Source organism: Ornithodoros turicata, chromosome 4 (genome assembly GCF_037126465.1).
Source record: "Ornithodoros turicata isolate Travis chromosome 4, ASM3712646v1, whole genome shotgun sequence".
NCBI lineage: Eukaryota > Metazoa > Arthropoda > Arachnida > Ixodida > Argasidae > Ornithodoros > Ornithodoros turicata.
In genome coordinates, this window is record NC_088204.1 from 66,279,285 (window position 1) to 66,348,220 (window position 68,936).

Sequence of the window (68,936 nt, forward strand, 5' to 3'; positions counted from 1 at the left end):
TCGCTCGAGTCAAAACCGCCATTACTTCCTGTCCACCACGTGACCCTCAATAAAGTTTCGGTTTTGCATCGCTTTGTTGTTCGTGCCGTATGCGCAACTCTCCGTGCTCTGTACTTTTCGAAAGCTATTAACAGTTAAATTTTGAGCACCATCGTGGAACTAACGTGATGGTAACGTGTTCCTGTCCCGGCTGCGGCTCTCGTTCAACGGAAAGCAGCTCCGTCACAGGAATAACGTTTCATGCGTAAGTATACTTGATCACTGTAGTGACTTCGGTCCCATGTGTGTGTCTGAGATACCTGACTTTGTGAGCGCTAAAACTGAAACACTTTTCTTCTTCTAGCTTTCCCTCTGACCCCACTGTACGTGATGCGTGGGTTGTCGCTATTGGAAGGGTGGGCTGGTCGCCGACGAAGTGGAGCGTACTCTGCTCTAAACACTTTCGCAACCAAGACTTCGACAGGACTTCCCCTCTGCGTGTTCGTTTGCGAGCTGGCGCTGTGCCTGTGGTGCAATTCCTCCCCGAAGTCATCACTCACGAGGTCAATTTCAAAACGTATTTGAAAGTACTGGGACATATATTGATTTGTTCTGCCACAATTAATATACGCGATTACATAATTACAGGATGCCACTTGCGCACGAAGCTCCGATGAATGTGCGCCAATGCCAGCTAGATGCGAGGACATAGAGCAGAGCCTAGAAATTAGTAATGTGAGTACAAGTGCATCATTTCGCACTACTCTGTCCTAAAGCTATAATTTCTTGCCTCATTGCGGCTATAGAAACGCACAGGATCCAGCAGCGATGACATCGCGTCCCTCGACGCCTTCACAAACGTTGCAGGTGAACTGGTAAGACTTGATTTTATTTTTTGTTTCCATGGAACTCCCACATGCGTTTTATTAATCCACCATTCTGGTGTGTCACAGTGAAGGCACATATAGCTCCTTCACAGGATTTGCCCTGTGCTGACTCAGTTTGTGGCATTTCTTGATACAGACATATGTACGGACAATGTCAGATGTCGCAGTGAGATAGAAGACCAGCTGCTTAGTTCTTGCTTTCTTGTTATGAACTTCAGAAAAAGATTTTACATGCATCATAAATCTTTCTTAATTTACTTTTTAAGGACACCACCAGCTCACCTAGCCTCTCGACTCAAGTCATCGATGTGGTAAGCCATCTGCGTAACATTTTCTATCTTCCTGTAGGTTGTTATAATAACTGAAGCTGTCAGTTGCCTTGCTTTAGTGCAAATGAACTGTGCGTTGACTGCTGAGCTACATTTTGCATATTATTCTGGCCATAATAAATTTGGATCAAGTTTCTTGATTTCAGACTCTAACTCTAAAGTTTAATTACTTGTCAAGCGCCAAAGAACGGGCAGAGACGAGACAACACACGAGCCTGTGTTGTCTTCTCTCATCTCGGTCACTGTTCTTTGATGCTTGACTAGAAATATGCACCAACCAGAGCGAGTCTATGCCTTGTTGTCTAAAATTTAAAACAGGTTAATACATGGGCTCTGTACAATTCAATTGCATTGCAGCAACACAGCACTCCATCAAGTGGTTGCGGACCTGTGACACCAGGCCGAAGTGGACATGTTCAATTTGTAAGAAATTTTGTGTTGTTGTGACCATAATGACAAGTTAGATGCTTTATTAGTGATTCATTCATTGGAAAAGAGGTTAGCAAACAGTCTGAGCAGTGTAAATCATATTTGCAGCAACACAGCACTCCATCAAGTGGTTGCGAACCTTTGACACCAGGCCGAAGTGGACATGTTGACTTTGTAAGAAATTTTGTGTTGTTGTGACCGTAATGGCAAGTTAGAGACGAGTTATTAGTCATTCAATCATTGAAAAGCGGTTAGTAAACAGCCTGAGTAGTTTAAACCATATTTGCAGCAACGCAGCGCTCCGTCAAGTGGTTGTGAACCAGTGACACCAGGCACAAGTGGACACATTCAAGTGGTAAGAAATTTAGTGAAGTCCTGACTCCAATGACTAGTGCTCAGTTTTTACCTCCAGTGCATTGTTAGTTTAGCATTGTTGCATCAGGACGACCCATATAGGGAAAGCGACGCTCTTCACAATAAGATCAATTGGTGCAGCTCAGTAATGGTGGAATGCTTACTTGTTTAGATTTTGTTCTTGTTCAGACTGGATGCTGAAGTCAACTGTTTAATTGAACTTAAGACACCTGAAACACACAGCAAACACACAGGCAAGAAGTTAACTGTACAGATGTTCTTGTCACTTTAAATTGAGGTTTGCATGTTTCCGTTTTAATTTGTATTTCATTTCATGTAGTTATTCAGACAGCTAAAGGCGACTTGCATGATCACAACTCAAGGACAAGCATGTATGTCCACACATTATGGAATACGATTTGCATGTTTGATGATTTATCTAATAAAGAAGATAAAATTAGTTGTGATTCAGGTTGATTTGCATGTGACTCAGTGAAGAGACAACGTCTAACAGGTATGTGCGCCAGTTTTTCTATGATATGATTTGCACGATGGGAGTGATGTTACCGTCATGTGTACTATATAACCTGGAACAAAGTTAGTGTACTTTTATAAAGATGTGAATAAAGAGAACATTGTGTGAACGGTGTGCTTGTGTGATCTTGCATGAAAACAATCAATCGTGCATGACAATGGAAATCAAAGCTGTTCATCATTCTATGTGACCATCTCTTAGGTGAACGTGACGCATGAACATTTCGTCATTTATTGTTTACTGAGTGCTATACACGTGATCATACACTCTCAAGACTTGTGACAACCGGCTTGAGGACTTGTATACACTGAGAAAAGACAATAATGAAAAGGGTGAGTCAGGGTCGACATTGCTTTTTCGCCTCTGTGGTATTGGTAGTGGGAGAAGTGGGAAGTTTATACCCCCCAAATGCATCCTCCCTGAAAGGTGCGCGTCCATCTCTAGGAATGTTCCGGCAGGGCAGTTGCCCCCCCTCCCTCCACCCTTGTAGATACTGGCACAGGGGCGAGTAGTGATCGCCACAATTGGGGACAGTTACTGTAGTTATAAATACACTGTGGAAACATGGGCCTTTCATGGTTCATGGTTCTTCGTTGTTTTGTGTCTCTTTTTCAATTCATTCCTATTAAATTCAATATAATCTAATTCAGAGTGGAATATTTGTGTCGACTATCATTACAACCAAATTATAATGGGAGTTTTGCCACAATCTGCTGCTCCAGGGGTCATCACACCCACAGGACACTCCTGTCAAAGCCTTTCTGAAGAAAGAAGTAAAGCGGTTGGGCAACCTCCATACAGCAAGCAAGAAACGAATCAAGGCACTTCAGGAACAACAGCGTCGAATGAAGCAGAAAATTGCCAATCTTGAGAATGTTATTGATGATCTGACATCAAAAAATATCCTACTCCAAGAAAATGCAGATGTGCTCTCCACTGTTGCCGGATCGAACAAAGACCTTCTAATGAGGCAAGTTGGAAAAAAGACAGGCCGCCCAGTACAAAGAAAGTACAGTGCTGAGCTTCGAGCATTTGCTTTGACACTTCACTTCTATTCCAACCGAGCATACAATTACGTAAGACAAACATTCGACACCTGCCTTCCCCACCCACGCACTTTGAGAAAATGGTATGAATCTGTTGATGGAAAACCTGGATTTTCTAAAGAAGCCAAGGCGGCTCTAAGAATGAAGGTACAAGATAACGCGGCAAAAGGTATTTCAACAATATGCAGCATGTCTGTAGATGAAATGGCAATACGCAAACATGTTGAGTGGAATGGCAAGAATATGAGTGGCTATGTGGACATTGGAACAGGCATCACAAATGATGGCTCCATTGCTAAGGAGGCCTTTGTCATTTTACTTGTGTGCATCAATGACAGGTGGAAGCTCCCTTTAGGCTATTTTTTGGTTGACGGTATATCCGGCGAACAGCGGTGTAATCTTGTTCGCCAGGGACTTTCAATTGCTCATGAAGCTGGGGCACATGTTGTGTCCTTGACGTGTGACGGAGCTGCTGCAAACATAGCCATGCTAAGAAGCCTTGGTTGCAATCTGAATTATGCAACTGGACTGAAGACTAGCTTCACTCATCCAGATTCAGGAGAAGAAGTTGTCGCCTTTTTGGATGCATGCCACATGTTAAAGCTTGTTAGAAATGCACTCTGTGACAAACACTGTGTGTTCACAAATGATGGAGGCATGGTCCGCTGGAGCCATATCAAGGAGCTTCATGCACTACAGCAAAAAGAGGGCATACATGCTGGAAACAAGCTGAGGGAAGCGCACATTAATTGGAAGAAGCAGCCAATGAAAGTCCGCCTGGCTGCACAACTTATCAGTACATCAGTAGCGGACGCACTCCAGGAATGCCGCGAACTTTCTGTACCTGGATTCGAAGACACAGAGGTGACAGAAAAATTTCTGCGCACTGTGAACAATAGCTTTGACATCCTGAATTCAAGAAATATAAGACAACGATCTTGGAAAAAGCCGCTTTGCTCAGAAAATATTAATCAGGCTAGGAAATTCATGGAAGAGGCATCCACATACATTTCAACACTGCGAACCAATAGAGACGGACCGCTAGTGCTGGACTCAAACCGGAAAACAGGATTTCTCGGTTTCCTCGTGTGCTTCAACAGCCTCGATCTCCTGTACAAGAACCTGGTAGAGAACACTTCCAAACTGCAGTATCTCCCAACATACAAACTGAGTCAAGATCACCTGGAACTGTTTTTTGGTGCAATTCGTGCATATGGAAAGTGCAACAATAACCCAACAGCAACACAGTTCGAATCGGCATTTAAAAAACTGATTGTTCAGAACGAGATTGGACAGCAACGTACAGGCAATTGTCTTCCTCTGGATAACATCAGCATCCTTCATGTCACCAGTTCTGCTATGCCTCGATCCGAAGACATCATCAATTGGTCAACACCACGAAATCTGCTCTCTGACTCTCCAGACAATGACGACAGCGCAGTTTACCATGATCATGCTTACCTCCCAGATCCCACTGTTCTCTCACCATTTGCTGACAGGATTGTCACTTACATTGCGGGATATGTCGTTCGTTATTTGCAAAAATGCTTGAAGTGTGAAACATGTGTTGAAGCTCTGAGTGTTCCCGCAGCTTCCATTCCACAACACTCTCTCATTCGCCGAAAGAGCATGGGTTGGTTGGTGTATCCATCAGATGACGTCATTCAGGTATGTACTCGCAGTGAACAGGTGTTCCGATCTTTTGTGGAACGTTCAGGACTATCATCGGATAGGATTCTACAAAAAATGTTAATACAGGTTCTTCAGGCTGTCATTGTGAGCAATATATTTCAATCACTGCAGAGTAGTCATATGCTTGAGCAAGCACCACTTGAAAATCATTTTTACCACTTGATGAAAAGCATTTCACATAAATACTTGGACATACGCCTGCATCATGAATCCAGAACAGCAACAGCAGGTCTCCACAGAGAAAGACTCCGGCAAATGTACACCAAATTGACACTGTTTAAGGGGCAATAGTTACCATACTATATATATATCCCTCCGGTAACCCCTCTGTTGTCTTGTCATTTTCATGTCAGAGTTGCAAATCGTCTTCAGCCATTATCAAGTTTTCTGCATTGTGTATACATGCATATTACTTAGTTTACTCTGCAAATAATGTATACATTTTATCCTTTGTGTGTGCTGAGTGCAAAGAATTGTGTTGTCATTAAATATGTTTGCTTGCGTGTCAGAGAGTCATTTCATAAAGTGTAAAGATAGGTACACTTTCTCTCGAAGATATGTACATTAGATATAAATGTAATGGACATGATTTGTATTAGGTACTGAGGAGCACTGTAAGTACCTTCAATTTTTATTCATGTCATTACTGTACAAGTTTGGTTAGTATTCTTTACCTTGAGCAATAGACACGAGAACAATATAACATTCACTATGACGAAGCAACATCCTCAGCGCGTAATCAACGCTGCCACGCGTAATGTTGGTCCTAGGTCACGCCCTGGCGTCCATAGGTGGTCTTGCAGTATAAAGGTACACCTCCGAATACGATAAATAAAACTTCACGCACGCGCTCAACACAATGCTGATATCTAAACCTCTGCAAGGCTTACAAACGCGTCGTCTGCTTTGTGTGAAGGGAGCCGCCATGCTCTTGGGGTCACATGAGCGGTACGTCATGGGTCACATGGTAGACAGGAGTATCCCAGAATCCAACGCGAAGGTTGGCACGCTGGTCCCAATGGAAAAAGTATGGAAGGGCCGCTCCTGTGTTTCCTTCCTCCATGGTCCATTACCACTTCCATGCTGCTTCAAGAATAACTCGGGTTTGTTATGAGAGTGAAATTATCTTGTAGCCCTTGAACGCACAGAGCTTCTCCCGCGCAGCTAATAGCAAGGAAACGGCAGTTTTGAGGCAACTGATTCTTCACAGCGATCAGTGATATCAGGTGGCACAAGGTCACGTAATCACTACAAACAAACTGAAGCTTTGCGTCTCCTATCATTGCCCATTCGAAGCGGAGCACCACTTCTCAGATGGCCTTCCCCGTGATGCGAGTAGGACAGCCCTCAACGCTCTCTCCCGATAATTCCAGTTAGAGCCGCCAGGGTGTCGTCCCTCTTGCTTCGCAGGCCGGCGCCGTGTTCAAGTTAAGTTTGGACGAAGCTGTACAAGCGGCGCGTGAGCTGCGAAGAAAAAACAAATATACAATGCGCAGGGCCTTCACCATGTCACGACAGTATCGTGTCGGCCGTCCGCGGCCGCTTTCTCCGACTGTTTTTTTGTAAATTCGATTGCACAGCTATAACGCACCGTAGAGAGAAAATACTTTGCATTGTGACTCCTGGTGGATAGCTTGACAGACGATGCAGGGTTTCGAGCGATGTAAAACGTCACATCATTGCTCCTTTAAAGGGACAGTCGCATCGACCACAGATCGATTCCGAAACCACAGTGAAATGAGATTCCCCGTCCTTCACTGACCATGACTCCGAAAGTCCCGTTCCGATCGACGGAATACTTTTTGCATAATTCGTGTGTAAGCGGCGCTACAGCAGACGACGGAAGCGGGCGTCAAGCGGAACTCCCTGCTGAGAATCTTTAGCAACGTCACATGGAATCTGACCAATAAGAACGCGGCGAGCCAGAGGAGTCCCCGCGGCTTGCAGCTTGCATGAGCAAGGTCAGGGAGACGAAGGCGAAGGCACATACGGAGATGGCGGACTCGGAACGCGGAAGTGGCGAATCGTGCTGTTCAAATGCCTTTAGTAATAGCTCCCGTGACGAATATACATGTTTGATGACGGCCCATATTCGACGGATCCGCTTATTCTGCAAGTCGCTGGTGATGTACGTGCCGCAGCTGCGTTAGCGCAACAGAACGAGCCTCAGGACCACTGCTTTAGGTACGTTCATGATCGGAGTGCTCAATACTTAATCCCGTGACATTCACACTACGACGCAGGAAACAATCCAAGTGTTTGTGCGGCGTCTGTGTTCCTCAGGAACTGGATGAGTACCTATATGCTGCAGTGCTGGTGAAGTGGTAGAGTTGTGCAACGACGGCACGCACCACACGCACGCATCACACTTTGTTCCCAGCTCCCTGTCATCGGCCAGAACTTCTAGTGGTGTATCTACCGCAGTATTGCAGCGACGATCACAGTCTTCGCCTACTGTGCCCACGATAGATAGGCACGTCGAGCAATCCTTATTTTCGTAGTTGTCGTCGTTGTTTGCACACACGACGAATGCCCCATGAAAGTTACGAAGGCTCTAACCAACTGTGCAACTCAAGGGCCGGGTTAGAATTAGAATGATTGTCAGGAAATTACTATGCTACGTGTTTAGGAAAGTGTCCTTTCTTTTTACAGCTACGTCAGGTTCACTGCTTATTGTGTGTTTACAAGCTGAGTTTGGAGATTCCTTGACCGAAAAGCAGACGACAGATACCTGGGTGTGTCGTCCGCATGATTCGTCAACGTTTTTCCATCCTGGTCCTAGCAGGACTATCATCTTTAGTGTGCCTCAGTTCCTGTTCACACCTACACCATAATAGACTTGCGTAGTTTCCAATTGAGAAGTGTGAAACAGAATCTGTGTTACCACAGTAATCCCGAGAAGTGCAAAGGAATAGGCAGGAGCAATAAACTACCTGGCCATAAGTGACAGTTATACTTTTAATGATAGTGTGATGCTTCTTATCGTTGGCAGTATTATAGCATGTGAGGGATATAACACGTCAAATAATTTCAGGTAACGTTTCATAACTCACTAATGGTACAGTTACACCTCATTATCATAGTAAGTGATACATCTGTCTGGGAATGTCCAAAATTTGTCATTCCCACGGAAGATTGTTCTGCCTTGATACAGCAAAACAAATTTTGATACCTGCCATTGATCCAATTTTTTAGCACCACTGTCTTGAAAACAGCTTTCAAGACTGTAACTTCAGAGATCCTTGGCAGAGCATTACCTCTTGTCTATGTATTATAATAATTATTATAATGACAGGCAATAAGTTACGCAAATGTGAATAAATCTTTGTGTTGACTGAGTGTTGTCCATTCAAGAGCCATTGCATAAGTCCACATCCAACTCTTCACGCACAGATATTTATTATTTGCTATGCACAGACAGTTATCAGTGTGCACCACACTTGCAATGTCCCTTGGGATCTGAAGCGGGGACTCACAAAAATAAAAAATAAAATAAACAGTTTTGTAAGTACTTCAATTGCAATGAAAACGGGACGATTGGACAGTAAATTGGACGGTTTCATTATAACAGTGGTACACAGGAAAAAAACTCGGGGTGTTGGGGGGGATCTGGATCGATCTCTGGGCATAACCAAGTGTAAAATTTTAGAAGGGTTAGTACATCCTGAAATGGCCCTCATGCCTCAGACCCCACTACTCGATTAATGCACCTCCCTTTTACAGTAAGAGGCCTCTTACTATCTACGGCATATCCTATCAAAGCTCACAGGACAGCAAATTTGGCCAATGCTTATGTGACAGTGCCTCGTAGAACATGCATGTTTTCTGTTGAATTGACACTACATCTCTGGTAGCCCCTTTAATGTCTGGAGGTAGGTGCATCATTTTACATTTAACCAGCAGTAATGCAAAAAAGGAAACAAGGGCTTAATCTCAACGCTGCATCAGCATCATTCATCATCTCACAATAGCGTTGTTGTTGTCAGCCTCTGCACAAAGATTTGGGTGGACCTGAAACGGACCTTTTTTTTTTCTTCTCATTTCCTGCTGTCAAGTTATTTTGTCTTGGCATGTAGCTGTGAGATGTCAGTAGAAGCCATGAAGTCATTCTCTTTACTTCTTGAACTTGGATGAAGAAAGCACTGTTCTGGAAGATCCTAATTTGTCAGAGGCGTCGTAAAGGCATTAGTGTAAAAAGCAGGTCTCTCAGCAAAATTGCCGTGCACACACGTACATTGTTTGATGCCGTTTCATGGATGGATGGGACTTGATCAGCAGCACCTGGTCCTTCTATAACACAGAACGTCAAAAGTGCACCTCAAGTTGGCTACGACAACCGCAAAAACCGCCGCCCTACAGCACACAAACAGTTCACAAACAGAGAGATAAAAGGTAACTGGGAAGTGGGTTATGGCGCTTATGTTACGGACAGAGGTACTGTTTGTATAGTGCCTGTTTCTAACACCAGCACACAAACAGCGTCAGTTCTTCCTTTTAGTGATCGGGGTTCATAGTTTGCGAATTGCTCTGTGTCCAAAAATTGTAAACACATTATATGTATTTAAGTAATATACGTACCACTTGCGCTTGACCCTGTCGAACTGCCTGCAGCTATAATACACATGAAAACCAATCATGTCTACCACATTCCACAAAAGTCACAGGTTCAGTAACAGTGAAAGTTTCATGATAACGCGTCCGACAACGAGAAAAGTCAATCACGTTCATATGAACGACATCACTTGAACTTGTTTATTGTATTTTATTTATCTAGTTATTAATCATAGGTTAGGAGATACCTTACGTTGTACCGATTTCGTCTTTTGCTGCTAAGTTACTCACGCGCAAGAGTGACAGACCCGATTGGGAAACTACATCGACATTGTGACTTACTGTCGAAGTTGCTGGCTCGCTTTGTTCGTGGAACACTGTCGGAACGGCGTCAAGTTTCAATTCGTTCCTTTTTTGTGTCAATCCAAGTTGCACTTCCATGATGTTCTCATCCAGGTACACATTATCGGTGAAATGCGAGGAGCATACACGGACAGCATGAACACTCCTTGCTTCATCTGGATACCCGCTAGTGATGTAGCTGCTTCCAACTTTCGCTTCGTCTGGGGTCTGGCTGTAGCTGTATCCTTGGCGTGCGAAATCAAACATCGAGATTTTCGAAGGAAGTTTTCCTGGAGTCGGGAACGCTGCGTCGGTTTCCAAACGACATCCCACGCGAAGGATGCAAGCGTAGCGATAGTATCCGAGTCACTAGAAAGTGTCACATGTGAATACGGGCGACGTGCCGGAAAAAAACAAAGCAGCCCCAGACTTGGCGGCAGACGACAGCGTCCTTCACAGCGGATTAGCCAGATTCGACCTTGCGTCACGCGATGTTGTTGGCGCTGGCGCTTTCGAGGATCAAAACGAAACCGGATCTTTTAAATTCGATTCCTCATCACCCGGTCCGTTTTGGAAGGAGAAAATTTGGCAAATAGCTCGTGGTAGTGTACCGAACACATTGGTATTGGATTCGTAACCACGGTTCCGGATGCGACAGTCCCTTTAATAACCTTTCTGCAAACATATCACAAACATTTTGCAAACAAATTTGCGACCGTCACGGAAAGTGTGGCGACATTTGGTCGCAATGTCAAACGTTTCGTCCCAGCGTCAGAAAAAGTCACCAAAAGAGCCCAGATATTTCGAAAATATCTCGTGGTCTTCTGCTCTGGTCTCTGTCTGTTGGTGCTCTGTTGGAGATCTGTATTGCTTCTCAGCTAGTTCGGGAGTCCTATGTACGTGGAGATGCATGAAGGTATGCTCTGTACATAGAGGAAAGAATGGTTCTCTAGGAACAGCAGACGTCGTGTAAAGCGCCTTTGTGTCTTCGCCGTTCTCCTGTCTGAACATCGACCTTGTTGCGGTTGGGCAGATAGATGGTTCGGCATGTCTCCTCGATTTTTATAGCCAGGACTCACTATCAGCCTCTCTATGGCTCTCATTTTACATAGATGTGTCTGGCCCGGGCCTTTCTCCCTTCGAGTATCACGCCACTGAGTATTAAGAAAGAAGAATATTCTGCGATGAGCTCCCTTCCATTGGACGCGAATATTCTGACAATCACTTACGCAGATGACATCGCCTTTTTCGCCTCGGCCTCATCGCTGCACTTGTTGTACACGCTGACCCAGCAATACATCGACACTATTGTGGCTTGGACCACATCCGCTCATCTGAGTCTAAAGGTCCAGAAATGTGCCGTGCTCCTATTTCCGCCTGTGGGCTTCCGTGGGGTGGTGCCCAGCTTCAATCTTTTGATAGGCAACGATCGCATCGACCAACCTGAGTCTCTGAAGTATCTGGGTGTGTGGTATGATCACAGGATGGATTGGGGCCGCCACATTGACCACATCAGCCGAAGAGCCTCCGCGGCACTGGGTTGCATCCAGCGTTGTTCCAGCGTTCGTGTTGGTATGCGCAGGAATGCCCTCCTTTATGTCTATCGTTGCTATGTCCGTCCCATCCTCGAATATGGCTGTGCCCTTTTCTCTCATCTCCCAGACTACCGGATAAGCAAGCTGCTCGTCTTAGAGAGGAAAGCGCTCCGCATGTGTCTCGGCCTTCCCAGGTATACTGCTAACGACGCCCTGTATCTTGAGGCGGGTGTGCTCCCACTGAAAGCCCGCTTTCATCTTTTAACAGTGAGCACTTTCCTGTCTCTGGCGCAGAGCCCTCTTGCTTCTCACCACATTGAATCGTTCAGAGATTTGGGTTCCTGGACTAGCAGGCGGTGGCGCAGATCCAATATTCCCCAGTTGCTATTTGCCCAATCTCTCCTGTCGCCCCTGAATGTTTCGCTTGCCCATGTCCCCCAGCCGGTTGTGCCTCCCGCGCCAGCCTCTGTCCAGGTTCTCAGCATCTTTCATTCGGATGCCAAACATGCCCCTCTCACTTATTTGAAAGCAGAGCTCGACACTCACATGTCTCAGTTTCCCAATCACCTGGTCATCGCCACGGACGCATCTGTCTCTGAGGAACGGGCGGGAGTTGGCATTGTCATTCCACAGCTCGACTTGCACAGTCCCGTCCGCCTCCCGGACCACACACCGGTCTTTCACAGTGAGTTTCTAGCCATGCTCCTAGCGCTGATGAGGGTTCCCATCGCTTTCAAAATGGTGCTCCTCCTCTCTGACTCTCTTTCTGTGATTTCCTCCCTTGAGAGCCCTACAAGCCCCTTGCTCGCCACCTTAGTTGCTTTTGCACCTAGCCACATCTCCCATCTCCTTGTCACCTGGATTCCTGGTCACCGCGGTCTCCCGCTCAACGAAGCCGCTGACACCCTGGCTAATATGGCACTCTCTGGGCCAATCCTGGATGTCCTTCCTCCAATAGCTGACATCGTCCGGGCGCGCTACAGACGCTTCCTTTCACTCGCGCGGCGTCGCCCTCCACGTCCTGGCTATGAACACCTCTTATTCCGTTGGAATCCTGAGCATTGTGGCTGCCGTGAGTTCGAAACTTCTGTAACGCGTGCTCGGTGCCTCTCCCTCCCATTGAACTTCTACCTTCACCGTGCTGGCCTCGAATCGGCACCTGCGTGCCCGCACTGCGGACAAGCCGAGACTGTCCATCACTTCTTTCTCGACTGCCCCTCCTACGCCACCATTCGTCGTCGCCTTCTCGTCCCCCCTCTTCTCTCCATCGGTGCTCAGCTCTCCCTGACATCTCTGCTATCCCTTGGAGCCTCCCATAATGGCGTTAGGGACAGCGCTGTTCTCCATAGTATCATGTCATTCATCTCCAGCTCTAACCGATTCTAACTCTTTTGAGTGGATCTAACTCTTTTTTAACATCCTGTTGACCGCACCTCAGTAGTCCTGGCCAATCTCCCTAGCGGATAAGCGCCATCCCGCTTGAGGAGCAACAACAACAGCGTGCCTCGAGGAGCCATTTCCCCGAGGATGAAGAAGAAGAAGAAGCAACAACAACAACGTGCCTATCCGTACCCGTGCATGGAATACTCTTCTGTACCCTTAGCAGAGCCTGCGGATATTCCGGAACCTTTAGTTCATACAAGCACAAGCAGCCGAACTGGAAGAAGACTCATGTACTACAGAACCATCCATAACGGATGGCGGATCGGCGCAGCCTGGGCGTTTCAGGAAGACCAAGCTCCTCGCATTGCTCTTCGTCCTGGCGCTGATCGGTGTTTCGTCGTGGCTCTCGTACGAGTTTCTCTGGGGACGGTGGTCAGGCTTCAGGAGGAGGACCCTGGTCAGCATCTCAGGACAGCCGCAACTCTTGCGGAGCCTCAACAGGAGCGTGCGTCCCTGCGACAACTTCTACCAGTTCGTCTGCGACGGGTGGATAACAGACAATCCCAATTCGTCCGTTCTATTGCATGTCAGCAATGTTTTTTAGATTGTAATTATTTACTGCAACATCCCGTAGATTTCGACAGGCATTATTTTTATGACGTCAGGAGAGCGCTACGGTCGCTAGCGGGTTGAGTTTCTGGCCATCCATACCTCCAACCTCATGTTTTTATCACTCATTTATTGTCTCTATGTTCTTGTACGGAATGAATAGTATGGCAAGGAGCGAAAACTGAAACCAAATTTTGACAGACTTAGACTATGGCGGCGGTCTCGCTCTTTGAAGCTAGTGCCCTCTAGAGAGGTGACGTCAGTAAACCCTATAGATGGTCTGTCATAGATGGTGGCCCACGCATTCTAAAAATAAACTCTCATCAAGCAAGTTCGAACCACATAAGCACAGTGGAAGAATTCAAAGGATAGCTTACACAAAGTCCCTTCAGGGCAGTATGGAAGGCAGTTCGAATATAGTACACTGGAACGACACCTTAGTACTCTTTGATGTCCTACCAGGGCAACCTTTTTGTCATAATGAATATCTATAGTACAATCTGTACAGGAGGTCTGTAATAACAGCAACCTTACATCACCACAGCTTCATCAGTATGCCAGCCAGGAAGCGCAGAACAGCCTACTCGTCATCCAGGTCCCACCGACAGGGCCCAGGAGCGCCATTCAGAAAGCGGCTGCGTTCTTCCAGGACTGCATCTCACTCAACGAAGGCCTTTACAACGCCACCGTGCTCTCTCACTTCGTTGAAAGCTTCAATCTGGGCTGGCCATATCCACGAAACACCAGTACCAGTCATCTAATCGAAGTGCTCGTGCAACTGGCGATAGCGTGGGGCATCAACCCTCTGTTCGACTTAGACTTACAACCCGTGCCTCAGCGAACAGGCAGACATCGATGGATGTTTCACGAAAACAGATATCTCAACCTGTGGAGGCAGACAAAGAAAAGCTTTCCTATTCTATACGTGAACGTTGAGCACACCTACAAGATGTTTCCGGAGTTCCAAGCTGGTGTCCCTCTGCGCTTGTACACAGTCTTGGACGAGGCTGACAGCGAGGTGCTGCAGCTGACCAGGGTCTACACGAGCAGAAGGAAAAAAATAACGTTCCAAGGAATGGCCAATATCATCCGAGGTGAGTGGGGCCATTCTATCCCGCTGAACTGGAATCCAGTCCCTACTGGTGACGGGTGTACCTCGAAATAAAGTTGTCAAAATCTCCGTTGGAAAACAAACTACTATGAATAAATGTGATATGACTATAAAATGCGCAGTCGCGCTCGGGAAACTGCCAACGGCGAATTTAGGCTAACCTGGACATACAAATGCTAACACCGGACTTGGACTAACCTAGTAGTAACATCCTGGCACCGTCGTGTCCGCCCTGCTAAGCATAGCGGCTGCTTTCATTTGCTAAAACGACTTGGACAGACATCGAAAACCCATCAATTAACTTGAGTGATTAAATAGTGATTTGTTTTTAAGCATACACACAAAAGTCGAATGGGCACGAAATGATAAATACAAAATAATCGAGACGTGGACAACAGAAGTAGGAGTACTATAAGTAAAAAAAAGAATTCATTCAAAAGCGCTAAGGGCAAATTATGTTCAGTCTTCGTTGCGACGGAGGCTCTGCCTTCATCAGGACAAAAGTATTAAGGTATTATTAAAACTAAAAATGTATTAATGTAGTATAACTATTAAGGTAAATATTAAGTACAGTATTACTTTTGTCCTGATGAAGGCGGAGCCTCCGCCGCAATGTAGACTGAACGTATTTTTTCCTTAGCACTTTTTAATGAACTAGTTTAATCATAATAAATCTTTCTTGTATTTGTATTATACTATATATGTGTGTGTTATTTTTAACATATTTTTAAGCACAGCATATCATTGACTTAAGGCAATAGTGTGGGCAAGTTGGTGCATCACGAATGAAAAAAAAAAAAACAGCGCGAAAATAATTAGTCAGCGCTCCCTGTGTGTACGTGTCTTCTTTGTCTGTCCAGTTTTTCGCGCTGTTTCTTTTTTTTTTTTTTTTTATTCGTGATGTACCAACATATCATCTTACGAGGCAGTCGAGCATTCTCCTTGATTTTCCTTGTTTCAAGGACGTGAATTTCGGGATCGGGGATCTCGCAATCGGGAATATCGAGGTCCTCCCCTGGTGACCAGGGCGTCAAGCGAGCCGGTGTACCGAGCTGGTGTAACAGTGGGCCAGTAAGGACGTGGGCGGTGTCATTTCCTTGAAGAGGTGGTAGGGACAGAGACACAAAACACAACCGGATGGTCTAGTCCTGCACCTACCCTCCACGTCCTTACCGGCCCGCTTTTGTGTCGGTTCAGACTGAGTCTTGTGCAGTGGCGTAGCAAGAGGGGTGGTTTCCGGGGTTCAAGCCCCCCCACCCGAAATCGTACTTTTGGTAGTGCATCTGGGAGGGGGAAAAGGGTGAACTGCTCTCCCCATATAAAGTTTGCTCACAACCCCTCCCGAAATATTTCTCTGACTACGCTACTGGTCTCGTGCCCTCAGAATCCCACCGACTTCAATTCCATGCGCCAGTAAACATATTGTTTCTCTATCTGATGCGGAAGTATGACGTCACGATGTGTTCATTCTTCCACTCGCTTGATAGCACTGCTGCTCCAAAGTCTTCCTCCCTCTCCTCCCTCAGTCGCCTCCCCACGGCTACGGGTAGTCTTCCTACGTGGGGCAGGGACACGCACGGGCCGGAAGGAAGCCTGAGGTAGACAGACTCCAGAGGACATGATGACGTCATCCTCTTTTTGGAGCTGGGAAACTATAAAGCTTTGCGAATTCTTTAGAAAATTCAGTGCGAAATGTTTACTGTCGACGCTTATGTTTTGCGTAGTGAGTCTGAGCGCGGTTCATTTACAACACGAAGTAAAATAAATATGGTACTTTATTTATTTGGATGCACTCTAATGTTCCCTAAAGGATCATTCTTAGGAAGGATTCTTGCATTTTTCTAGCCTGCTTCGCAGCACACGCGCTAAGATTCAAAGGCGGCAGTTCCATTGCACTGATAGGGATCTCGTTACCACCGGTTTTCGTCCTGCAGCTGGAGGAAGAAAACCGGTGAGGTATGAGAGCTAAAGTTTACCATTCCACTTTCAGGCATCAAGCCCCACCTGTGGGTCGACGCAATTAATACGCTTACAGACACCACTTATACCGTCCTTGCTACGGACACCATTGTTACAAACGTGCGTCTGTTACGTGCCGTCCACAACCTTGTGACTGAGTTCAACGACAACAACCCTGGTGCCGTGGCCAGCTTCCTCACCTGGCACATCATCAATGCTCTGTCGGTCCTCGCTTACAACGAGTCCAAGAGTCTCATGTTGAAACGCGGCTTCTTACAGGACTACTGCTTCTATCGCTTGAACCACATTCTTCCTCTAGCATCTTCGAGACCCTACATGGATACTAATAAGACTTCTCTTAATCGAATCGACGCCATCTTCAAATCGATCCAGCAGCAGTACAAGAAACGCGTCGAGAAAGCGCCCTGGCTGGACAGCGAAACCCGTACGGTTGCACTCAGCAAGTTGGATACAGTAACCGCTATCTTATCAGCTCCCGATCTCATGAAGAACGATACCGCACTCGACTCCCTCTACGCCTGCGTCACGGACGAACGGGAACTGGACACGCTGTCCCTGTATCTGTCTGCGAGTGACTGTCACCGTCGCCTTATCTTCACGAAAACGGCGAGCATCGCTTCTGCGAAAGATATGTTCTGGCTTACACCCGTATCTTTTTTGGCCAAGTACGAGGAGACTTTCAATGTCATCGTCGTCATGAAGCAGTCTTTCAGTGTACCCTTATACAGCGGTGAAAACCTCGCAGTGGACCAGAGTGGCCTGGGGATGCTGATTGGAAAGCAGATGCTGCGAACTTTCTACCGCACCGGAAGCGAATGGGACGCCGAAGGGAGTAACCATGTCTGGTGGACCACGGCAACCCGTAAGACGTTCGACAGGGCGACGGAATGCGTTGCGAATGAATTCAATACAGACATTCGAGACCTTAGCTTTGCCTTCGCGGACTTTGTGATGCCCTCTGTTGCGTTCGCCGCTTACGAAGACCTCCTGGGAGAGCGCGGGACGTCGTTCTGGAACTGGTTCTTTAGGGAGCGGCGCTCTGATCAGTTTGTCGATGACCAATTGTTTTTCATGAATCTCTGCTTCTGCTTATGTGACAGCAGTGAAGAGATTGACGAAAGTGATGCAAGGTCGGCGAAGAACAGGTGCAACCTTCCCCTGAGGCACGCGTGGGAGTTTTCGCGGGCGTTTGGCTGTGTGGCCGGAGACTATATGCACGCTGAGACAACGTGTAATATGCTTTGAATCGCCCTGCAAGGCTGTTCAAAGTTGCGAAGTGCTCCTGTGCTAAGTGATAGCGTCCTACATATGTCTCAAGGACCCAGCTTGATGATCCTGATAACCAATGACTTTGAACTCTGTCTTGTTTGCTTACAGTATAGACCGTTAAGTCAACAGTGACACTTCAACACTTATTACTTTATGTGTAGATAGTGTTTATCTTAATCTCATTAGAGAGAAGGGCAATTAGTAGTTCTGAATTAATAAAATTCGAAATAACAGTGCGAGCTTCCTTCTGGGTGAGATATAACTTTACTTGATACGTACCTTTCCCTGCTGTAAAAGGAAACTCCGTGTATTTTTCTTTTTCATTTTCATTTTACATGCATGTACATTCCGCGTAAATCATTCGTGTCAGAGGAAGATTATCCACGTGTACCCTATATACAGGGATTCGCTCATTGATTCTGGACGGCGGTGCAGAGAGATGGCCCTGAATTTTATCACATACAGGTTTCACATCCTTTTCTGGAACCCTGTGCAATACACCCATTTAGGGAATCCCTCCATCAAACTTCATCTTCTACATATTTTTTTTTTAATTCTTCTGTGTACTTCGTGTCCCGTGCACTGCAGTAAGTCTACCCTTCCGCCTTTGCGACGCGAGTGCACAGAAACGTTTCTACATCTGTTTCCTGTCATATGCCGGTTCTGTCTTGGATAGTTGACTCCAAAACAATCGAGGCGATGACATTGCTCATATACTCAACGACACACAACGACACACAGATGGGGCCCTGACGCTTGGGCCCTCCAACAGATGAACCAGCTCGCAAGCGTTCTGCAGAGCGCAATATTGCAGGACGTTGTGTCGACATCACGAGTTGAGAATGACTTGATGAATCCAGTCCCTGTAATCTTCCACTCGACTGTAGACTCCCGGCATGTCTCGCCTGCCACATCCGACGCCGAAAGAGACCACGCCCACCTGGTACCAGATGGTGTTACGTTCGCAAACGAGAGGACCACCTCCGTCACCCTGAAAGGTAATTAACCGATTGGTCGGCGTGTACAGACCATAATACATACTTCCGTAACAGCTGGAAAGACTCCGGTTTTCATGACATTTTAAAGGGGCACTTTATAGTGAAAACATTTCTCCTCACAGAATGAAAGACGTTGTTACCTTGATATCAACACAAAAGGAACCAGATCCATCGGTTGCGTTGTTCGTCATCTATGATCGATAGAAAAAAACGCCTTTCCTCCCTCTCCCTATCCTCCTCAAGAAGGCCGACAATGTGGAGAGGCCTGGATTGGTCTCTTCAAACGATATCCTGCCATGATTGGACAAAATCGTTTGCGGAGACCAATGAGAGTGCGTGCATTGTCGGCCTTGTTGAAAAGAAGAGGGAGAGGGAAATCTTACGTTGCAGGATCTCTCGCTCATAAATCACGAACAACGCAACGGATGATCCCCGTTCCTTTTATGTTGGTGTCAATGTCATGAAATATCTTTTTTTATATATCTATTTTTATAATATCTATTTTTCCCTTTAGTGCCCCTTTAAAAGAAATTCCAGAAAAAAATTCCACTTTATGCACATGATTGGTTGTCTATGACGTGTGACCGTGACAAGATGGTGACTTTACCACAAGCAATCACTTGAGGGTACAATGATGGCGGGTATCTGTACTGTTGGGGACACGGTTGTCTAAAATCTCCAGCCCGTGGCGGAACGATCCCCTGTCGGCGATGTCGCGCCCGAAGGAACTATACCAATACCCTCCCCGAGGGCAGAACGCGCTGAACTGCTCTCCCTAGCAGACGACGCTCAGTATGCGACGGTGCTCCCTCCCGACAGGTGGCGCTGCGTGGCCTTACCTCGGAGACTGTAATGGTATAGTTCCTTCGTGCGCGACATCGCCGGTAGGGGACTGCCCGGCCACTGGCTGGAGATTTTAGACAACTGTGTCCCCAACAGTACATGGCGGCTTGCATGACGGGTGTCAATATAGGCATTCAATTGTATCTTGTAAACCACTTATTTGTAAACCATAAAAAACTTATTTGTATTTTGTTGCCAAGTCGGAAGGCTGCGCCACAGCAGCGCCACAGTTATTATCACAGTTATCCTCAAACTAATGTTCCATGAAACGTACTGGAAATATTCTAACTTCGTTGCACTGAAGTCTAGTGTCGTTGTTCAAGAAACACACTTACGTCACAGGCATCCCTTCCCGCTTCGCCCGCGCACAGGCTGCTGTCCGACAACTTGAACTGTGCTCCGAAGTGACGACGCAGAGCGAACTCACAGTCCTTGTTTTTCCAAAGTGGGACGCGGATTTCTTTCAGGACTGTGGCGTGACCTCCTCCTACGGAATGTTATAGCAAGGATCAGCGATCCAACTGTATCACCGAAAAATCCAAGAAACAACATTTGTGCGTTATTGTTGACATATGGCGTAACTGTCGCGATTCAGAAAATCTGGAATTAACTTTCCCCATTACCCGCATTGCCAAGCTTTGAGGACCACACTTATAGCTTGGCAAAATTACTTGGTCTATAGTCACATCCAGGTCCACCAACGCCCTGCCCTACTCTGAAGGTTTCGGATCCACCGTTGGCGCAGATCTTCATTTTTTGTTTATCCGAAGGCAATGCGTGCATCGTAAACTGCACGACACGAACAGTCTATGTACAGCACCGGGGCGTGCAAATCGCGTATGGAATACTTTCACGCTTTGATATCGACTTCGAAGTTGCTGCACCCTACGGCTGAGTATGACCTACCAGCTCTAAATTAACCTCTCGACATCGCATGTACCCGTGCGAGTCATAGAACTAGGAAACGCAGCACGAAACCTACGTCGCAGCAATAAGCGGAGACGCAAGTAGAAGGCGTTCAATGGCGGCCAGAGCTGTATAAAGACAGAGTTTGGCCATCTTTTGATATTGTGCCGATTCACGGGCGGAACCTGTTTTGACGTCAGAGTCGGTGTTGCACCGCCCAAAAAAGCCTGCATCCAAGCGAAATCCGCTTATCACCCAACAGGTAGGCACCATCTTGATGCAGTTCACCGTCTCGTCGACATATACTTTCGTCGCAATGTAATCTACCAGGTTCGCCGGCTTATGACCCACAGGCGCCTGTAAAATGGGGCTTTGTTACCAAACTGAAAGGATTCTAGGACGAAGGGGCCTCAAAGGACGCACGTGTGTTCCCCCTTGCATCGTGACCAACGCTTTGCATCAACACGGCGTCGGCGACCGGTTGGCGACTGGACAACAATAGAGCGCAGCGAGGGAGGTCGTTCAGTCGTGACGTAGCATGACGCGGTTCACGTTGGGCTCCTCCTAATGACCAAACTCTCTCTATAAACGGCTCTGATGGCGGGGCGCCCACGGCGCCACCTGGGGAGAGTACTCAAATAAAACGATGCGATACAGTGAAATCCAAGATGATAATTGTGATGCCAGTCGCTTGCAAAAAAAACAGCGCGATTGGCGTATCGTGTTTTCGAAACCGTTATCGTGGACGCCTTCCGATGTATACTAAAACACGCCTATTTCTTGTTCGAGAACACAATATTTGTCGTACTGTAGGGGGACACGGTTGTCTAAAATCAGCACTCCGTGGTTTCTCTCATCTCAAATCTCCAGGTGTTGCGAGACTCTTTCTTTCGAGCAATAAACACGTGCAGCACATGGTCCACCCTCAAATACGATATTGGCACAACACTTCCAAGCGCAACAGAGGTAATATGGGACGGTGAAGTACTGACAGGCGATTTTAGCTAACCGCGTACCCCAACAGTACAAAGCGAAGCAGTCTGTACTGATGGACGGGTTGGCACTGCTCCTTTAAAGGAGTACAGAGGGCCATCCAAAAAAAATTCAGATTGAGACATCCGATGAAAGTGTATGTGTCATTATACCGATTAGCGCAAAGGTTTTGATGTGTGCAATTTGTTTCCCAGAAAAAAACTCACATAAACATAGCTCCGCGCCCGCCACTCCAGCTATAACGAGAATGAGGAGGTATGATGGCACGTCACCGATGACGGCATAAGGAGACTCTTTCTGGTTCGCCGGTCAGTGGGGGTCAGCGCCTTGTCCCTTTGCCGCCGTAAACCTGTTTTGCCAGTTTTCCCGGAGAATTGGGGATAGAAGGAGCGGCCGAAGCATTACCGAGCAAGGAGAAATGCTTTATCAGAACCCCGAACAGCCAAGTAGCAGACGACAGCGGAGTAGCAGACAACATTTCTCTAGGCCAATCAGCGAGCGTTCTCCTTATAGCGTCAGCGCGAGGTTCCAGGCAGATCACAGGCTGGTACTGCTCTTCACCACCGTTGCGCACGGTCGCTTTTTGCGGCGTATTTTAAATTCAATTTCCGCGATAATTATGACTGTGTGGTGTAAATTACTTCGCATGGTGCATCTTACTGGCAAACTTAACAGTTTTATAGGAAGAAAACTGGGTGTTAAAAATGACTTCTGTGCTACTTTTAGGAACGCGAAAACACAACGCTGTGCTTTGTCACTATAATATTGATCACTATAATATAATTGATCACTATAATATTTCTTCTGTATGTACTAACCTTCCCTCTGTTTTCCCCATCCCGTGATGAAGCATCGTGCTGCCTTGTCTTCCAGCATGAGCTTAGTGAGTCCCCTCTCCGGCATGCAGACGGTGTTGATGTTGGGCCTCCGCTTGGCCGGTGTGGCCACTTGCACAAGGGCGATATCGTGCGTCAAAGAGGTGTTGTCGAACGCCGGATGCAGGACCACGTGGCTCACGTCGCGTTCCTCGTACGGAAAAGGCTCGGTTTGCGTTTGCACGTCATGTTCGCCGAGCCGGAGTTTCAGAGGACGGGGGTCCGAGCTGCTACGGTCACGAATGAAAGGATTGAAGTTAGTACATTTATATACTGTGCGTACCGTTATAATACTTTCGTGTCGCCCAGTGTCCCACCTGCAGGACAACAGCGTCCCCGAACCAGGTTTGCGAGTGACGAATGGATGCGGCGCATACGGACGTTGATAGTGGCATACTGAAGCCGCATTCGTCATGAAGTACCGTACCGTAAGCATGTGACTAGATGTTAGGGGTACCTCTAACATGTATTGCAAGAATGTAACCAAGGTTGGTGTCTTCCGTGTTAGTGCGGCTGAGTTAGTCCGCAGACATACCTTCCGACCATACTTTTTACAAAGATACTAGGTAGTTTTAGCAAACCGTTGGTAAGGTTATCGTGCCTTTCGAAATCAATCGTGGTCGTATGTGACTCAAGATTGATTGATACTGTTCGACGCAAGCCACGTTATCAACGGTTTGCTAAAACTCTCTATACTGCCGCCTTGGACACATCGGCTTGTATGTAAGTGTGTCCTTGTGAAAGCCAGGACGGGGGCTTACAATGTTCAGCGCAGGTACCACTGAGACACACACTGCGAGGAAAGCTGCATATTGCCACGAGCCGTGTCAATAGACCTCTACCCGAGAAACGTCATCATGACGTTGGTAGACAGACTGAAAACGAAACAAATCGGAAGGGAAGGGCTGAGTTCCCCGAATGGGCACTTGTTTGCTGCCTCCTATTGAAAGAAAAGTAGGACCGAAGGTCGCGTCCTTTTCATGGATCATCGTAATCCCCTCAAGACCGTGGCTTTAGGGCTCGACCTTGTTCGCCCCTAGCTTCGAGCGTAGTTCAACTCTACCAAATTGGTGGCGCTGTCGAACACTATGACGTCATTTGTTTACGAACAGGGAGGAGTCTTTTCTCGCGGCTTCAGGATGCCCATATGGGGGCCTAACGCAAGATGACACAATTGAGACAAAACACAAGTGTAGTGGCGAGGCGATGAAAACTAGGTCGAAGACTCAATAAAAACACACGGCGTCACAATGTAATATAGCGAGCGACGAAAAGAAGTAGAATGAGCACTTACTAGTCATCAACACAGTGAGCGGCGGTGAGCACCCAGTACTCGTCAACCAAGGCAGCACCGCAGACGTAGATGTCGTTCTGCTTCTCCAAGATGGCCACCTATTCACAGCAAAAGATATAGCCTTGAATGTACAGAAATAAGAGTGCCACACCCCTTTAATGTTCAGAAGCTTCCGCCGGAGTTGCCACCGGAGTCCCGTATGACTTGTACTCACATGCCAGGGCCACTCTCCGGCTTGAGAGACGCCGTCCCGACGATTTTCGACGCCTTTTCTACCACAGTTGTCTATCTTTGGTGCCTTGGGCAGGATTCCCACTGCTCTGGCTCTAGGATCGACAAAGCAGCACACCTTTGTGCTGTACTGACAGTAGGCGTATGGACTTCCCCCTGAACTCACACAGTCCCAGTACTCCATGCACTTGCAGGCGCGCACGCCAGTTGTACCTGGGGGGTTACAAACATGCCGGACCAGTTAACGAAGATACCCTCGTGGACGTCGAACTGACAGAACCAGAGGCAACGAATGGTAAAGCGCGACGTTTTGAAAGTTGTGGACAACAGGGTAAGGTGGGGCAAGATCAGGCACAAATGTGTAATTGAATACGAAATTTCTATTTTTCCTGTTTAAGAAAAACTAGCCATAGGCGCATTCTCAGGGGTCTAGGGCTCCTGACCTGTAAATGCAGAACGGACGTAGCTAAACACGGAACAAGAAATTAAAAAGTGCAGATCGTCTCACCTTGCCCCAACCCTCCGGGCAAGAAGAGACATCGCGTGGGGCAAGAAGAGACACGCCGTGGTAATGAACTATACAATTCATTTTGTGCAATCCAAGCAGACAAAGTAAAGCCCGTAGGCCCCTACTCAACTTCCTTGCGCCCACCGCCCACATGCTGTGCAATGAAACCATACAGAGCCCGGTGCTATTTTGCTCCACCGTCCTTCGCAAACAATGCAACGCCAATCTGATGTGGTGGTCCTCCGGTTTTGCGTGCGCTTCTGCTTTATTGGAAATGTCCTAGGAAACAGGAAAGTTTGCTGAAAAGTGCTAGGCAATATGCAAAAAAAAATATCTGAGGAACAAGCATAAAGCCACCTAATAGTTGACTTAGCCGTTTCTAAATTACATTAAATTTGAACAGCATTAGATTTAATATTACATTAAATGGCATTAAATGGTAGCGTCGTGCCCCGTGCACATCATCGGATGAATTAATTTTTCTGTTAGACACCGGAAAACCAAGAGTGCCCATATTTCGCAGATATGTAGACGAATGAATAAAGAAATAGAATGTTGGCTTACATTGGGAGAATAAGCCTGCCAAACGCTGCTGCAGAGACGGAAAAAAAAGACTACAGAAAATCGTGCTTTTTTTGTCGGGTCTTTACGTTTCATGCTGAAGTAACCGATTTTTTTTTTCTCTCTCTCTTCAGCACATACACCAATCCGGACAATTCTCACGTGCAATAAAGCGGACATGCTGAGCCACTTATGAGTAAAGTTTAGAGCGCATGGAGCAACGCGTCTCTGAGACAGGCGGCGTCGAGCAAAAAATGTCGCGTCTTGCACCGTGTCTCATCTCTCCCCTCCTTACCCCAGTGCCGTGTATGCCAAAGGGAGTCTGGCCATTAGGAGGAGCCTAAAAAAGAGGCTCGACCTGTCAATCAAATTGAGCGTTTTTCATTGGCTGCCGTTTCCTACGCGGGCCACCATGACACCAAAATTTTCCCGAAAATGGCGGCGTAGCTTCGAACGGCGAAGCGAGGATTTCATGGCAAATTTTTTTCACAAATTACTTCAATTTTATTCCGTAAGTGTACATTCTGTTGCAATTATCTTGCAAATCACCTTTAAATTACGCACCAGTGTTGATGTTTACCTGAAAATAATATGTTTCGTCGTCCTTGTTAGGCCTAGTAAAGACAGCGATCACAGGCAAATAGCAAGAAAAACGCTACGGGTGGCCAAAAATTTGCATTTTATGACATACTTTTATTCATATACACACCTTTGCCCGTTCTTGATTTAATCTTGTTATGTTTCATAGTTAAAATATGTATAATACCGGCAGTCTGTTCCAACAAGCGGTTCTTTCGGCCAATAAGTTCTGCTAGCAAGCACTTCTGCTATTCTGAGTCTTCCCGACATGCCCCTCTCCACCCAGATGGCGTCTTTAAAAGTGGATGCAAAATCCGTTATGTTTGTAGGCCGTCAGGGAATATCCTATTTAATCTAATCCAATCCAGTTTCCCAAACATGTCGGCACCCTGTAAATACAGGTAATATACTAGCTTGGATAGCTTGGGATTAATAGCGAACTGTATTTTGGATCGTGATTCGCCAGAGAGCTCAAACAGTGGGTGGAGCTCCAGGTATAGGCAGGTCCCATTAATGGCCAGACTCCCTTTGGCATACACGGCACACTGTCTTACCCTATCACACAACGCCACCTAGAGTAAACAAGGCTTGATTGCCTGACTAACGTGACGCTCTCATTACCATGACCGCCCATCACGACCATGTTTTTGGCGGTCATAGCCAATACCACCTAGATAGAGGAAGCCTGCTTACTTGTCGACGTGACGTAACAACTAAGAGTCAACCAATCCAAATCGTGTTTTCAACGGCGATAGCCAATTACGAACGTGCTTTCAGCGGTCATGGCCATGAAGACGAACCACCGTCGTCTGCGAGTAGTGATAGAACGTCCCCGCGTACTAAATGAGAAAACTTTCTCAAAACTGATTTTCTGGAAAGCGTGTTGCACTTTTCGTCTGCATATTCAGGTATGCAGGTTCCAAGTTAGCCGCAATCATTTGCGAGTTCTTGAATTCGCTGAACAGCGAATTGCGGTAGCAGACGAATTCTGACTTCATATGTCCACCGAAGGAGAGAGAGGAGGTAATAACCAGGCCTTCTGTATATAGGTGGCGTTGCCATAACTATGGAGATGAGCTGCCACCAGCCACATGGGCAGCCATGTGGTACCCAGAGAGTCTACGTATGAAATTGTCTGCGACGACTGGCTGAAGCAGACGACATCCCGACATGATATGTCCACGTGGCGAAGGAGTGAAAGGAGGCGTTAAGCGGGCAGACCTTCTCCCTTTCACTGTTTACAAACAGAAGGCACAAAACCGGAAGTTGTCTAGGGTTCCCAACGTCAGCGGCTGCATGTGGCGCCACGACCTGTCGCTCATTTGAGTTAAAGCCTTTCCCTATTTGTGAACAGTGAAAGAGTTCAACTGAAATGAGTGACACAGCATGGCGCCACATGTAGCCGCTCACGCTGGGAACCCAAGACAACTTCCGGTTTTGTGCCTTCTACGAACTGGCTTCTACTTCTGGCTACGAACCTCTTTCATATTTGCTTGTGCGCATGCGCGTGACGACCGTTGGCGGCGCCGAGATATGTGTTCCGTGCACTCAACAGATGACGGTTTACGATGTGCGGGTAAAGGATTCCCGCAGGACAGATCTCTCCAACAATAGGCGATTTCAGATATTGCCCTTGTGCTCCGCACGGAGGCTCTCCGTCGCCCAAGTCACGTGCATCGCGCAATGCGTCGTGGGAAATTGTTTACATTCGTGCTCGCTGCCTGTTGTTCGAGGTTGCGGGAGGTGAAGGAGAAAGAAAACCGAAACCGTTTGCGCTCTTTCTCTTCTCTCTGACTCATGAAAACTAAATCCCAAGATGCAGCGGGACGTTCGCAACACGGCGCTCTCTGGTGGGCCACCCATGCAATGCACCGCGGTAACTCTGTGGATACAGCCACCAGTTTCGCGGTTCAGTACAGTAGCAGGGGCGTAGCCAGAAATATTTTCCGGCGGGAGTGGGGACCTCAACGGGAAGGGACGATGCGGATATGGAACGAAATAATCTGTCCTCCCACATTTACGAGTGAAGATGGTGATCGCCAGCCAGTGGTGATCACACCTCTTGAGCGCTTCAGCGAACCAACCTGAGTCACCATGAACCAGAGCCGTAGCGATGGGGGGAGGGGGCGAGAGGGGCAGTCGCCCCGGGCGCCTTTGCCAGAGAGGACGCCGAAAATCAGGCCCTTGCAGGTTTGTTGGACAGTATAAAGCGGGAACGAAGAGAATTTTAATTTACCATCTCGGCAGTGTAAATAAGGGTTTTCTTTTCTCCGTTTACAAAGCTTCTGACGGCAGTGATGGAGGGGGGGCGCTTCACGTTTACCTTGCCCTGGGCGCAAATTCCCCTCGCGGTTGCTCTGCCATGAACTAATGGCGACATAAAAAACACGTTTGCCCACATTCTCGTTACGCCTCTGCTGTAGAGTACTCAGCAGCAGTAAGGTAGTTGGCTGGACAGTCGCAGCTTCGCTCTCTCCGCCGCTCCGAGCTCGGATTCGACAGGAACTCCAGTAAACGTACTGCCGTCACTTCCGCATCTTGCTTAGGTAGCGCATAGCTTGCCGATGTACGCAACAACTTCTCGCAAGAACAACTGAAGGCTAATGGATTTTCGCTGGTCGGTTCGAATGGGGGCCCCTCCGTGATGTGTTTTCTTGCTCTCTAGCGGTTTCGGCATTCCTTTGGTAGGAGTCCACCATCTGAAAGTTTGCTTCACCTAATACTTCGGTGTACTGCGGGCAAGCCCACTTCAACGAATGCTTATTGTTGCGGAATTGTACGTTTGTAAATTTTGCGGAACGTTTCGATTCATTTATTTGTGTTGCGGGAAAGCCAACTTCAACCTGGCATCATAGACATTGTTTAGTAATAAATTAGTTTAGATTAGTGTGGCTATGGCAGCTTGCCTCGCCCTCCCGACTGCATTATCGAAGCGGCTTTGGGGGCAAAGCAAGCTGCCATGGCCCCATTAATCTAACCTAACTTCACTAAACTAACCTAAGACATCATAGACTTTGCTTAGTGATCAGTTAGGTTAGATTAGTGCGGCTATGGCATCTTGCCTCGCCCTACCAACTGCATTATCGAAGCGGCTTTGGGGGCAAAGCAAGCTGCCATGGCCCTATTAATCTAACCTAACTTCACTAAACTAATCTAAGACATCATAGACTTTGCTTAGTGATCAGTTAGGTTAGATTAGTGCGGCTATGGCAGCTTGCCTCGCCCTCCCAACTGCATTATCGAAGCGGCTTTGGGGGCAAAACAAGCTGCCATGGCCCCATTAATCAAACCTAACTTCACTAAACTAACCTAAGACATCATAGACTTTGCTTAGTGATCAGTTAGGTTAGATTAGTGCGGCTATGGCAGCTTGCCTCGCCCTCCCAACTGCATTATCGAAGCGGCTTGGGGGGCAAAGCAAGCTGCCATGGCCCTATTAATCTAACCTAACTTCACTAAACTAACCTAAGACATCATAGACTTTGCTTAGTGATCAGTTAGGTTAGATTAGTGCTGCTATGGCAGCTTGCCTCGCCCTCTCAACTGCATTATCGAAGCGGCTTTGGGGGCAAAACAAGCTGCCATGGTCCCATTAATCTAACCTAACTTCACTAAACTATCCTAAGACATCATAGACTTTGCTTAGTGATCAGTTAGGTTAGATTAGTGCGGCTATGGCAGCTTGCCTCGCCCTCCCAATTGCATTATCGAAGCGGCTTTGAGGGCAAAGCAAGCTGCCATGGCCCTATTAATCTAACCTAACTTCACTAAACTAACCTAAGACATCATAGACTTTGCTTAGTGATCAGTTAGGTTAGATTAGTGCGGCTATGGCAGCTTGCCTCGCCCTCCCAATTGCATTATCGAAGCGGCTTTGAGGGCAAAGCAAGCTGCCATGGTCCCATTAATCTAACCTAACTTCACTAAACTATCCTAAGACATCATAGACTTTGCTTAGTGATCAGTTAGGTTATATTAGTGCGGCTATGGCAGCTTGCCTCGCCCTCCCAACTGCATTATCGAAGCGGCTTGGGGGGCAAAGCAAGCTGCCATGGCCCTATTAATCTAACTTAACGTCACTAAACTAACCTAAGACATCATAGACTTTGTTTAGTGATCAGTTACGTTAGATTATTGCGGCTATGGCAGCTTGCCTCGCCCTCCCAACTGCATTATCGAAGCGGCTTGGGGGGCAAAGCAAGCTGCCATGGCCATATTAATCTAACTTAACTTCACTAAACTAACCTAAGACATCATAGACTTTGCTTAGTGATCAGTTAGGTTAGATTAGTGCGGCTATGGCAGCTTGCCTCGCCCTCCCAACTGCATTATCGAAGCGGCTTTGGGGGCAAAACAAGCTGCCATGGCCCTATTAATCTAACCTAACTTCACTAAACTAACCTAAGACATCATAGACTTTGCTTAGTGATCAGTTAGGTTAGATTAGTGCGGCTATGGCAGCTTGCCTCGCCCTCCCAACTGCATTATCGAAGCGGCTTTGGGGGCAAAACAAGCTGCCATGGTCCCATTAATCTAACCTAACTTCACTAAACTATCCTAAGACATCATAGACTTTGCTTAGTGATCAGTTACGTTAGATTATTGCGGCTATGGCATCTTGCCTCGCCCTCCCAACTGCATTATCGAAGCGGCTTGGGGGGCAAAGCAAGCTGCCATGGCCCTATTAATCTAACCTAACTTCACTAAACTAACCTAAGACATCATAGACTTTTTTTAGTGATCAGTTAGGTTAGATTTATGCGGCGATGGAGCTTGTCTCGCCCTCCCAAACTGCATTACCGAAGCGGCGTTGGGGGCAAAGCAAGCTGCCATGGCCCTATTAATCTAACGTAACTTCACTAAACTAACCTAAGACATCATAGACTTTGTTTAGTGATCAGTTAGGTTAGATTATTGCGGCTATGGCATCTTGCCTCGCCCTCCCAACTGCATTATCGAAGCGGCTTGGGGGGCAAAGCAAGCTGCCATGGCCCTATTAATCTAACCTAACTTCACTAAACTAACCTAAGACATCATAGACTTTTTTTAGTGATCAGTTAGGTTAGATTTATGCGGCGATGGAGCTTGTCTCGCCCTCCCAAACTGCATTACCGAAGCGGCGTTGGGGGCAAAGCAAGCTGCCATGGCCCTATTAATCTAACGTAACGTCACTAAACTAACCTAAGACATCATAGACTTTGTTTAGTGATCAGTTACGTTAGATTATTGCGGCTATGGCAGCTTGCCTCGCCCTCCCAACTGCATTATCGAAGCGGCTTGGGGGGCAAAGCAAGCTGCCATGGCCATATTAATCTAACTTAACTTCACTAAACTAACCTAAGACATCATAGACTTTGTTTAGTGATCAGTTAGGTTAGATTATTGCGGCTATGGCAGCTTGCCTCGCCTTCCCAACTGCATTATCGAAGCGGCTTTGGCGGCAAAGCAAGCTGCCATGGCCCTATTAATATAACCTAACTTCACTAACCCAAGGCATCATCAACTTGATTAGTACCAAAAATTGAGGAAATCAGCAAAACCACGGTAAACAGCAAGGAAACGAAGAGTTCAGCAACGCTCAGCGTTCCTTGAAGTGGGCTTGCCCGCAATACACCGAAGTGTTAGGTGAAGCAACTTTCAACTGGTGACGCCTACCAAAGGAATGCGCCGCGGTTTCATCTGCTCACAGCAGATAGACCCATGAAATTCACCACCAGACTCTCTTACCTCCTGTGGCGCCGTCGGTCGCATTGGGTTGAGCCGCACAGGCAGCAATGATGCAACACAACGTGAACAGTTGCAGAAAGGTCCGTGCAGCGCACATCTGAAATGAACAAACACAAGAGATGTCAGTGCGACGCCAATTGTGAAGTCCTCATACAGGCCGCTCCTGAGATTTTCTTTACTAAGTCTATCAGCTTTTACCGTGTCTTTTCCACTTTCTCGATCACTTATTCCCTTATGGGTTTCAGTGCCACAACTTCCCTCATTCACCCGCCTCTGAGCAAGAATGCGTCGAACGTATACGTCGCCGAAGTGATGTCGATATCCGTCATTCTCTTACGGGCTCTATGCTTCGGGATAGGTTCATTTCCGCCCAGATATCTAAAGATGTCCGTGACGGACTTCGGCGATTTCAGGAAAAAAGATGCATAGGTAAAAAGATTCACTATAGTGGATCTTCTTTCCCTGTCGCATGGATCTTATTTCTTGTTTGGATGTTTTTACTATATTGTCACTACTGTCACTATATACCTTTGCTCGTCCTAACCACCCTGTTGACGCTGTCTGGTCTGCTGCAAAATACTTCTAAGTATACAGTAGTACGTATTAGGACTTAGGTAGGACACCCGTTCCCTGTTTTGCAAGTTGAATGTTGGCTATACAGGGTGCTTCAGTTAAATCCCCGGCCTAATTAATTCGCGAACGGGTGCACCAATCGAAGAACTTTCTTTTTTACAAGTATCTGTCCGATACCACCTACAGGCACCGTGTGAATGAGTGGGAGGCGCTCATTATTTAAATAAAAATTCAAATGAGTTGCGTGAAAAAAACGCGACCAGCCACGACAAAATTATGTAAACCGAAACCAATTAATTGCTGCAACAAATGACCAGCTTCGGTGGCAGATTTTTCTCTAAAAGGAATCCTCTGCAGTTCCCAAAACGAGTAGTAATCATTTTAATGCCGAGAGCGCCTTGCTTTAGAAGTTACGTTTTTTCACGAAACTCATTTGAATTTTTATTTAAATAATGAGCGCCCCCCAGTTATTCACACGGTACGCAGCTTGTAGGCGGTATCAGATAGATACTTGTAAAAAAAAAGTTATTCGATTGGTGCACCCGTTCGCGAATTATTTAGGCCGGGGATTTAACTGAAACACCCGGTGTAGTTGAAAATTGATTTAGAACTTATTCTTCTCTTTCTCTCTTTTTTTTAAGCTTTTTCTTCAATTTTGTGCTCAATAAAGAAGGCAAAGCAATGAGGCATAGCTTTAGGTCCCGAGGAGTTAAAGTTTACTGTTAGAATGCAGTCTGAAGGCTAGCCTTTGCCGCGAGTCGCTTCACCACACGTCCAATCCCGTCACACGGTCCTTTTCCGGGCGAGGTACAGCCCCCGAAATCCTTCTTGAAAGCACAAGTTTATGAAGGTATTTTTTATTATTTTTTTTATTATTATTATTATTATTATTGCGTTGCAGTACCATCGAAAAGATAATGCGCGCAGCACACTGTAAATTTCAGAACACCTTTTTTGGTGTGTTTGAGGTGTAATTAGGGTGTAACATTGCATATACTCCCCTATTACACCTTCTACGGAAAAAAGAGTCACCAGAAGTGGTGTTAATGGGGTGTTAGTGTTTCGAAACACCCTCTTTCCAACGTGTTATAACATTTTGGTGTAAATATGGTGTAAATGAACAACATATATACTAATGAGACTTTTATTTCGGGGATATCCACAGCGGGTGAAACATGTGTTCCAGTTTGACATTTTCTTAAGAAAAGGCAATGAATGGATATGTGGCGAATAACGAATTACCTTCTTGTGCTGTCAGTACCTAATATTTACGACATGACTTCATCATTAACTAATACCATAAAGTAAAAAATACTTGTCCTGCCCAATGTTTTTGTGGACATTATGTCAGATGTCAGCCCAACACAGTGTGGTAAGCAAATGCAGTGCATATTCAGCAAAAAAGAATTACGATAAAGGATTGGCAGAGCAAAACGTTGTGTATTCACAGAACAGAGGAAGAGAGCATTTGCATAACGAATACAAGGGTACATACTGCACTAACAAACACGAAACCATGAAGAAGTGTATGTTCAAGTGAACAAAATTTGTACTAATATCTGTATTTATTAATTTTATTTTTATTATATTTTATTTTATTTATTTATATGTATTCATCTGTATCATCCGTATCATTTATGTATCTGTATCAGTTTGGCTTACAGTGGTTGCTGGAATTAGATTGCTGGGATTCCAAAGCCCAGCCATGGCATCTTCAGACATTCCTGAGACCCGTTCGCGGACTTCATTTCGCCGTGTCTCATATACGACACATGGTGCACTCCATTTACACCCTTTCCAGAAGGGTGTACAGATTCCACTGGGTGTAGGATTACACCAAAAAGGGAGTCAGTTATGATACCGTTGAAATACACCAATTTGGGTGTAAGGAATACACCTTTTCTGAGGGGTGTAACTTTTCCAAAGGGTGTCGATATACACCAAAAAGGGAGTCAGTTATGATACCGCCGAATTACACCAAAAAGGGTGTTTTGAAATTTAGTGTGCATTCTGATATGAGTTACTTGTGATGACTCCGGATCCCCTTGGTCCAACAGTTTTCGGGGAAATATTGGGATAAACCCTGTTTCTGCTGATTTGAATCGAGCGGTAAATATCGAGTGTAATCGGGTATAAACCCAAAAATTAAGGCCATTATATTTCGCGCATTCTTTACGCCACGGTATCTATCCGGTGTCATCCCTTTAGTGAAACTTTCAAAGTTCGCAATTTTTGGAGTTCGTCAACGTTTGTTCGTTAAATTACCATTAAGTTATTACAAACTGACAGTATCATACGATGGTCTGGTTAAGCATTCTTTTCGGCTGTACATACGCACGCACACACTTCCTCCTTTGGATCTTCTTTTCCTATGGATGTTTCTTCCGTGAGGACCTTCTTTTTCGTTTGAACATTTTCTTCTTCTTTGGATCTTTTTCCTCGTTGGATGCTCTTTCCCGTTGGATCTTTCCTCCACAAGCAGACTTATGCGCGCGCACGTAAACAGTTCTTCTTGCTTGCATTTCCGAGTAAACCGCTGATCGTTTTCATTCGTAACGAGTCCATTATTATTATTGTTCGTGTCTCACATTGTGTTTTTCATGCGCCCCCTGCAGGCAATACAAAAAAAAAAAGTGCGGAAGGGACTTTCAGCGCTACTTTTAAAGTTATATCTCTCATTATGCCACTTCACGGCGTACCACGCGATGTCCGGTTCCTTTATACAGTACTCGCCGATGACCAATGTACAGGCCGCATATCATGCTCTGAAACCGTCGCATACAATGGACACCGTGGATGCTTTCCATCCATTTGTATAGTGGAAGCGGATGAAATAAAACCGTAACGGGTTTGATTCATGCATAGAATTATGCGCAGTTTTGTACCAAGGGGTCACCGATACGAGGCATATTGGAGGTCGGAAAGTGTGACAAAGGCGCTTTGGAACATGTCCAACTTCAGCATACTGCGCCAGTGCGTCTAGCCGTCCATGCACAAGGGTGCACTCTAAAAACAGAACTTCACCGCATAGCACGCTGTGCGCCAACCATTTATACGAATGATAATTGATAAGGTTATCGCTTGCAATTGGAAGACAGAGGGGGGAGTACGCCTTTTTGTGGCAATTATCATATATCCAAATTGCCACAAAAATGCGTACGCCCCCCTCTCTCTTCGAATCAGAAGCGGTAACCCTATCATTCCTGGCAATGGTTGGCGCAGAGCGTGCTATGCAATGAAGTTCAGTTTTTAGAGTGAGCCTATTTCTAGTGAAAGAGTATCCACAAATGCCATCGCAAGAAGGAAAAAAAAAAGTAAATCTGTGTCCTTTGAAACGTAAAGCATTGACGTCATACACGCAAATCAATACGGGAGTACGTTTTAAATTTGCGTTAAACACGTATGCACCGAATATTATATGGGGCTTATATTAATCCTGAGGTTGCAGGCTCGACCCTGGACGCCAGCGACGTGGTTGCCTGGTGGCTGTGCCGTGTTTCAGTTCGTTCGCACGAGCATCGTACGCTCTTTGCGTCAGGATTATATTGCGTCAGGATGATATTGCGTCAGGAAATTATACTAGATTATACCGATCGCGTTATAATCAGTTACTCCTACACTCTAAAAACAGAACGTCACCGCATAGCACGCTGTGTGCCAACTGTTGCCAAGAATGATAGAGCTGTCGCTTCTGATTCGAAGAGAGAGAGGGGCGTACGCCTTTTTGTGGCAATTTTCATATTGCCACAAAAAGGCACCGCGTGATACGCGGTGATACGCTATGCTACGCTATGCTGAGACATAAAAGCTGAGTATACAGGAACAACAAAGAATGCAACCGAAAAAAAAAAGTGGAACTCTGGACAACAACAACTTCATTTTGAGATGATGAATGAAGAGTTACATCGCCAGGGGCGATACTCCACCCCATTGATCTGCATTGCTGGCGGAACTCTGAAAATTTGGTGTAGCGTGTTCAAAACGTTACTAGAAGGCTCTATTATAATTTTTCCACAATTTTTGGCCAATTAATTAGCTTTTTATTTTGTCTCCCAGAATGTAAATGGAGCACTTGTTGGGTGAGGCAGGTACACGAGTCCATGTTGCATGTCACGTGTCTTACCTTACTGCGCTTTTGGAATTCAGTTTATGAGCTTTTTTTTCTCTCCCTCTCTCTCTTTTTTCTTTCAGTATATCAAGCTGTACCTATCAGTTTTCTCTATCACGCCGCGGGCGCGCTTCTTCGGGTACCACTTCACCTCACGAAAGGGAATTTTTACCCTATCCAACTAAAGTCGTTCCACACGAAGTCGTGTGCTCCGATAACACCAGAAGTGGTAGGACTGACAAGGAATGTACGCACCAAATCTGGTCATACCTGAAGAACGACGTTCCTTCCTCTCTCTCTCTCTGTCTCTTTTTTATTCCGTGTTAGCACCGCGAAGCAACTGTAGCTATGAGGGGCGTACAGACGCGGACAGATGGAGTGAGGTCAGCAGACAGGAGTGGGGGACCGGGGGGGGAAGGGTTAGTATGCGTCTTGGGCCGACTTCAATGGAACTGTGCCGACATTCGTCTGCAAATTCCGCCGGAAACCACAAGGACACCCTCAGACAGCACAGCCGGTGGTCAGATTGACTGCAATTTGCAGTAAAAATATGAGTTTCCGTGTCCAGATGGACAGTTCAGAAATTCTGGTTTCGTGTTCGGCAGATGTGATCCGTACGCGTATGACAACAAGATGACAAGATGACAACAAGATATGACAATACCACTCTGCCGTACGTCGCCGCCAAACTTAGACAAATACATAAAATAAGCATAAAAATAAAACATGAGAACGATAGAAAGAACGATAGAAAACTCAGCAGAGTTAAATCAAGAGCAGATGTTAAATCAACTGATTTAACATCTGCTCTGAAAGTATGACACGTTGTACTTGGAACGACGGGAAAATGGGCGAGTTGGTGAGGCATAATTCAGCAACAGCTTTCGTGTGTTCTTCGTGCACTTCTTTTTGTGTTGAACTGTATTCGGAGTTTACAGTATTTAAAGACATTCTTCGCCAAGTCGTTAACTCGAAGCGGGAAAGAAATCTCGAGGAAACGTCTTATTTGGATAGCGCTCACCGCAAGGACGCCCTGAAGTCTTCAAACTGGTATACAGTCAGAGATATGTTTGTTCTAGCGAACGACAGCTTCACGTGAAAGGGTCTTTTTCTCCGTCACGGGAAAGATTTGATCAGAAGGGAGGACCCGACTCGACGTAAACGTCGTGAGAGCCGAAGCTGAATGCAAGGTTGGCTCGAAGGACTGCCAGGAGTTTTACGCAAGGATGTGTTTGCGAAAGTATTACGAAAGTATACCGTCGCCTGTCAGAGGCAGCAGCGCTAAACAAAAACATGAGTTTTTAGGTATTTATAGGAAGCCTTGTAAGAACTACTTCGTGCTTGTCTACTTGTCCCGTGTCTCTTGGGTTCCGTTCTTTATTAATAATAAACTGTGCGTGGGATAGATACCGCTCTCAAAGTCGTTGGCTTCCATGAGCATAACCCCACCTAACGGCTAAGAAACAAAATTCGTTTGCTACGAAAAAAAGAAAGAGAAAGAAGAGACAACACTGTCACGTAAAAGCCTTAAAGCGAGTAAGTAATTACAAATAATAATTTACGTAGCGAGACAACTAAGAAGTAATTAGAGTAGATTTGAACAGGTGCATGGTAACGCAGTGTGCCACCAATCACATCCCATGCGCAAGACTCCGCCCGTTAACCCGGGTAGCAACCTTAAATTTGCAAAGCTAATTAGTGTAGCAACTAAATGATGAACGTGCTCCTCACAATGCGCATTATTTCGGGAGGTTCGTTTCGCATTAGACTAATTTTTCGACTTCACAGAGGAGCAAACAACAGCGGAGTGCTCCGACACCTCGGAGAATTTCAGAAGCATAATCGTCGCTCGTGGTTGCAGTTGCTTCCCTGTGCTAACGGCGAACTTGACAGAGGCAGAAAGAGAGAGAAAATTCTGCATTTGTGCGACTAGGAATTGTCTGCTGAAGAACGATGTCTCTTCTACAGGGCTTTTTTTCCCTCTCATTTACAGAGTTTTTATTTATAAAAGCTACGATGTCAGCATAAATGTCTTTCCCGCTGTTGAATTACACGACTAGGTGGACACCCTCTCGAAGAGAGTATGCAACTACAAGATGACTAAATAACTCATAAATTTACGGTATCTCGGGCAAAAGCGAGATAGCAGAATGACAGATGATCATCGTTGAAAATCAATCGTTCATCTCGTTAGAGTCTCGTTAAAAAAAGTCCTGAAACGCGCACGCGCATTGAACTACACTCTTAAAAATGATGGTGGTGGTGGTGGTGATAGGGCTTGCCGTCGTCGGCCTCACGTATGTGGGCAACGTCACGACTCACGCCCTGGGGAAATGTGCGTCCTGGGCCGACTTCTAAGGGAACTGTGCCGACATATGTCTGAAAGCGTCTGAGGAAAACCCAGGAAAAACCCCAGACAGCACAGCCGGCACCGGGATTCGAAACGAAAACCGTGCGCCTGAGACGCGCATTACCTTCGCTCTCCATCGCTTCAAAGCACGTGGCTTTCTGACGTGCAGTGAGAATGACCGCTGCACTCCCTGCGCTCCCGGTCGCCGAGGTTTCGGTTTCGGCTCACTTGCGTATCAAAATTCGGCAATGGGTACACTCTTAGGGTGCGTTCCAAAACCTACTCGAGTCAACTCGGGAGTAGCGCTCTACCCGAAGCGCCGTTCCAAAACCGGGTCGAGTAACTCGATGACGTCACTACCCGCGTTCCAAAACAAGGTAGAGTAAGGAGAGAGTTAACTCGATTCAACTCTCCTCCGAAGGCCGGTCAGTGAAGGTTCGCCCGAGTAATGACGTCATGCTTTTGTCGTCTGCTGTTTTCCGCGAAAGGGCGCCATCGAAACCAGCTGAACGTGTGGTTGTCAAAAAGCCTCGACCTCCACGACGGGTTATCAATACACAACTGGACACCGAAATGGCAACACTCTTCCTATGCGGATTGTGCGACATGGTTTTTGAGGACCAGGCGAACACCCAAACACATATGAGCCGGATACATTTCCTAGGACAAAATGAGTCTCGCTGGTGCGCTTTTCTATTTTGTCTCCATGTACGTTGCTTTTCCATTATCTATTTAGCATGTGTTCACTAACAGCTGCCCTGCAATGTTTCACTGCCTTGTAGTCACGTGGTCCTTGTAAAGGTGGAGCTCTATGTGAAACGTTCAAAACTATATTAGGAGCAAGGGCTATTACTGTCCAGCATTATTATTATTATTACTTTTGTGTGCGTGTGTTGGAAATGGGATTTTAAATGAAATTTTACTTTTCTTCCTTTACCTTCACAGTTGTAAGATGGTTTGTCGGTACGTTCGTGTGAACAGGTTTCAGATAAAATATGTACTACCATAGGCGCAGGCTAGCTGGTGGATAAATGCTTGGGTGGAACTTGGCTAAATTCTGAGCTGTGGAAGGAAGGGACAACACGACAGAACTCTGTCGCGAATTTCCCGTCTTTTCGCCCAAGCTCAGACTTCTTTCAAGATAAATGAAGCATGAGGCGTTTGCGCGCTCCGCGATACGTGTGCTATCAGAACCGCTTCATCGCGCTCTGATTACATCCCAAGCAGCACGATGTACTGAAAGTCGAGTGCAATGGGGGTGGACGGTACGTGTCTTATCAACTTTATTTAGTTTCACGAGTCTGTTCAAGGCCTTCCACCTACCCCTCCACCCCTATTGCACTTGACTTTCAGTACATTGTGCTGCCTGGGATGTTTTGTTTCAGCCGTTCAGCTCACATTCGACTCCGACGCCACGGACATTTCCGTGACCCAAACCACGTCCGCACCACTACCTCAGTTCCAGGATTCCAACCAGCAGCTTCCACCTTTTGTATTTTTCATCTTCTGTCGTCATGGTGTTACCATTTCTCTTTTTTTTTTTATTTCTTTTGACTACGAAATGCAACGGGATGTATCCACTATATGCATTTGGGGTAGCTAATGGTACGTGAAAACTCCCATCCCACAAAAAATTAACAAATAAATCACGACAATGTCAGTTGCTTTTCCCTTTCATTCTCCAATAGAGGGGCTTAAGAATAATTCTGCAGTGTCTTGGAAGAAATAGTACCAGACAAGGAATGTCTGAATGTAACTGCAACAAGTAACTATACATATACGAAGTGCTGAAAAAGCCAAATGCCCACTGGGCCGACAAGACAGAGTGCAACTATGTCTGATGGGGCATGGTGACTCCCGTAAACAGCTCACAATACATTCCCAGTCGTCGTTATCGTCGTCTCTGTAAAATAAATCTGACGCGCGCGAGATGAGAGCGGTGATGACACCGGCCTCCATCTTAACTCGGTCGGTGTCCCCCATGCGTTCCCAAAGCTACTCGACCGGGCGCGTACTCTGTGGTCACATGGTACAACTCGGTCATGTGACCTACTCGACTCGAGGGTTTGTTTTGGAACGCACCCTTAGAAATGAACTTCACCACATAGCACTCTCCTAGCCAACCATCACTCCGAATGACAACGTTCTCGCCTCTGATTTGTTGAAAACGGGAGGAGGAGCCTATTTTGTGCCGTGCATAATGGGAACAAAATAGGCTCCTCCTCCCGTTTTCAACAAATCAGAGGCGAGAACGTTGTCATTCGGAGTGATGGTTGGGTAGGAGCGTGCTATGTGGTGAAGTTCATTTCTAAGAGTGTACCCATTGCCGAATTTTGATACGCAAGTGAGCCGAAACCGAAACCTCGGCGACCGGGAGCGCAGGGAGTGCAGCGGTCATTCTCACTGCACGTCAGAAAGCCACGTGCTTTGAAGCGATGGAGAGCGAAGGTAATGCGCGTCTCAGGCGCACGGTTTTCGTTTCGGCTCATTCGTGTAGCGAAATTTCTGCGATGGATATATGTATATGTAGCGTCATCGTCTTCACGGCCAGTCCGGGAAAACCGCAAGTTGATTTTTCCAACTGCCACGGAGGCTTACATGCTGTGTGGAAAGTTTCAGCTCACAAAATGGCGCGGGTTTCGAGACACCGAATAAAAACTACTCCTCTAAAGACATCCGGTTTCGTTTTTCTCCCTCGCATACTCCTTGTCCCGCAAGGATCCTCTATGGACGTCAGCCGTCACGTGAGCATGACGTCTCCAAATGGACACAGTGCGGCGCAGGACTGCGCCGTTGCTGGGAATGCAGAGAGGTGCTTTCTTTTTTTTCTTTTTTTTTTCTATGAGTGTACTGAATTGTAGGCTGCGTCGTGATACCTGTGTTTACATTGACGCTAATCTGCATTTTACTCTGCATAACGTGCGATTGCTACTCAAAATCGCCATAATGGGCAAATGCTAGCACGCAACAACTAACTATCGCGCAAACAGGCATGCGCAAGTAAACAGGCGTGCAGCTTTGCTCTTATGCACGTCACGCGAGAGCTCGCTCCGGCCTTTACTCAGGACCTCAGGACCAACTGCGGCATAGAAAAAAAAATCGATTATAAATCGCGCGATACGATTTCTCCTGAAATATTTTGCACGGTGGTTGTGAGGGGTATTCGAAATCATAAGACGGTGTTTCCCAGACCCATGTTTTCGACCGGACTGTCACTTTAAATTTACGGCGCGCGCTATCAATAAATTTCGTTCTCTAACTGGCATCTGCCTCGCCAACACTGACAGAAGACAGATACATGTCTGTCTTCTGCCAGTCTTCCTATGTGCCGCTTCACTACGAAGTGTGTATACCAACCGGCCGGCCTTCTTCTCCATAGATCTCTTTCTTGACTCGTGGTGAGATGCGATCCTCAATCATTACTCCCGGAAGTTCAAAAGGGTTGCGCGAGCATTACCGAACAAGGACAACAAGTCGCTTTGAGCAGATGAATACAATGGGACTCCCCGGCCGTTTCGCCTTAATGATGCCACGCATTTAGAAGCAGGGAGTAACGGAGTGGGATTTTAGATAGCGGTGAAGTTTGAACGGCAAGCACACACCTTGCGCGTTGCCAATACGCGAGAAGCCTGCCTTCCCCGCATCGGACTTTGTGTTGGCGGGGCAGTTCTTCCCACGCAGGTCCAGGGAAAATTGACGGTCGGTAGCCTCGTCGAAGAACACGACGACTCGGTCGCTTTACGAGTGGGAAGAAAGGGGTCGGATTAGCCGTCGGCTGATTTCAGAGGAGAGGCATCCGCAAACCGAAAATGTATCCTCATAATGGCCGGCTTTTTTAATACTTTAGTGTCCCCATTGGCCAAATGTTCGCTTCGTACCCTGCATAGGCTCTTGATCACAGGGTGTCGGAGCGAACCGAAAACCGAAAAAAAAAAAACGCTATTTTGGTGCGAACCGGAACGAAATCGAAACCATATACGTTTTTTTTTTTTTTTTTCGCTCAGGAGGGAAACCGAAAAATTTATTTAACGGTTTTCGGTCCAAGAAAAAGCTTCGCCTGTTTGGACTACGAATGAGCGAATGAAACTGACGTCGTGTGTTCTGAAGTCATGTCACGGATACTTTACGAGGGCTACGGTTACGGTGGAATGTATGTCGGTATACTATGACCCCTTGGTAACGTTTTATCGTTCGCGCACATAGACTTACAGGTAAATGTGACCGGTTGTGACTCTCTACCAATGTGCCGTAGTGTTCGTTTTAATTTCATCCGCCCAAACCCTCCAGAACTAAACACGACCCAAGGGGGCTGCGTAACTGCTTCTCTATCGGTAATGTCGCGCAACGCGTTCCTTGTTTGAGAGCAGCGAAGTTGAATACATTTACGTATCCGCGAGGGCAAGCACGTACGAAGTGTATAGCTTCTTTTGTGGACAGGGCACGAAGAAAAGAAAACGGAGCCGTCGAGCGCGTTTGTAAGTGAAGGTGTTCCTCGGTTTGCGTCGTACTCGTGCGGTGGTGCTTGCTGGCTAGGAAGCAGCACCAGATATTCGGATGGGACGCGATCGCACCAATCCAGCAAGGAAGTACTTTAGGTACATCACGACAAACAAGTCCGTCTGTATCATGGGCTTCAAGAAAGGGGAACACCTATTTGAACAGACAGTCACCTACAGGAACCAGGAGCTACCAATTTCACAGCTGCCTATTAATATCAAATGCCATGTGTGCGGAATAAACGGGTTTACATTTTGCAACATTGCTTTTTTTTTTCTGGGAATGAATATGCCCACCAGAAGCGGAACCGGTTCAAAACCGGTATGAGCCGTTATTTTTTTGCTCCGGAGCAGTACCGGTACCGGACCGTTTATGATAGAACCGGAACGAAAAACGTTTCGGTTCGACACCCTGCTTGATCACTCCTTGGCGTTGAGGCTATATACTGTATCTTTGGCCCAACAAGATGTTCCAGGTAAATGATGGGCTAACACAACCGCACCATTTCCCTTTTGTCGATAAGAAAAATAAATAAATAAATGGAGAAAAGATATAAAAAAAATACTTCGAACAGACTACTAGAACTGCAGACCAGAAGTTTTTACGGACGAATTTCTGCCCCCTATCACTACTAATGCAGCATTGCTGTTGCAATAAATCCTTTTTTTATTTGAAAACGTTTATCACCTGGCCTGAGGACGCGCTCTGATCGAAAGATCAAATGGTCAGACCAATCCGCGAGTGCGGCACTGATAGCAAAACATTTCCCAGCTACGAATATTTTGACAGCTAATTCAGCACAAAAGGAGAGAAGCTACCCTAAATTAAAAATTCTATACGACATATAAATCTTACCATTTTCTCAGAAATCCTCACTCCGAACATGAACACACCAAGATGAACTGCAACCACAGCAAGACTCCGTCGATGAACAAAGGGGGCACAGGCTACATCCGCAAGGTTTTCGACTTTCGGCGCATTTGGTTAAAGAAACGACATTGAAAGGAGAGCGGTTTAATTAGAGAAAAATACACAGCGGCGATGAACCGCAACACCTCCAGAGATCCGCGATGCACGAGCGCGAGCAGCTTTGCAGCAGAGGCGGAGACGGCAAAACAACTTTCGATGGCAGACAAACAACTTTTCATCAGTGTGGCCAGCCCAGTTTTCGCTGTTCGCTCTCTCTCACGCCGCTCCCACCGACCTGTGGGAAAAAGAGAAAGTGTGCGGAGCAAATAATTAAACGAGCGGGTGCAAAACAGACAGGACTGTACGAGGAAACTTGTGTGGCCCTACTTACAAAAAAGGGTCAAGTGCACTTTATTAGACAAGCAGATAGCACGCACGCCTACGGTAAGCTGTCGTCTGCTGCAACAGCTACTAGAAAAAAACGGGCGTAGGAGGGACTTCTGTGCCGGATGAAACTTGCTTTCTGGGTTATGGAAACGACGAGAAAGCGCTTTACGATGTACCTACGAATACCTGCTGTAAGATTTTACAAACTCCTCGTGTGCACAGTATGAACCACGAATCACTGGTTGCGTCTGGCACGTATGTTCCCCTGCACTTGACCAAACTACGAGCCATTTTAAAATTACGCAACAAATTTCAGTGTTTGTAACCAAGAAATACAAAAGCGCAGTTCTCACATCGCATCTCACGCTACGTTGGGATTGGAAGCGCGATTACGTATACACGTACGAGATATTTCCCGCGCGAACAATCGTCGTCCACCAATGTGCGACAACAGACAAGCGGTTCTTCGTTTGAAGTGACCAAGCCTTCTCCCCTGAAAGCGCAAACTGAATGAACTTACGAATCGCGAACAAGCTAACGAAGTAGTTACAAAGGCTGCAAATGTGGTACTACTCACGCAATCAAATCGTGGCAAGCTTTCGAACAAACTCTTGCTCGTCGCTCTTTTTTTGGTTTCTCTCTCTCATGAGAGAGAAATACAAAAAATGTTTTCCTTTATTTATTCTTACAAGAATGGCGCCAGTGACGATGTATTGCATCTCAAATAAAGTATCTCTTGGACATTATTTCCTTATACGTTTACGTTACTGTGCTTCTTTTATTTTGCATCAAATCCAACCTCACTAAATGGCTCAACGTTCCAAGTTACGAATTTTCGAAACAATCTGCAAGACTTCATAGTTTCGGATTCTCCAAGGGTAGTTGACGTCATCGCAAGCTCTGATGTCTGCCTAGCCTAGTAGCAACAGCACGCGCAAACCTTCCTATCTTTACTCGCAGCCCCACGTTGGAAGACTGCCCTGCAGTTGCAGCCAGAAGGCGGAAATCCATCACCGAGGCGCAATGTTGCAAGATGCGCGTCACATAGTGCGCTATAAATACGTCAGATTTAGACTAATACGCCTTATTCATAAGTGCTGCCATCTCGTGGCGGCGGCTGGCGGCGGCGCCATGTTTGAGTATTCGGGCGGTCGCGCTATATGCGATTTCCTGTAACGGGACCAGCTGGAAAGTCGAGAAACTTGCGATTCAAGCTTTTTAGCATGGCAGGCGAGCAGGAAGAATGCACAGCCGAGCTCACGAAGCTAACGTTATACGAACGTTTCTTTTGGACAACTTCGTTATTGTCTTCTACAACGCGCAAACAGCATCGGATAAGCACGCTCGGCGTAGCTGCAACTTCATGACTGAATCTCACGTCGAACTGCGGAATTTTGGGGACTCTGTCGCTTTTGCACATTTGAATACTCAACTACTTGCCCGAACTTTACAGCAGTGTTCTGATGCGGTGTGTTACGCAGTTACGTAGCGGGTCCCTATATGCGCGTTTGTGCAGCATAGAGTGGCGATGGATGATCTTACTACAGGACTCTCTACTTAGCTGCTGGTCCTGTTCAGTAACGGAATAAAAAAGCATTTGAGCACCTGTGACTAGACACATTTTTGTGTACCTTCAGTAAAATATCGGATGTACTTTCATACTCGCACATGTAGTTGTTTGGTACCAGTAACCCAACAAAAGGCGAACGGATGCATACCTTTTTTAGATGGAAGTCATGTGGAGCTGACCGTTCACACAAAGAAAGAGGAAGAGCCCCTTTCTTGGAGACACAGAAAACCAGACGTTCTGTGATGATTTGACGTTTTCATCGCATCATATGCCATTTTCTTTGTGGTGCAAAGGCAACGGCACATCAGAAAGAGCACATTGCTTTTGCTCTGAAATCTGATGTGTCGTACTTGGTTATCTGCTTGGTACATAGCTCTTTTTTGAAAAGCAATTATAGCAACAATATCCCAAACGGACATGCACCACTAAGAGAGACAGTGCACAAAGCTCATTTTCCCAATCATCTTCTAAATGCTGGTCTGGCAGCACGCTTCCACTGGAAATTCAACACTCCTGCACATAAATGAAGTCCTCTGTAGCTCGCGTTTAGTATAGACCTACTTCTTACACGCCAAACAACCTCAATCTAAGCATGTTCTGACTGTGAACGTGTCACGTGCCTTTTTAATTATTTTAGAGGCAATAATAGCGAACTGAGGATTTACCTTATCGGTATCCGAGCCAATATTGCCCCTTTTGGGTGCACAGTGGCACGAGCAGTAATGTGGAGTTGCCGGTCAACCTCCCGTGATGCCGCGTTGCTGGCGATAGGCATGTGGCGAAAACCGAAACCACCGGCAGCTATACTCAAACATGGCGCGTAAACGTAGTCTCCGTCTCCGCACATAGATGGCGCGCACTTCATTCTCTCGCACGCCTCCTCCGGAGGCACAACTGAACACATTGTTGAGTGGACCTGGTCTTTTGACAAAAGAACAAACAATGTGACGGTAGTGTTACAGTGTGTCAGTTTGGGCAACGCCTTCCTTGTAGACACTTTTTTTAAATTCCATGTTAGCGCAGCGAAGCAAATGTAGCTATGAGCGACATACAGACATGGACACATGGAGAGACGACGCAGCAGGAAGGAGTGGGGGAAGTGAGGGCTGTATGCGTCCTGGGCAGAGTTCAGGGGCAACTGCACCGACATTCGTCTGGAAAGTCCCCCGCAGACAATGAACAATCACAAGTCTATTTTGCATTTGTTTATCATGTTTCAAAGTAAACCGTCATGCTCTACGTCTCCTTGAACACATTCTTTATTTTCTTTTTTAGTACATACAGAAAAGCTCTTGAGCATAATATGTGTGACTGAATATTTGTGAATGATGTTTAGGGAAGGGCATGGTCAGCGTGCTCTCAATTGGTGGCTCGGTGCACCAAGAGGGAGGGGAAAGATTACGGTAGAGGGAGGGGCATGCAGTACCTCTTGCTCTGGGATCCAGACAGTCCCGCAGAACTACCCACCACAGAAAGCATGCGACCATCCCTAAGTAGCCTTAATTGGGATGCTTCCTGTACCACGGTTACCGCCAGGACCAAGTTATCCATCCTCCTCCTGCAGGACAATTATCGTAGGAGGTGCATTTTGTAGTGTGTGAGTTTGGCTGAGGACTAGCATAAACCAAGCTAAAGGAATTGTGTCGGGAGGTCAACCCTGAGACATTAGGATAGTATGCCAATGTTCCGGGCCTGTTTACGACAATCACTGCTGTGTTTGTCATTTATGTCTACGTCCCTTGTTTTCAACTGCCTTACGCTCAGGGGCGGATCCACAATTTTTCTGGGTGGGGGAGAGGGATGGTCCCGCCTTGGCAGCATGCGATTACACTAAGCTCAATCGAAACTCTATGTAGCAACACAACATTTTCTTTTATGGACATCCCTCAAGGGCCTCAGTAGGGCCTTACATGAGGTGGAGCTAAGGTATTTATACAACTACAAGCAAGTATGACACTATACACAACAGTAGAGCTGTTTACACACAATGATACACACCTAGTACACAGTTGCACGACATCGGCTGTGTGCTGCTTTCTCATCAAGAAGTGCAGGACAGTTTGATGGAAGGCTATTTCATGAGGAGCTGTTATCTGGGATTATTCCTGATTCTCCCTCATCCTAATTGCAAAATGAGCAGCAGTTGCAAAGTCACAAATAGTACAAATGTCAGTGTAATCTGTCGTGCTGCGATTAATGTTGTATTTATATCCCAAGTGGTTTGCTTCAAATAAGTTTCTGTATACCCGCTTTTCTTACTTTGCCTTACTTACTTTTCTTTGTTTCTTACATCACATTCTTCAAGTATAATCATTCGCGAACACAGGTACCCCTCAACATGGAAGACTATATGCAGGCTGCACATGAATGACTGAAACGAAGGGAATTCTCCCTTCGCCCTCTCCACCATACACTACCAAGGACCTTACAATGCCCTACAAGCTTTTCTGAAATGATATATACAGGAAACTGGTCAGCTCCGACGGTGCATCGGATGAAAATCATGTCCAAATATCCAACAGCATACTAAATCAATCCCATAATAACATAGATTACTGCGTACCATTCCATAATACTGTACATATTTCTACATTTGGAAGTCGTGGACATCCACCAGTAGGTCATTTAAACCCCAGGAGATTTTCAATTGGTTCGTACTTCCAGTCGTCGTCCTTTAGTTTGTCGGCAACATTTCTTAAGCTCTGGAGCCTTTGCTCGTGAAGTTCTGCGACGAAAGACAGTCAATTTAGACACACGGTACGCCGAACTTTTGGAAAGGTAATGTTGAGAGATACCTTTTTCTCTTGCGCTGACGCCGACTTCGATGTCGTGTTCGAACTGTAGCTTTGCTTTGGAGTTGAGGAAATCCATTTTCTGCAGACCTGTAATCATTTTGGCACGATTCAAATATCACGCCAAGTTACGGCGTACACAGATGCACCCGATGCGTGCACATACCGTCAACGTTTTCAGATACGAAAACGCTACGGATAACAGAAAACGAGAAATGACAATAGCCTGCTTACTGGCATGTTTCGCAACCATTTTACTTCCTGTAAGAGACAGCACATACGAAATATACTGGTACCCATCTAACGTTGTTCGTTTTTGTGATCGGTTGTCGTGTAAATTATCGTGTACACACGTCACAGATTCAGAGAAACTCATAGTATTTCACATTAAATATAATGCAGTCGCCGTACATACCTAGATCGCCCACATTTCGTTTTGGAAAAAGGACTTTGCGATACCTATCCAACGGAGACGCCATTTCTATTTCCGCGCCGCAAGCACAAGTTCACAACCAGTGTTCACAACGCAGACGACGCGGAACGCGTAGAACCGCAACCCAATGTCTAAAAAAAATAAAAATACATACAAAAAATTCTAATTTTATTTTTTACACAATAAGTTTGATGCATTATGTACAACTGCCTTCTCAAAAGTATATACTTGTAATGCGAGCCTCATTTCTAGCGTCGTCGTTTCCATGACAATTCTAATATGGCGGCTGAGTTGTTGTAAACAGAATGTATCGCTGAGTGGCGTTTTTCCTCGCTAAGACGTACTTTAGACTGCACAACATGACAGAAAGTGCTGGCTACGAGTCATCTGCGAGTAACCAGTCAATACCATCGGCTACAAGCATAGATAGGGGGACATTTTACGCTGTTTACCTCTACTCCAACAACAGGTGTTTGGAAGTGTAATTATCTTGACTTAAGTCTCGATTTTGCTAATGTACCGAAGGTTTCTCTGAACAGTACTTCTTATACAGTCACAAGAACATAATTTTCTGTTTTCTAGCCTAAAATCGCAAGTCGGTGAAGATGGTGGTACATGCGATGTCACATCGCGAGCAGACGATCCTGCGAAGAAGTGGTAGGTTTCTAGTTTTGTGCAAGTGTAACAAGGTTGATTTATGTACTTTGTAGGCTCTATGTGCAACACTTGTGCCACTTATTGGAGCGAGGTGTAGTGTGCACTATTTGTTAGGGCAGATTTCGCACTACTCGTTCACATGCAATAACTGAAAAATTTTGCTACGGCGCAGTTTGTCACTGCTTGCGACCGATCTAGGTGCTGCATCAGAGACAGATTTACGGTGCTACCTTCTCAAGAAAGTTGCCCGAGATCTTCAAGACAGCCGAGGCAACATTGACATTGTAGAACTGAGGTAAATTGTATGCCGACGCAACATTTTATAATAATCACGTACTACGATAATTAGACAAATTCACTTTTCGTCTAATTCTTCGTTCAGTATGGGCGACAAAGTCTCGACACCAATGGCATGTTTGCACCAAGCATTCTGGAAAGATACAACATTGGAAAATAAAGATCACCATGCCTACGTGCTGTGCTTTGTTGCTGCAGATGATGGGACGCTGGATCTGTATCTTTTGTCATCATACCAAAGTATCAAGTCTTGCAATAATTGCGAATATTTCCTTAGTGTTCAGCAGATTTTACTCTGATGTAGAGGCCTTTGGCCGAGCTTTGGTGCCTTCATTAACAAATGCAGTAAGTTCTGCTCAGAGTGGTATTCAATATGCTATTGGTGATGACGATGTTCCACATGAATAGGCCGTGTTTTATATTAACCACGGTGTGAATCAATTGTCTTGTAGGAATCAGATTTCCAGCAAGCACTCAGAGAGAACATGGAAAACTGGTACCACATTTGTGTTTCTTACATCAGCCGTTGCTTGAAAGGCCTTGGGGAGAATGTCGCTACGCTGTTACATTGTGTGAGTGTTTCTTCTTTACATATAGGCCCTACTATTGTGAATAACAAAAGAATGTATAAAGCTCAAAATATATCTCCTTTGCCAGGCACTGAGTGATGGTATTGTTGATATCAACATTGCAAATCCAGAAGAAAGAGGTGATTTTCAAAGGTACTTTTCATGCAGTTACTGTTTACCAGAGTGCAGTTGAAACAAGAAGTAGTGTTTTGCGTTTCTTTCACTGTTCATTTCTTTCTCAATTTTGCAGATTTGTTGACGTCTGCAAGCTCGACGTGTTGGACTCTAGTAACTCAACGAGCTCGGAAAAGGCAAAATGTACGGATGGTTTGGAAAGGCCAAACCTTGAAATCCGCACGGGGAGTGATGGCATCGAACTAAGTCACACTGGTAATGCTGCACATTTGTAGATCAAGCTAGATAACACATATGCTCTTTATTGTTTGCACATTATGTGGTTCATTGGTATGATATATTGGTATGTATGTTGTGTATACTTATATGTGCTGCATACGTGTTCAATTCAGTTACATAATTATTTGCTTCATATTCACCTTGCAATTGCACAGCTCTACAAATCTCATTAAACTGATCACTCAAGCAAAATGTACTAAACAACTCCTAACTGACAGTTTTTCATCCGAATGCATCTTCCTGGATTGCCCTTTAATTTTGTTTTATCTTCACGGATTAACAGAAACATCACCTTTCTGTCAGAGGTGGGCCAAAGCAATATTCAAGGAGGACCTCGACAATGCTTTGCTTCAGCGTAGGATTATAGAAGGTTTTAAAATAAAGGTGATGTAAAAAGTTATTCATGAATTGTGACTGACAGAATCTGTATTGTTACAGACTATTCAAGATATGAACCTCATCAAACGTCTGGTGAAGCAAGCCGAGAATGACCACTATGCGCTCTACAAGTAAGGTTCTTCGCTGTGAATATAATCTGCAGATTCGTGCACATATTTTTTGCACTGTTGTCTCGTTGTGTGTACTGTAATTTCACGTAATTTTTACACGTAATCCACACCCTCAGACAAATAGCAGGTAATACACCAGAAGTACATCATGCCCTTTTCTGTAAACTGTGAGTGAATGACACTCCTGTCGCATTTTCAGTAGGCATTCATGCATTATCAGTTAATTCAATATCCCTGCAGGACTTGAGATTGTCTTGCTTTGAAAGGAAAGTTCGTAACCATAGAATGAAGAAAAGGAAGAGTTGGGGTGCATTCCACAGGAAAGAGTTTGGTTGCTTTGAGGTGCATATGGATAACATATGTACCATATAGAACAGCCTTTGCTTTCCAGTTATGTCCGAAGAAATATCAGGACAGAACATTTAATCAGATAAGCCACTGCATGGCACAGAAAAACTGTGTACATTGCCTTCTTTTCTGAGAGTCTAAAATATTGTTTTTGCATTAAAAATAGCAATATATTGATAACAGTACAAACTCTTATTTATGCTGGATATTCATATTGAACCATGCTCACATAAGAGCACATCCCCTGCCAGTAGACAAGAAATTTTCTGATTTTCCTTTAATATGCACCAAGAAATTAGCAAACCCTTTCTGCCCATCAGCTGGCATGTTTCTTACCTCCTCAATGCTCATACCTGCATTTAGCATCCATGTCTATTAGTATTAGATACCATGTTTACAATCTCAAAGCCATCCCCATTAAGACAAATTATGGGACAGGATGCTGTAGATACTTTCGTGCTTAATCCTTAACCAGTATTACAGATGTTCCATATAACCAGATCTTACCCGCACCAAGCTTTTTGTAATTATTCTTTTACCACTGCAGTGCTTTCAGGTTCCTAAAGGAATGCGGTTACTCTGACACCCTGCTAAGGCGTGCTACGAGAGAAGGTTCCGTCACAGCAACTACCGAAGGGAGAGACGTCGTAACCCTTCTATCGGAACACCTTGTTGATGCTAGGAAGAGTATCACATCCTGTTGAGATGTCAAGCACGGTAGCAGCTGTAAAAAGATACAAAATGTGTTGCATCTGACAAGATACCGTAGAACGATTTAGTGGTCCACGGTTATGCAAAACATTAGATACCATAAATAATGTTTATGGTTTTACTCTTTCTTGTTTAAGAAGTTGCACTTTCGCTTTCGCTTTGACACTGCTATCAGATTGTTCCTGTGATGCTGAATATGATGGCACAGTTTGGCACTTCATAGGTTCTAGGTTAGTTTTATTTAGATTTTTGTACAATGCTTTTCATGTACGTAACTGCTGTCGTCGCACACTTCTGATTTCTACTGCTTTGTAAACAAGCATTACGCACATTCTATTGTAAAATTCAGAGGACCAAACTAGATGAAGTAAAAGTTCACTATTTTGATCAATGACTCAGCCACTGCATATCTGCAATTGCCGTTAATACTTCAAGCAATACTATATGTTAGCAATAGTTCTAAATTGTCGAATTCCCTCGCTGTTGACTTCATCGTAGCACAGCAGGCTTGCTTTTAGCTTCTCGTAATATGCCCCCACACTCGGAAATTCACTGTGATCGTAGTTCACAACCTGCACAGAATGAAACAAGTGCTGGGAAATTTTTTGCACATGGGCACCACGAGCAAGTAGTGGTGCGATGTTACAGTTCAGTCTGACAGCTGCTGTACTTGTCAAGTACAGTAGCATTCAAACATAACCACAACGAACAACCGCGTGCTCTGCGCAGATTTAAGCGCAGCCCATCGGTGGCCGCTGGGTTCGAGGACTATTGGTCGCGGCGCGAGTGCAACACAGCTGGTCGTGAGCTCAATGCAAAGAACGATTCTACGTGACAACCCCCCTACCGTAGAATGCCGAGACACTGTTGTGAGGCGGTGTGTGTCTCAACCCAGTCAGAGATCTATGTCTTGGACGCAGTGTCAAAACCAGAGGCTAGCGCACCGCGGTGCTGGTGTCTCCGCAGCACGTTACAGTTACGTATGACAGTGACTGTACAACGTGAATTTTGTACGTCCGGCACTCACGTCTAGAAGTGAAAGTGACGACACGATGGAAATGTCTGCCACGGTGATCTCGTTGCCAGTGAGGAAGAGCTTTTCACCAAGGGACACGTAGAGGAATTCGAGGGCTGACTTGACCTTATTCTTGTGCTGTTGAGCGTACCTGGGGCTCCGCCTGTGTATCAACAGCAGCACCTTCGTACAGATAATACGACGTTGGGGTTAACGTCCCACTCACCGCCTGAATGGCGTATCAGCATCCATAGCATCTTGCAGCCCAGCTTGTACCATCTGTAAGAATATGCAAGAAACTGCTGTACCCATGGTGTGAGCGTGCTTGTACATGCAACACAAACGTTAGGGAATCTGATCTGTACCATCCAGGCATTGGGAGGCATCATGCCGTGGCGGATCCAGGGTGTATTCACATGACGTCAAAAGAACGCGTTTGGCCGCCATTGTGGTGGTCACTTTTTCGGCGCAACTGCCGAGATTATCTAGCATTTGCTCCATAACGAAGCCTAGAATGGTGTTTTGAAATCCGGTCGCCCGGTCCGCAAATACGGAAAAATCGTACAGTTTGTCATCTTTCAATGCCGCTCGCACGAAAAGTGACCACCATTGGGAGGAGCTTGCGAGCATAACACGTCACTGTCACGTCAGAATCTGACGTAGGTGAATACACACTATACGTCGGTTTTCCGTCTCTCCCCTCTCCACTACGCGCTTCGACAAAGGAACCGCCCTCCTCCCCCCAAAGTGAGGATCTGGATCCGATCCCTAGGGTAGTTGAATACCGACCGTTGCACGGTTCCCCGACTGAATAATTCGTAAACAGGTGGCACTGTCGAAGACCCCTTTTTGGATCCTTCAGACAGCGGCCAAGAATTGAACAGTGAGCGGCTCATTAAAGGAGCAATGAGATTACATTTTAACATGGCTCGAAACCCTGCCTAATCTGTCAAGCTGTCCATCAGGAGTTATCGTGCAAAATATTTTCGCTCTGCGGTGTACTGTAGCTGCGCAATCAAATTCCCAAAGAGCAGTCTGAGAAAGCAGCCCCAACGGCCGACACGATCCTCGGGGGACGTGGAGAAGTCCCCGTACCTTTTTCCTTTCTTCCTTCTCAGCTCACGCGCCGCGATACGTGCTTGAGCTATGCCGCTGTGCGTGACGAGTCACGTGCCGAGGACCATGTTAGGTCACTACGCTCCCTCATTCTCCGATACTCTTTTTTTCACGAGTGGGGGATTGGGTGCAGAACGGTGTGTTTCGCGGGCGCTCTGCAAGTTCTTGCACACCAGCTCATTTTATTCGTTGCTGAACACGCTCACCTCAGGGCTCCTTTAATAAATAAGGGTCCTAATTTTTAAATTTTACTTCGGACGCTTTCGAAGCCTCTATTTTACGTCCGGACCTTCAGCGAAACATATTCCAGGAAAACAACCAGCTTCGACACGGATTCTTTTTTTTTTTAGTAATTAATTGGTTTCGTTTTACGTATTTCTTGCGCGGAGTACACTACCCTTTCGCTCAATTGTTTATCGTTGGGTGAGCGAGTGTGGCAGTGCCCCTTTATTACGATGACTACAAGCGCTTGCACCCCGCGTACTGCGTGCGAACCAAGCTGGTGAACACGTAATCTAGTGTCGGATAGTTCAGGCCAGTCAGTTCATGGCCGATGTCTCAAGGACCGTTACCAAAAAGAATACTTCGATAGCGGCACCTGTTTACAAATTAATTAGCGGACTCGCACCCATGGAGAGGAACAAGGAGAAGAATCTCTTCATCGACTTGCATGACGTTTCCGCCAAGAAGGTCACGTGCGAGCGTTCTCACCTACACCACCCCATCGCCGGATGTAAACGTGCTGGGAGAACCACTTTTCCTCATGTTTGAAGTTACTTCTCTCCCACATTCCGGAAACAACACAGTGCTCTCTCTTTTTGTCCCACTCACTGCACACTTTCCCAATCTTTTCTTTTCTTTCTTTTTTTTTAGTTTCCTCTTTTCAATTTTTTCCAAGTTCTTAGACGAACAGTGCGAACATTTCACTTGTCGACCCCCCTGTACTCTCTGGAGCACACCAACTATACAGTAGATACATGTATGTAGTATGCAACGAGTATGGTACAGTAGTCGCGTTTCATTTTTTCACGAAGAACTTCATAGGATAAGTTAATTATTCACCTCGTCTAATGTTTTTACCATTCTGAAAAGAAAGTCATCCGACGCGGTCCACATCATTCGGTGTAACATTGTCCCATGTAAGGAAGGAAGGTGTACTTTCCTTGAGAGCACCGTCACCTTCCGAGCCATTGGGCGGTCTAGTGGCATTTTTGTTCAGGGGAGGTGCCGGTGCTTTGCACAGTTCCTCGATTCGATCTTATTAATTTATTTTATTTCGGGGAATAGTGAATACTGATACTGGGAGTATATGTCAGTCAACACCTGGTGCAAGAGATGCGATGGACGAGACGCATCAATAGACCTCTACCAGCGAAACGTCATCATGACGTTGGTAAGCAGACTGGAACCGAAACAAATGTTCCGAACCGGCACTTGTTCGCTGCCTTCTATTGAAAGAAAAGTAGGACCGAAGGTCACGTCCCTTTCAGGGACCATCCTAATCCCCTCAAGACTGTGGCTTTCGGGCGCGACCTTGTTCGTCCTAGGATCACTAAAATAGATTATTTAGTGACTCTAGTTCGCCCCTAGCTTCGAGCGTAGTTCAACTCTACCACATTGGTGGCGCTGTCGAACACTATGACGCCATTTGTTTACAAACAGGGAGAGGTCTATAGGCTATGGGAGTGGATAATGTTCGGAGACTCTATGTGACGAGTAGTCTGTCCACTTACAGGGCAGTAATGAGGGGGTGTTCCGAGACAGACATGAGCCTACAGAGGAAACCACGTGCGCTTCAACCTTCAACTGTCACAACCTTATTTTGCGAGAGGAACCAATGAGCTTGCTTCACGGACAACAGGGGAGAGAGGGAAACTGGATGCTGGGCACGTGACCTACAGCTACCTATGGATATAGTTGCACAACGTATTAAATGGTTGTGATAGATGTGGTTCATTGCATCAAGCACCTATTGTAGTATACGCCGAAGCATCCAGGAAAGAGGAATAATATTTCTGTGTGTCGTGCACACGACCTTCTGGATTATACCGACCATGTCATAATCAGCAACTATGCAGCTCCTCTGCAGGAGCCTGTCCGCATGATCTGCTACACATCAGCCCGTGATGCCCTAGCCCGTGAGATCTCCATCATGACAGGATAGCTAAAATTTGAATTTCGAACTGGCAGAACCGTACATACGGCCGTAGGAGTCCACAACAACGTAACACCGTACAGCTGCCATCAAACCGAACAGAATGATGATGATGACAATCAATTTACAATCTTGGCAAGCACGGATCTCTCGTGGGACATGCATCGTTCGTACAAATATTCTAAGACGAGCTGAGGTACACGGTATTGTAGCAATGATGAAACAATAAACGGGCCGACGAGTAGTGCCACCGCTGCTTCCAAATGCGGCGCAGGCAGAGGTGGGCATCCTCACGAGGGCAAATGAGGGTGAGGGTGCCCTCACATCACCATCACCTCACGCACATTGAGGTGAGGTGAGGAAAACTTCTCAAAAGAGAGATTGAGGTGAGTTGAGGAAAATGTTTCAAGAGAGATATTGAGCTGAGGCGAGGAAAATTTTCGAGAAGGAGGTTGAGGTGAGGTGAGGAAAAATTTTTGACAAAGACGTTGAGGTGAGGTGAAGTGACGAAAAAATTTTGAGAGGGAGGTTGCGATGTGGAGCGGCTATTTTCAATTAAGTGACCTCTTAAAAGGGCACCGGGAGCCAGCTTTTTCTAATGCCAATGTAGCAGAAATGTTTTTGTACTGTGAGCATAGGCATTTTCATGCATTTTAAAACATTCACTAATGCATTCATATGGCCTCAAAACATGCACATATATTGCGTTCGAAGCTCTGCATGCCCCGGAGAGAAACATGCAAAACATGCAAATCCGCGGTCTGCGCATTACTGTGCAGTTAGAGGGGCATCCAGAATCGCAAGTGTGGGGAGGTTATGGGAGGTGGGGTGGTATTGCATCTGCGTTAGTATTAACAGCTTGCCATTGCTGACAAAGCAAAAAAAAAAAAAAAAAGGGGGAAGGTTAGGGGGCCTCGCAGGGGGCGGAGGGGGTTCTGGATAAACCACCGTGTGCAATCAAATTGCGGCAACGAAACGATACGTAAATATGCTTACAAAGTAGTCCGCAGCTGCCGGATACAGCGTGCCGACATCGAAAAACAGCAGTCTGTTAATAACGGCCCGCTTCTGCAAGTCCTGAGGGTACAAATCGTGATCCGGCGCGTACTTGTCCACCAGGTATGTCATGATCGCTCGACTGCAGCAAAACGGAAACTGGTATCAAAAATATTTCTCACAGTGTCCCTAGGGTGTTCACCTTTCGTAAAGCACAAATCCTTCGTCGACGAGCGTCGGAACGGTATGCTGCGGATTCATCTGCGCGGTGGTGTTAACCGGTGTAAACATAAACCATTTAAACATAGCGTGACTTACCTGGACGTACTCCGCTTTTAAATGGTCACCCGCAATTATATCTAAGGTCTTGAGCTCGACGGGTAAACTGAGCAGTTTCATAACCATTCGTACTGCGCGGCAAGGAGCGCTGAGTTCCGCGTGGTACAGAACGATCGGGGTTTTCGGGCGTCGCCGAACTTGTCCCGATTTGAAACCGCAACAACGGAAGAGGATCATAAATTACGTATGTCGTGAATACGTTTTAATACTGCCGACCATTTGACGCGCCCCAATCTGCTTCACAAATGCGGCGCGCGCAGGGAAAGTGACGTTAGAGCGCGTGTTGCCACCACGTTTTCTGCGTGCGAATCACACATCACTTTGTGTCGTCTGCTAACTCTCTCCAATCCTCCAATCACACAAACAGCTTGATACGTTCATGCGAAGAACCGTCTGGGAAAAAACTAGGAATCCTGAAATGTTTTAGCGGATTTATTTTGTTCTTGTTCCGCTTTTCCACACGTGCTCCTATGCTGTAGACAGCGTGGTCATCGCTATTATCTGATATCTGACGAACGGTACTCAAAGCGCAGTGCAGCGAGTTTCGATTTCAATGGCATACTTTATACCATTTCACAAGAAAATCTGAAACTTCCTGAAGTGAAGATCACATGCTAAAAATGCTTGAGATATGGAACACAATCTTACAAAGGACAGAGCTTGTTATAATTACGAGCACTCACGGCAATTTGGATTTTTCCGACTGGCCTTTTCCTCTTTTTCGTAAACATTGTATACATAAACAAAAATAACCTCCCGTACCTCATGTTTATTGCTTGCATAGAAGCACCATCAATTAAGAAGCCACTATGAACCTGTTGCCTTCACACCAACAGGAGCTAACTTAGAAGCAGGGGCGGATTCAGGCCCACCGGTTTGGGGGGGCAGGTTTCTTTGTCGGAGCGCGTATGGGAGGGGGAGAGGGAAATCCAATGTATAAACTGATGCTTTGGAGGGGGCCAATCGCCAACCGTCCCCCTAGATCCGCCACTGCTTAGACGTGACTTTTCTACCCTTGCTCTAGACCATTTTGCCTTAACAAATAAAAGGTCTCGTTCATTACCCTACTGCAACATTCAATTCATGATCCAGCAAAATAGCCATCATGGCTCGCGCAAGACACGCACTTCACTGGATGCAAGAGAACGACTCGCAAGTAAGGTTTTACCAAAAGCAGCACCATTTTCCTTTTTATTCTCATAAAAATAAAATCAGATTAAACACCACACACCCCTTCACCTTCCCTTACGCCGTCGGTGGCAGCTCCTGCAGAATATGCTGACGCTCCTCTCCTTCGGTACGGGACCCTTTCCGTACTCGTGGTACCACCGCGACCGCAGTCCCCCGGGTCCCGGCCTGTCCACCCCGCAGTTTTTACACTGACCACACAGCCTGCAAATCCACCGTCCTATAGGCACACCCCTCATGCCGACGCAGAAACTGTGACTCGCCCTGTCGCACCTATCGCAAAACATCATCTGCTCCTCGTCGGCCTTCGACCGGCACACACTGCACTTCTTACAGTCCGAGCAGTGCCAGCGGTAAGCCTTAAGCGCAACCGACATTTCGGGTTGCAGCCCCAGGCATGCGATGTGTCCGACCTTCCGGCATTCTGAGCACGTTATCAGGTCTTGTTTCTCTTTTAAAGGATCACTATTGTTACAAATGGAACAAATAAGGTCCGGCACGTTCTCACTTTCCGAGACGGAACTTCCGTCCCCGCCACTCGAACTGCTGCAGGACGTGCCGTCCGTGCCCGAACTGTCCTCGGACTCGGACTGGCTGCCGTCGGATCCCGGGTGGGTGTAAACGGACCCCAACTCCTGCAGCGGGCCGTAGAGGACGGTGTTCAGCGGTAGGTACTTGAGCTCCTGCGGAGTGTAGACGGTGTAGTGATCCTGATACTGTCCGGGGACGAGGGCTACGGGGTACCGTCTACGAGCACCGGAGTTTAGGTCAACCTTTGCAATCTTGCGAGTGGGATACTGAATGGTAAAGGTCTGCATGTCGAAGCACGATCTCCGCTCGTCCTTGCGTTCTTGATTTAGGTGCTGATTGTACTCGGCGGTCGAAGCGACAGCTTTCCGAATAAACTCCGCCATCTTGCTCTTCTCGACACTGGCAGCCGAGTAACCGCGGTGTTTTTCGGCGTTCGTTTGCTTATCGCGCTCCCGGAGCGCGTTGGCGTACTCTTGATATTTTTCCGGGTAATCTTTCATGAACAAATCGATAACGTCGTCTGCTCGTAAAGCTGTCAACCCCAAGTCGCACTGCGTTTCGTTCACCACTCCTTTTTCTCTCAGGTATTTCTTCTCGTCTATGTCGACGGACCGCCGATACAGATCGGGGTATTTCCGTTTAAACGATTTCACCTGCAGGAACTCGCAGATCTGTTCCTGCAGTATGTACGCGTCGCCCCCTTCCAAGGGCCACTGATATTCGAAAATTTTATCCGCTGTAATGCGAGCGATCGCTTCGGACGTTATTTCATCGTCGGAGAAACGTTTGCGGCCACTTTTCTGACTGCTTACACTGTTTTGCGAATCACAGTCGATGGCTGTAGGATTTAAACTGTCGGGCTCTGCGGATGAGTGACCCTCCGACGTCGACTGTGGTATAGCAGACGACACCGTCGTTGCAACAGATTCCAATCCCGGTTGCAGGACCTCTTCTTCTTCTCCTGTCACTTGCGCGTCGTCGCCCGCTTCGTCGTCGTCGTCGATCTTTTGATCTTCCTTCGCTGCGGTTGTGGGTGGCGGCGGTATGGTTTCGAGGTTCCATGAACTCCTCGTGTCCTCTTCAAAGACGGGAATAGGCTCAGTTTCTTGCGGCTTCGGAGTGCTAACAACTGATGTGCTGGTGCTGCTCGTAGTTAGGCTTAGCTTCGGGACGTCGGGCTCCAAAAAGATGCCGGCCGTTGAAGCGTCCTCGCCGGCTACGCTTTCCGACGGAAACGAACCGAGAGAATCCGGTTCCACGGCGTCCGACGATTCTGCGAAGTTCGTTGATGGCCAAGCATTATCTTCCGACATTTTGCTTCGGATTGGCAACGTTTAAAATTGCTAACTCAGATCAAGCGCATCGAGTTACATAACCGCTTCTCTGTGTTTGCGGTTGTTTACACCCGGTTGCAACCGTCGTTAGGGGACGAACTTCGCCGGCGACAGAGCGATCAACTTTACAAAGATGTAAATCTACTCCTTTCCATTTAGTGTGCAAGTTTTACAATATCACGAAGTTTTTCCCTTATACAAATTTTAAAGGTTATTCGTTTGTTGAAAGAAGTCTCAACGCGTGCTGCACCCTGACGGAGAACCATAACAAATATTGCGAAGTCAAGCCGCGCTGCAATGGGGTCTCCAAATGTTGCAGTTCGAAAATAATCTTTGGATAAGCTTGTGAATTCACGTACGTCTTCGAGTGTGCCATTTCGAGTTTTTGCAAAGCATAACCTCCCAGTATTTCGGGTAAGAAAAGAAGAACTGCCTCACAATGCAAGCACTTGGGAAAGCCTCTTATTTTCATATTGTTTGCAATGTGACACAGACGCCAGCTTGAAGCATCCAGTTGCGTTTATTAACACGCTTATTGAAGTTTTGAAAAGAGTGGTCCTTACAATTACTCCTGATATCGTGATTATACCGCGTTTTTTTGTACACTATTTTTTTCTGTTTTTGCGGGTGTGACGGATTTGAAGGCTCTTTGCAGAAACTAGTCGTTTTCGTTTTCTGTATTTGCAACGTTTCTCACGGAGTTGCAACGTTTCGTTATTGTGAAAAGTTGAAACTGAAGCCTGGTTTCTGTTCATGATGTACAGGCAGCGCGTGATATTGAACTTGATAAGTGTTAGTATTGAATATTTGTTAGTCTGATAGTATAAATCAATAACGTAGTAACTGGACCCAAAAACGTGTTGGCTGTGTCTAGAGGTCCGGCGGACGGACCCGATTCTTTATGCAGCGGGGTCCGTCGGATGGTCCGTGGTATGAGGAACTAGACTGTTTTCTAACCTAACCAACCTAACCTAGAGCTGCACGAAGCTAACTTGCACTAGCCTGACTAGACTAAACTTAAACTAGACTAGACTAACTTAAACTAGACTAAACTAAACTAACCTAACCTAACCTAAACTAAACTAACTTGATCTAACACGACATAATGTTGAAAGCGGAGTGTCCCGACGGACTCCGATGTATAAACAATCGGGTCCGTCGGACCGACGGACCCCATTCTTTACGCAGCGGGGTCAGTCGGATCGTCTGTGGTATGAGGAACTAGCTAAGCTAAGCTTTCCTAAGCTAAGCTAACCTAACCTAGAGCTGCACGAAGTCAACTTGCACTAACCTGACTAGAATAAACTAACCTAACTCTAACCTAACCTAAACTAACTTGATCTACCACGACATAATGTTGAGCCGACGGACGGAATGGGGTCCGTCGGACCGACGGACCCCATTCTTTACGCAGCGGGGTCAGTCGGATCGTCTGTGGTATGAGGAACTAGACTGTTTCCTAAGCTAAGCTAACCTAAACTAACTTGATCTACCACGACATAATGTTGAGCCGACGGACCCCGATGTATAAATAATCGTGTCCGTCCGACGGACCTCTAGACACTTCCAAAAGGGCTTCGCACGCACTTGAAATCGTCCAAGAAATTTCAACAGAAAATAGATACTACATAACGATGATGGATTGCGTGTGTGTTAATGGATTATAATGGATGTGAGCAATTAACTAACAATGTCGTTACCTCTCGCTGCTGTGAAGGACTTAAAGAGTTTTGTTGTTTGTTGCCCCTCGTTCCTTTCAGAAGACTCGTTAATACGATGGTTCTGAGCCGTAAACTAGCCAACAGGATAGGTGTTCGCACCCAGCAGAAGGGGAACTTCAGACGCCCGAACACCAAGGCTTCAGTAACAGATGCCAGGCAGGTTCTGAACGCCAAGGGCCTTCGAAGGCAAACTCAGTCGAGCTTCTTCAACGCACGGACCCCCGCAAAGAGGTTTGGTGGAGTCACCAAGGCATATAGGGCACAGCAACAAACGGGAAGGAATGCCTTCAGAGGAGATGCAAGGGCTTTTATCAACGCCGCCAGGGCAGCAAAGGCACCAGCTAAAGTTCAGCAGTCAAGGTTCCAAACAGGGGTACGTTATCACTACAGAGTACTACTGTTATAGGAGCTACATGTACACTGTACTACAGCACGGTTGCCAAGTGGGGGAGGGAGACATCTCGTACTCTTCCTTCTACTAGTGTGGTATACGAGGGTTCTTTGTTTTCGGGTTTTATGCTTTTTCAAATTCGGGAAGGAAAAATCTGGTGCTACTTATAGACGAGAAATCGGGCGCTACGATCTCTGTTTGATATGTTATCGGCGAAGTTTCGGGTGAATCGAAAGGCATATGAAACAAGCCTCTGCTGTGACACTGGGACGAGAAACAAGAATCTCAGTGAGTGACCTTGGTATTCAAACACTTGCCCGAGCTCCAGAAAAGCTCGTCTTTGACTCCTGCAGGAGGTGACCATAAAAGGAGGACAAATAGGTTGTCACAAATAGCTCTCTTTGCTGATGTTACGGTTCACTTTTCCGACGGTTTATTGAGAACGACAAATTGAAGGACCGCAAGGATTTCGGGGTAGCTATCGGGTTTCACCAGAATTCTTGAACATTTGTTCGGGGAGGGAACTATCGTGAAAAATCGGGTTTAACCCTGAAACTGAGAACACTAGGTATACGCTTGCATATACAGTGAACCCTCGTTATTATGACCATGGTCGTTCCCGAAAATTTTGGTCATAATGCGGAATTGTCATATTAACGGGGGGCATTTGCAGAGGTTTCACTGCATTGTTCCCCAGTAGTATGGTCGTAAAGCGCGTATGTCAGATTATCGGGGGTCATATTAACGAGGGTTCACTGTAGTTATGCATGTGCCTCCACAAGGACACAAAAATATTTTTCGGTGCATTACAGCATGGTGGAGAAAAGTTTTGTGCGGGAGCATCTGATTTTTTACAAGATGTTGTGCTTCGAACAGCAGTATTAATCTTGCGAGCACCTCATGATGGCGCCTGCGTGCTCCTACAGGTACAGCCCAACATACAAATCAGGCAAGGACTACTTACTGTTACAAAGAAGCGACAACTGTTCAATAAGGTATGTGCACCTTCGTGTCGTCTTCTTGTGAGGCTCGGGAAATGGCCATGTTCACGAGATTCAAGCATGAAGTTCATTCTGCAGTAAATCGTCACACAGATACCCATATTCCACCTGAGAACTGCATCAAATGTAGCTCGCCAACCCTAACAGAGTTGCTGCCCCACTGGAGTAATTGTGCTGCAGTGACACCAGGGGGCTACCTTAGGGCTCCTATAGTCTAAGGATCGCCACGCTACTAGATGTGACAGAGAGTTACGCAGCTAGCTATTGCAACCAATAGGAAGAAGAGTAGGGCGAAACTTAAACGTGCCATTCTTATGTTGAACACAACTTTAGTTTCTCCTGCAAAGGTAGCAGAGCTCTCTTGCAGTCACATAAATGATATATATATTTAATGATTTATGGCATACAGGGTGTCCCAGAAAATGGGTCATTGAATTATGATAAAAAAACTACACCACCTAGAATCATGCGGTCAACGGCATTTGTTCTTACTAGGTTTTTGCCACCTCCTGATGTGAACGTCGTGCAACGTAAGATTAATTACGCAAATTTTTGCAAACTGAACTCGGAAATTTGCCAAGTAAAGGTGCTTTCTTACCTCACCAATGTGAAGAGCGTGCCGAATTTACGCAAATTCATGATAATTGACAGGGTTATTGAGGAGGTATCCCATTGAAAAAAAATAGCTGAACATCGTACTTTACGCAGCATAGCGTGTGAAGAATTTTTCAGCGCAATCGTTGTCAGTCCGACAAAAGGAGGTTGGAAACCCGGCCCACACAGGGATAGTAGAAAGAGATAACACAGACATGGCTTGTCGCATCTGGCTTCCGCTGGGATCACACCTTCCCTTTCCCAATTTCGGGAACTGTCACTTTTTCTCCTATCACTCTGTGGGCTGGGTTTCCAACCTCCTTTCGTCGGCCCGACAGCAATTGCGCTCAAAAAGGCGTGAAGCGCTATGTTCAGGGTGCTCCGAAGAGCATGATGCTCGGCTATTTTTTCCGATGGGATAGTTCCTCAGTATCCCTGTCAAATAGTATAATGAATTTGAGTAAATTCGGCACGCTCTTCACATTGGTGGGGTAGAAAAGGTGACATTTACTTGGCAAATTTCCGAGTTCAGTTAGCAAAAATTGACATAATTAAACTTGCGTTACACATCATGAGGTGTTGAATGCATGATGCCGTTGACATCATGCCGTTGACTGCATGATTCTAGGTGGTGTAGTTATTTTTTATTATAATTCAATGACACGTTTTCTGGGACACCCTGTATACCTCAAAGATGCTCGTGGGGGCTTTCTATTGGAGGGGAGGGAATAACATTTGGTACAACAACAGAAGAAAACATAGATAGAGCACAATGCAAGTTTACTGGATGCCAAAGTAGCAGGCGAGTTCTCGTTTGAACACTACATGGTCGACAATTGTGATCAGCGGCTCCGGAAGACAATTCCAGTCATTATTAGTCTCGGGAAAGAATGAGCAATGGAACTGCACATGATGCGAATGACCTTAAACTGATGATCCAGCCTTGATGATATACTACAGTCGCCGACCGATTTTTCGGACCCTGATTTTTCGGACATGCTCGATTATTCGGACTCGTTCGCGGAACGGCCGCGGGTCCCATAGAGTTGATGTATAAGAGCGTCCAAAATTTCGGACGCCGTGCAGCTCCGTCACTCGATATTTCGGACTCTGTTTGCCCAACCAGCGAATTTCTCTCTTGGGGTAACGGAAAATATTGGTATCGTCCGAAATTCGTATCGAAAGAAATCAACCAACTAAAATATTGAGGCAAAATAATAGGCAGTGATGATTGTTCATTTTCCATTCCTCTGTGTAGAAGAGGTCTGTCGTGGCGCCTTTGTGTCTTCGATTTGGCCACCGGCCCAGCACGTGCTCTCCGCCCGCGAGTCGCGCGACAGCGCTGTAAAGCGAGCTTCACCTAAAGCACGCATGCGTTAGGCGAAGCCGACTTGCGGACTCGATGACGGTGGTGCCTCTGACAGTGTACACTGACGAAATGTCGCTTCGGGAAATAGAAGCTGACGTTATCAGGCAGAGCTGGAAGCGCGTTAGGAAAGCACAAATTTTTCTAGCCTACTAGGGCTTAGTAAAGTTTATTTTGAAGCGAAATTCGTTTTTTCGGACCGCTCGATTATTCGTACTTTTGCGCAATCCCCGCCGAGTCCGAAAAATCGGACGGCGACTGTATAGTACGCAGGTTGGATGAAGTACGGTCCCAAAGGAGGGTTACGGAAAAACTTGTGATAAGCACAGAGACGAAAATAGTTCCAGCGTACTGTGAGCTTGGGAAGACTGAGTGAAAGTTCAGTTGATGTAATACTAGAAGGTTTAGTATAGTTAGTTAGATATAACGCAGGATTTTGACATGTCTCAAGGATTATACAGTAAGGTTAGTAACGTGAGGGTCCCAAGCACTGCTATCGTACTCTAGCTTCGAGCGAACAATTGCAGTGTATTCCAGTTGTTTAATAGAAGATGGGGCGTGCTTCAGGTTCCAGGCGAAGAGAGAACTAACGGAATCCTCCCAAGATTCAGAGTGATAATCGGGAAATCCATAGGTCGTTACGGCGACAGTGTCGTTCGAGGTCGTTGGGTCGAGATGTCACGCTGTTAACGGATGACGATGGAGTACATATTGTGGACTTCACGTATGAATGCTCCGAGGCGATTAAACGTATATTAGAAATTTCACTTTCAATACCGGTTACTTAGTCAGCGAGAGACTGGGGCACCTGTTCTGTTGTGGTCTGTGATGCTTTTACAGATTTAATTTCGTGAAGCAGGTTCTCCTGACCCTCTTGTAATGATGAGAGAAGTCCTACTACAGTCGACCCACGTTTACCCGGACTTCATTTATCCGGATCCTGCGCTATGCGGACAAAAAAGCATGGGGACGGATTTCTCCCCACGTATTTCGCCCTCGTTTATCCGGACTCGGACGAGAATTCCAGGGAACAGAAGCGACTAATACCCAACAATCGGCTTCAGCTATCCGGTCATTATCCAGGAAGGACACTTGGCCCACACCTAGTCAAGCGAGGTCGAGAACCCTGGTCGTGGCCTCCTTTTTACTGACACAAAGAGGGTGTTGCTAGGAAGAATTTTCTCCCTTTCCGACTTTGCACATTACACAAAAGTAATCCACTGAGCAGTCTGGTCATTTCAGACTGAAAAGGTCCGCAACAAGGACAACTGCGCTGCAATCACAGATGACGACATCCTCAGTGTCGTCGCTTCCGATAGTGTTCAAGAAGAATCTGATGATGAAAGCGGGGATGGCACCAGCTGTGACGCTAGAAAATGGGTGGGCGGCACTGAGAACAGCGCTAGTGTTTTTCGAGCAACGGAACGATATTTCGCAAGTTAATGCCATTAGCAAAGGTGTGCAAGAACTGGATGCATGTATTAGAATGGAACAGATGACAATGGATAATTTTATGTGTAATTGTCGATAAAGATGTCCTTTTATGATCACACTGGGTTTTCGTGTTTCACTTATCCGGTTCCCCCGCGATCCGGACATTTTCGCACCAAAAGGAGCCATCCGGATAAACGCAGGTCGACTGTATATCATCTTGGTGTTTGATTTCGTTATTATATGTTCTCTTTTTGCGAGGTCTTTCTGTCTAAAATTGTCTTCACATTTCATTTTGATGTTGCAGAGACTTCAGGTGAATCAGGGTGACCTGTCGGACGAAGAGCAGGTAAGTTATCAGTGACGAGGCACTTCAATTCTGCACGCTTTTGTGCAACGGACGAAACTGTGACCTCACATTTGGCTTTCATTGATCCTATTAGCCGATTCCACAGAATCCGAACAAACGCATACGAGTAAACCGAACGGGGATTTCAGTGACCACTGTGAACAACGTCGCCAAGGTACGTGCTTTCTCTCTCTCTCTTACTGTAAATTTTGGTAAATGTAACGAGTACAAAAAGTGTGGATGCGCGAACCAAATCCTCGAATCCTTGGCAGGGATTTGTGATTCCGAATCCCAGTGTCCGAAACGGCGAATCGAAGCTTTAGAATCCACCAACCACGTTTGTCTGTTTCTTTTTCAAATTGGCGTCTCTGGAGTCAGCCGAAAGCCTCATTGGCCGACGGGTGTTTTCTTGTTTGTTTGTTCACATTGCTCTGCACTGAAAGAGTTCAGGGAAGAACTGTTACATTAAAAGTTTAGAAGTAACCTGGTTTCGCTTTTGATTGTTGCTTAGTTTTATGGAGATAATTCAGGCTCTAGAATTTATATATTTCTTGTGGTCGATGAATAACACGTTAAATAAATTACGTTTAAGAAGAACTATATGGGTATATTTTCTCTTGAAACTGAAGCATTATTTAATTTACATTACAAGTTTAAAAGTAATCTGGTTTCGCATTTGATCGTTGCTTAGTTTTATGGAAATAATTCAGACTCGAGAATTTATGTATTTCTTGTGGTC

At 46.1% G+C, this 68,936-nt stretch overlaps 8 protein-coding genes and 1 long non-coding RNA gene across 16 annotated transcripts in view; 4 read left to right on the forward strand and 5 right to left on the reverse strand.

Moving 5' to 3' along the window:
* Positions 1-9,304: 9,304 nt before the first annotated feature.
* Positions 9,305-10,406, reverse strand: LOC135393346 (uncharacterized). The gene is made up of 3 exons (XR_010422582.1): positions 10,145-10,406; positions 9,830-9,862; positions 9,305-9,541 (listed from the first exon to the last, which is right to left on the reverse strand). It is a non-coding gene; the product is annotated as an uncharacterized LOC135393346 (long non-coding RNA).
* A 922-nt stretch (positions 10,407-11,328) lies between these two features.
* LOC135392530 (uncharacterized) lies at positions 11,329-13,065 on the forward strand. Its single transcript, XM_064623238.1, has one exon. It carries the CDS (start codon positions 11,329-11,331, stop codon positions 13,063-13,065), a length of 1,737 nt encoding a protein of 578 aa, XP_064479308.1.
* A 172-nt stretch (positions 13,066-13,237) lies between these two features.
* LOC135391730 (neprilysin-11-like) lies at positions 13,238-18,264 on the forward strand. Of its 2 annotated transcripts, XM_064622144.1 has the most exons (3): positions 13,238-13,608; positions 14,216-14,765; positions 16,773-18,264. In XM_064622144.1, exons 1-3 carry the CDS (start codon positions 13,258-13,260, stop codon positions 18,005-18,007), a joined length of 2,136 nt encoding a protein of 711 aa, XP_064478214.1. In that variant the 5' UTR covers positions 13,238-13,257; the 3' UTR covers positions 18,008-18,264. The 2 variants fall into 2 exon arrangements, 1 of the variants encoding a protein (XP_064478214.1); XR_010422085.1 differs by lacking the exon at positions 16,773-18,264 and having other exon boundaries at positions 13,521-13,669; positions 14,216-14,261.
* Positions 18,265-18,339: 75 nt separating this feature from the next.
* On the reverse strand, positions 18,340-44,219 carry LOC135391731 (phenoloxidase-activating factor 2-like). Of its 2 annotated transcripts, none has more exons than XM_064622146.1 (7): positions 43,930-44,219; positions 31,547-31,643; positions 24,155-24,384; positions 23,941-24,038; positions 22,590-22,873; positions 20,208-20,359; positions 18,340-19,022 (listed from the first exon to the last, which is right to left on the reverse strand). In XM_064622146.1, exons 1-7 carry the CDS (start codon positions 43,957-43,959, stop codon positions 18,861-18,863), a joined length of 1,053 nt encoding a protein of 350 aa, XP_064478216.1. In that variant the 5' UTR covers positions 43,960-44,219; the 3' UTR covers positions 18,340-18,860. The 2 variants fall into 2 exon arrangements, with proteins under 2 accessions (XP_064478216.1, XP_064478215.1); XM_064622145.1 differs by having other exon boundaries at positions 22,590-22,876.
* A 2,962-nt stretch (positions 44,220-47,181) lies between these two features.
* On the reverse strand, positions 47,182-49,249 carry LOC135391732 (uncharacterized). Of its 2 annotated transcripts, XM_064622147.1 has the most exons (4): positions 49,148-49,249; positions 48,967-48,993; positions 48,736-48,822; positions 47,182-48,665 (listed from the first exon to the last, which is right to left on the reverse strand). In XM_064622147.1, the coding sequence occupies exons 1-4, from the start codon at positions 49,209-49,211 to the stop codon at positions 48,562-48,564; spliced, it is 282 nt and encodes a 93-aa protein (XP_064478217.1). In that variant the 5' UTR covers positions 49,212-49,249; the 3' UTR covers positions 47,182-48,561. The 2 variants fall into 2 exon arrangements, with proteins under 2 accessions (XP_064478217.1, XP_064478218.1); XM_064622148.1 differs by lacking the exon at positions 48,967-48,993.
* Positions 49,250-49,431: 182 nt separating this feature from the next.
* On the forward strand, positions 49,432-53,057 carry LOC135391733 (protein Njmu-R1-like). 2 transcript variants are annotated; one of them, XM_064622149.1, is made up of 11 exons: positions 49,432-49,646; positions 49,748-49,822; positions 49,995-50,117; positions 50,205-50,336; positions 50,407-50,464; positions 50,572-50,691; positions 50,777-50,841; positions 50,939-51,078; positions 51,386-51,486; positions 51,541-51,611; positions 52,507-53,057. In XM_064622149.1, exons 1-11 carry the CDS (start codon positions 49,525-49,527, stop codon positions 52,661-52,663), a joined length of 1,164 nt encoding a protein of 387 aa, XP_064478219.1. In that variant the 5' UTR covers positions 49,432-49,524; the 3' UTR covers positions 52,664-53,057. The 2 variants fall into 2 exon arrangements, with proteins under 2 accessions (XP_064478219.1, XP_064478220.1); XM_064622150.1 differs by having other exon boundaries at positions 49,432-49,634.
* Positions 52,878-58,572, reverse strand: LOC135391735 (glutathione S-transferase 1-like). The gene is made up of 6 exons (XM_064622151.1): positions 58,271-58,572; positions 58,155-58,213; positions 57,953-58,094; positions 53,912-53,964; positions 53,698-53,848; positions 52,878-53,242 (listed from the first exon to the last, which is right to left on the reverse strand). The coding sequence occupies exons 1-6, from the start codon at positions 58,466-58,468 to the stop codon at positions 53,111-53,113; spliced, it is 735 nt and encodes a 244-aa protein (XP_064478221.1). The 5' UTR covers positions 58,469-58,572; the 3' UTR covers positions 52,878-53,110.
* Positions 58,573-59,448: 876 nt separating this feature from the next.
* Positions 59,449-61,434, reverse strand: LOC135391736 (PHD finger protein 10-like). The gene has a single exon (XM_064622152.1). The coding sequence runs from the start codon at positions 61,321-61,323 to the stop codon at positions 59,527-59,529; it is 1,797 nt and encodes a 598-aa protein (XP_064478222.1). The 5' UTR covers positions 61,324-61,434; the 3' UTR covers positions 59,449-59,526.
* A 175-nt stretch (positions 61,435-61,609) lies between these two features.
* The window catches only part of LOC135391737 (polymerase delta-interacting protein 3-like), a 14,799-nt gene continuing 7,472 nt past the window's right edge, over positions 61,610-68,936 (forward strand). For 2 of the 4 annotated variants that reach the window (XM_064622153.1, XM_064622157.1), the window contains exons 1-5: positions 61,611-61,758; positions 63,105-63,438; positions 64,383-64,451; positions 68,156-68,197; positions 68,292-68,372. In XM_064622153.1, coding sequence (XP_064478223.1) covers positions 63,121-63,438; positions 64,383-64,451; positions 68,156-68,197; positions 68,292-68,372 — 510 coding nt within the window. In that variant the 5' untranslated portion in view covers positions 61,611-61,758; positions 63,105-63,120. Of the gene's footprint in view, positions 61,759-63,104; positions 63,439-64,382; positions 64,452-68,155; positions 68,198-68,291; positions 68,373-68,936 lie in introns of all 4 variants that reach the window. The other 2 variants (XM_064622155.1, XM_064622156.1) reach the window with 2 other exon arrangements.

Bases quoted from the DNA above. Each gene is read 5' to 3' on its own strand.
- LOC135392530 (XM_064623238.1), top strand. From the start codon at position 11,329: ATGAGCTCCCTTCCATTGGACGCGAATATTCTGACAATCACTTACGCA.
- LOC135391730 (XM_064622144.1), top strand. From the start codon at position 13,258: ATGGAATACTCTTCTGTACCCTTAGCAGAGCCTGCGGATATTCCGGAA. The intron at 13,609-14,215 runs GTGGATAACAGA...ACATCACCACAG, and splicing joins TACCAGTTCGTCTGCGACGG to CTTCATCAGTATGCCAGCCA. The intron at 14,766-16,772 runs GTGAGTGGGGCC...TTCCACTTTCAG, and splicing joins AATGGCCAATATCATCCGAG to GCATCAAGCCCCACCTGTGG.
- LOC135391731 (XM_064622145.1), bottom strand. From the start codon at position 43,959: ATGTTCGGAGTGAGGATTTCTGAGAAAATG. The intron at 31,644-43,929 runs GTAAGATTTATA...TGTTCATTTCAG, and splicing joins TGAGGATTTCTGAGAAAATG to ATGTGCGCTGCACGGACCTT. The intron at 19,023-20,207 runs GTAAGTGTGTTT...ATTACCTTTCAG, and splicing joins CGGGAAGGGATGCCTGTGAC to GGTGACGGAGGTGGTCCTCT.
- LOC135391732 (XM_064622147.1), bottom strand. From the start codon at position 49,211: ATGGCGTCTCCGTTGGATAGGTATCGCAAAGTCCTTTTTCCAAAACGA. The intron at 48,823-48,966 runs GTAAGCAGGCTA...AAATGATTACAG, and splicing joins AATGGTTGCGAAACATGCCA to GTCTGCAGAAAATGGATTTC. The intron at 48,666-48,735 runs GTATCTCTCAAC...CTTTCGTCGCAG, and splicing joins CGTCAGCGCAAGAGAAAAAG to AACTTCACGAGCAAAGGCTC.
- LOC135391733 (XM_064622149.1), top strand. From the start codon at position 49,525: ATGACAGAAAGTGCTGGCTACGAGTCATCTGCGAGTAACCAGTCAATA. The intron at 50,465-50,571 runs GTAAGTTCTGCT...ATTGTCTTGTAG, and splicing joins TGCCTTCATTAACAAATGCA to GAATCAGATTTCCAGCAAGC. The intron at 50,842-50,938 runs GTACTTTTCATG...TCAATTTTGCAG, and splicing joins GAAAGAGGTGATTTTCAAAG to ATTTGTTGACGTCTGCAAGC.
- LOC135391735 (XM_064622151.1), bottom strand. From the start codon at position 58,468: ATGATCCTCTTCCGTTGTTGCGGTTTCAAATCGGGACAAGTTCGGCGA. The intron at 53,965-57,952 runs GTAAGCATATTT...ATATTCTTACAG, and splicing joins CGGCAGCTGCGGACTACTTT to ATGGTACAAGCTGGGCTGCA. The intron at 53,849-53,911 runs GTGAGTGGGACG...GTTGATACACAG, and splicing joins GCTGATACGCCATTCAGGCG to GCGGAGCCCCAGGTACGCTC.
- LOC135391736 (XM_064622152.1), bottom strand. From the start codon at position 61,323: ATGTCGGAAGATAATGCTTGGCCATCAACGAACTTCGCAGAATCGTCG.